The sequence below is a fragment of the Ciconia boyciana genome, chromosome 2 (assembly GCF_034638445.1).
Source record: "Ciconia boyciana chromosome 2, ASM3463844v1, whole genome shotgun sequence".
Taxonomy (NCBI): domain Eukaryota; kingdom Metazoa; phylum Chordata; class Aves; order Ciconiiformes; family Ciconiidae; genus Ciconia; species Ciconia boyciana.
Genome location: NC_132935.1, coordinates 69,486,481 through 69,558,569, shown reverse-complemented (window position 1 = coordinate 69,558,569; position 72,089 = coordinate 69,486,481).

The window sequence follows — 72,089 nt, the reverse complement described above, 5'->3', positions numbered from 1 at the left end:
CTGAGTTTCTCTGTTGCCAAACCATGAGAAATCCAAGGCCAAATGATCACTTAGCTTTAGTAGTTGAAATGATTGACTAGAGAGTGTAAGTGTTGCCAGGGGATTTTAAACATTACTTTATTAAAGAGAACATTAAAGCTGATGCAATGATAAAAGTAAACAAGACAAATTAAAAAAAAATTCAACTCTTTGATAATTTTTACATTCCATGTGGGGTAGAACTAGTATGCATATAATGCCAATTTCTTCCTCAAAAAGGTAAAACAGTATTGAAGGGAAACAATACTGAGCACTTTTTAATTATTCCACCTACTGACCGCCTTCTTGGTATGTATCTTGCTCACTGTTTTAGGAGTTTATGCACTTAAGTGTTCCAGTCAAGGTACCTAAGTTCTTTGAAATCTGCATTTCACAATGATTTTGAGTCTGTATGCTCTGGCTGAGCAATGAGGTGCTCAGAATCATTCAAGTAGACTTAGGTCATGTCAACACTATATTAACACAGCCCACAGAGCATCCCAGAGAGCTTCAGTACAGCTTACAAGTGGATATCCTGAACATCAGAAAGCAAGACATGTTCCTGAATATAAAACTCTTCTGGAATAACATAAGCCTTGGATATGATCTCAGAAAAAATATCTGGATATATCTGAAAGTGGAACTGAACAATAATGAGGACGATGGTTCATCTAGCCTGGAGGTGTCACCGAAGTTAAGTTGGTCTACACCTTGCATCAAAACCGCTTCCATAAAGAAAAAAAGACGGGTCATTGTCATAGGAGACTCTCTTCTGCAGGGAACAGAAGGCCCAATATGCAGACCGGACCTACTTCTTAGGGAAGTCTGGGACCTGGGGCCTCCCTGGGGCCTGGGTTAAAGATGTGAAGAGAAAGCTTCCTACCCTGGTACAGCCCTCAGATTACTATCCATTATTGATTTTTCAGGTAGGCAGCAATGAAGTTGTAACTAGAAATCTGAGGGCAATCAAGAAGGACTTCAGGGCCTTGGGACGACTGGTCAAGGAATCAGGAGCACAAGTAGTGTTCTCTTATATCCTTCCAGTTGCAGGGAATGATGAGGGAAAAAACAGGAAGACCCAGCAGATCAATACCTGGCTCCCAGCCTGGTGTCACCAGCAGAATTTTGGGGTTTTTGATCATGGATCAGTCTACAGGACACCAGGCCTGCTGGCGACAGACAGGGTACACCTGTATCAAAAGGGGAAAAGGATCTTTGCACATGAGTGAGGAGGGCTCATTGAAAGAGCTTTAAACTAGATTCAAAGGGGGAAAGGGATAAAACCAGGCTCGCTAGAGATAACCCTGGGGGCAGCACATCAGTGTTTGAGGGATGGTGTGCCGGTGAGGTCCTCCAGTCTGCCATCTCAGTGGAGGTAGGGGATGGAGATCCATGTGGCAGCAAAGACACAAGGGCTATTGATGTGCTAGAAACCATGGAAGCACCTGAGAATGGTCACATAGGAATTAGGGCTTCTCCCCGCAAAAAGGTGGCAGGATCAATAGCCCAACTGAAGTGCATCTACACAAATGGACACAGCATGGGCAACAAACAGGAGGAGCTGGAAGCCATTGTGCAGCTGGAAAACTATGATATAGGTGCCATCATGGAAACATCAACTTCACAACACATCAACTTCCTGACACAGCTGGTGAGGGAGCCAACTAGGGAAGGCTCCCTGCTGGACCTGTTGTTTGTGAACAGAGAAGGACTTGTGGGTGATGTGATGGTTGGAGGCTGTCTTGGGCATAGCAATCACAAAATGATAGTTTTCAATTCCCAGAGAAGTAAGGAGTGGGGCTCAGCAGAACTGCTGCCTTGGACTTCCAGCGGGCAGACTTTGGCCTGTTTAGGAGACTGGTTGACAGAATCCTTTGGGAGGCAGTCCTGAAGGGCAAAGGAGTCCAGGAAGGCTGGACATTCTTCAAGAAGGAACTCTTACAGGTGCAGGAGCAGGCTGTCCCCATGTGCCAAAAGATGAGCTGGCAGGGAAGAAGACCGGTCTAGCTGAACAGAGAGCTTTGACTGGAACTCAGGAAAAAAAAGGAGAGTTTATAACCTTTGGAAGAAGGGGCAGGCCACTCAGGAGGACTAAAGGATGTAATGAAGTTATGCAGGGAGAAAATTAGAAGGGCCAAAGCCCAACTAGAACCTAATCTGGCTACTGCTGTAAAAGACAAGAAAAAACGTTTTGATAAATACATTAGCAACAGAAGGAAGGCTAAAGAGAATCTCCATCCTTTATCGGATGTGGGGGAAAACATAGTGACAAAGGCTGAGGAAAAGGCTGAGGTACTTAATGCCTTCTTTGCCTCAGTCTTTAATAGTAAGGCCAGTTGTTCTGCAGGTACCCAGCCCCCTGAGCTGGAAGACAGGGAAGGGGAGCAGAATGAAGCCCCCATAATCCAGGGGGAAATGGTTAGTGACCTGCTGCACCACTTAGACATTCACAAGTCTATGGGGCCTGATGACATCCACCCGAGAATACTGAAGGAACTGGCAGATGTGCTCACCAAGCCCCTTTCCATCATTTACCAGCAGTCCTGGCTAACCGGGGAGGTCCCAGTTGACTGGAGATTAGCAAATGTGATGCCCATCTACAGGAAGAGCCAGAAGGAGGACCCAGGGAACTACAGGCCTGTCAGCCTAACCTCGGTGCTGGGAAAGTTTATGGAGCAGATCATCCTGAGTGCCATCACACGGCACGTACAGGAAAACCAGGTGATCAGGCCCAGTCAGCATGGGTTTAGGAAAGGCAGGTGCTGCTTGACCAACCTGATCTCCTTCTATGACAAGGTGACTCACCTAATGGATGAGGGGAAGGCTGTGGATGTTGTCTATCTAGATTTTAGTAAAGCCTTTGACACCATTTCCCACAGCATTCTCCTGGAGAAACTGGCTGCTTATGGCTTGGCCGGGTGTACTCTTCGCTGGGTAAAGAACTGGCTGGATGGCCGGGCCCAAAGAGTGGTGGTGAATGGAGTTTACTCCAGTTGGCAACTGGTCACAAGTGGTGTTCCCCAGGGCTGTGTGTTGGGGCCAGTTCTGTTTAATATCTTTATCAATGATCTGGATGAAGGGATCGAGTGCACCCTCAGTAAGTTTGCAGACGACACCAAGTTGGGCGGGAGTGTTGATCTGCTTGAGGGTAGGAAGGCTCTACAGGGGGACCTGGACAGGCTGGATCGATGGGCCAAGGCCAATTGTATGAGGTTCAACAAGGCTAAGTGCTGGGTCCTGCACTTGGGCCACAACAACCCCATGCAATGCTACAGGCTTGGGGAAGAGTGGCTGGAAAGGTGCCAGGCAGAAAAGGACCTGGGAGTGTTGGTCGACAGATGGCTGAATATGAGCCAGCAGTGTGGCCAGGTGGCCAAGAAGGCCAATAGCATCCTGGCTCGTATCAGAAATAGTGGGAGCAGGAGTAGGGAAACAATTGTCCTAGTTTACTCAGCACTGGTGAGGCTGCACCTCGAATACTGTGTTCAGTTTTGGGCCCCTCACTACAAGAGAGACATTGAGGTGCCGGAGTGTGTCCAGAGAAGGGCAACGAAGCTGGTGAAGGGTCTAGAGCAGAAGTCTTATGAGGAGCGGCTGAGGGAACTGGGGTTGTTTAGCCTGGAGAAAAGGAGGCTGAGGGGAGACCTTATCGGTCTCTACAACTCCCTGAAAGGAGGTTCTAGCGAGGTGGGTGTTGGTCTCTTCTCCCAGGTAACAAGTGATAGGACGAGAGGAAATGGCCTCAAGTTGCACCAGGGGGAGGTTTACATTGGATATTAGGAAAAATGTCTTCACCAAAAGGGTTGTCAGGCATTGGAACCGTCTGCCCAGGGACGTGGTGGAGACACCATCACTGGAGGTATTTAAAAGACACCTAGATGTGGTGCTTGGGGGCATGGTTTAGTGGTGGACTTGGCAGTGCTAAGGTTAACAGTTAAACTCGATGATGTTAAAGATCCTTTCCAACCTAAATGATTCTATGATTCTATGATTCTATGATTCTAAATAATTGAGATTTCTGTGAGTAGGGGTTGAAGATCAAAGTTCATCAGCTTTAGTAAGAAAAAGGCAGAAGAGGTAAAAGATGCATTATTGCAAAAAAAAAAAAAAGGAAAATCTGCTGCTGTTACACACATAAACTATTTTTAGTAGCCAAATAATGGTATTCACCATTTTAGAAAGAAGGAAAAAGGAAGGCATAAATACTAACAACCTCTGGAAGTGATCTCAGCATGACAAGGATTTCTACAAATGAAAATAATAGCATTGCCTATTTAAAATATGTTTGCAATCACCATATATATGCTGAAATCAAATGCAGATAGAAGGCAGGGGCAGAACTCAAAATTCCCTTAATGACAAGCCTTAGCTTACTGTGTTAAATCAGCTGGCTAATTATAGTACTTGTTTGTTTCAATGAAATAGCAGAAGATAGTGACCCTGTGACAACTCAAAGGAATTTTCCTGTTTTGCAACAGTACAGGTAGTAGTTTTTCCTAAATGGACGAGCTGGTCTCAAGACACAGAATGATTTTCCAGAAAGAAGCATAATTTTGTAAAGAAGACCATGCAATGAAATGAAACATTTCCTTCTTGTCTTCACTAAGAATTCTTTGCCGATGTTTGTAACAGAGTGCAATTGTATCAATGTCAACCACATTTGAAAACAAAGCAGTAGTTAATTTTCTGAACTGCCAGTCATTTTCAGCACCTTTGGCAACTAGAACTGCTAAGAGTTAGTCACATTGGTAACATGAGTAGAAAGAAGAAAGATTAAAAATATCCTTAAGTAGAAAAGAGGCAGATGAGCTGAAAACTCAGACCTCAAGCCTAAACTTTTTCATATTAAAGGCATCAGTAAAAAGTCCTTTGTCTTTAACAGTAGCCAAGTGAGGCTTGCATTTTCTGACCAAAAGACTTGTTCATCCAAGAAAGTGCTAAAGAAGTGGCAAAGGTACTAATTTCTCATTGAAGTACTACTGGGAAGAAGTTTCAAGGACCAGGGTTGAAATGAACAACATTTATTGAAAAAGTTCTCCCAGTTGACTAGAGCCCTTCTTACTGCATTTTTCAAGTAAATAATTTAGAGAGAATCTAAAGGGAAAATATGATTTATTACACATGATTTCTAGAAAGAAATACTAAAACAGGAGCAAGAAATGTGCGGGCAAGTTGTAGTGGGTATGGTGAAAGCAGGAGCAATCAGCACGCTTCTATCAGACGGTTATTTGAAATCAGGATTAACACTCTACATATCGCAGTCACACCACATGCACATGACATTTAATATGTACTGTTGGCAGTTAGATAACCTCACAAGTGGTGGCTGAAGAGCCCATCTATGTTTAGGCTTTCTCTCATAGCATGGATTTAAATTGAGATTCCTGCAATACGTGGTTACTCAGTCTCTCACTTTCTCAGAGAAACTTTGGATAGCGAGTGTTTCATAACATGACTGTTCTGTCAGATACACCTGATATACTTTCATTTATCCCCAAAATAAAAACTGAGAATTGACCATAATGTCTTCAGCACCAATAGGCAGCTGATTCAATAGTCCCAAAGTCCAACTGAACACGTATTCCTCATTAATGGAATAAATCTATGGAGACCTATGAAAATGGTGTTGAAGACCTATCTGTTCTCACATATCCAACATATGCTTCCTTTACAAACGTCTGGTGGCTAAAGATGAAAATTCCTGCTTGCGTCATAGCATTTTCCGTGGCACCCATCCTAGAAAATGGCATCTTATTCAGGTTGATATTATTTTCTTCTTGAACACAGGAAAAGCATACTCTGTAGCAGCTCTACAGTCTAGTCACTGTTTCAAAAACCTTGAAGTGTTTTCAAAAGTATGATCATCAAACACCAGTAGCTCAGCAATATTCTTCCTAAAATTTTAAAACTTTTTTTTTTCCCTGTAGTTAATAGAGAGTGACCTATCCAGAAATGTTGATTATAAGCATCTTTGATTATGGCAAAAAAATTAACTAGAAAGGCAAATCTGCAGAATTATTCTTGTTTCACAGCCTAACATCATGAGAGTTGTTTTGTGTTGTTTTGTGTGGTTTTGTGGGCACTTTTATTCTTTTTTCTTTTATTATTCATGGCCTTTGCTTTTATTTTTTTTTCAAATGCCTCTTTCATTTTGTCTGGCCATGAAGGAGGAAAAAGCAAAATACCAGCAGAAATGTCTCATGATATCATTAGGCCAAAAATGCTGGGAGGTGTGTGTATGGGTCCATACAAGAAAAGTAAACTGGATACCAAACAGTAACTAATCTTGTGCCATAGCTAAAAGCATTTCTCATTGAATTATAAAAATACATCACCACAACAAAAATGTTGCTATAGTTATAGACAGGGGTAAAAAGCCCAGTGAGCGTACTGCCAGTCTGACCACAGAGAACTAAAAAAAAAACCCCAAACCAAAAGTATTTGAAGCTGGTCTCTAGACCATGGGTAACCTAATTAACATTTTCTGTTGTTGTTTTAGTTTGGTTAAATCTTTGAGTTTTGTCTTAATTTCAGTACAAGATGGGTACCAATTTCCCAATAGTGAACTTAAGACACATACATATGTGTGTATATATATGTATACTTTCAGCTTTTATATAAATAAAAGGGGAACACTTTAGTTGTTTTATTTACTGGTTAAACCATGTCATTAACTGTTTTAGGAAAACCCTAATCTAAGGTTAGAATTTTCTCCTGACTTGTATTTCTTCTTATTTTGTTACCCTAATTTATTATTTGTTCTTATAGTAGGTTTAGGCACAAGAGTGTCAATTAGCTGATCGAGTCCCAGTAAAATATATCATGACTTTATGATTCAAAGTATCTAAGGAATTTCTTTGATTTTTCCCTCCACTGGGATTCCACTACACCTATGAACAATCCTGCTGCTGTAGAATGATGACAAACATTCCTGATGCGATTTGTCCAAAGCATCGCTTTAGATTATAAATAGTAATATATTTTGCTATACTGATCATACAATGATTTGTTCCTGTGAACAAAGCACTACTGTTCAAGATTCACAGAACTGTAACTGCAATTTCCCTTAACTGGCCAAGAAAATCCCCCCGGTTGCCTGAATGAGTCCTTTCCATTACAATGTGGAGTAAATTACCAACCTCACCCAGGCAAATGGATAGTCAAGTCAGTCTGTCCATATAAAATGGTATGGGTATGCAATATTAAAGGAGCTAGGTATGCCATAGGTCAGGTTCTTCCACCTCAATTAAATGCTGTCAACCAAAGAATAAATTTCAGTAACAGAATTCCTTTTTTTTTTTTTCCATATATAACACATTCTAAATGATTTCTAGGCTGTGGAGGAAATAAAAAAAAGAGAAAAATGAAAAAAAAGAGAGAATCTCTTTTTATTGGAAGAGCAGCAAAAAATAGTGATAGAGGAGTAACAGGGTGGATTTAAAATTATTACTTGCAGTATTAATCAGCACTACTTAATTACTGCTCTAAAAATTTGTCTATGGGGTGATAGAAAATAAAATTATGAGAAGAGTTTAGTCTCTGAACCCTACTGCTGTCAAAATGCTTCCTTTCAGTGCATACGTAATGTGTATCTTCTAGTGGAATTGTTTAGAAGGCATACATGTGACAAGAAAAAGAAGTTTGGATGAAATGCACATTGTGTTCATGCATATGAACTCAAGAGATAATATAAATGGTTTTCAAATGTTAAAAATCTGAAAGTTGAACAATACTGCAATTATGTTCAATTCAATAGAAATCCATGTGCCTATTTATTTATGCACAAGCCTATTTGCAGATAGGCCTTACTCTGTAAAGTAATATGACATGTTCTTATCTTCATTATTTACCCTATTAAGTGGGAACTTGCATACATATATGCTAAGCTGCAGCATATATATTGGTAACTTTTTAAAAATTAAATTGTAATTGTTCAGCAAGTTTAAATCATTGTGCAAATGTTGATAGACATAGAAGAAAGAGATTCTTAAAAAAAATCTGGATCTAAAAAATTTAAACAATCTGTTTATTTTCTTCCTCATTAGCTGTGTGCTAGAAACAAATGGCTGCAGCATTGGCCTGGAAAAGAACCATATGTTTAAAAAAAATAAAAGTATATCTTTCAGTTTTATTTCCACTCTCTGAGTAATTTGATGTTAAATGTTTCGAAATGCTAAAACAAATGTCCATTTGCAGACTTTCTGATCTGAAATACAGTACTTTCTATACTTCTTTGGGCAGAAGTATAGAAAGTGATAAGTATAGAGTAATAATACAAGAACAAAGAGGGGAAAAAAAAAGCAAGCTATAAACAACAGCTCCAGAGGGAAATACAAGCAAAAACTGTTGGACATTCTTGAGAGCTTTCCAAAAACATGGTGCAAGTTATATTGTGTGGGTTTTTTCAAAATTCTGTTATAATTGCAGTCACCTTTCTTATTTCCTGCTCACTTAAAGAGACTTTATAAACTGGATTATTGCTATTTCAGTTTGTGCTTGGTTTTTAAATTTACAGCATTTTCAGGTCTACAGAGCAGACACTTGAAGTATGGGAAGTGTACATGTTTTCTGTGTGATATGTTAGAAATATCCACGTACAGTGAAAATCTTGGGATTACTACAGTTAGTTGAAATTTTATTTTGTTTTAGATGACAGCAACACTCATTCTTGTGTATAACATTAAAATAAAGACAAATTAAGACACTTCAAGGTTATTGGGCCATTCAGTAACATATAGGGAGGTGCAATGAATTCCTTTTATGCCTTCTGCGTAAACATGCACTCCAGAATCATTAACAATGTGAGTGATAGGCTGAGGCTTGCCACAGTCGCTGTGCAGCCAGCATCTTCATTTACAAAAAGTATTTGCCTCCCATGAGTTCAGTGTGGTTGAGTGCATCTGGATGTAAACTGAGTACATTTTAATTAATGCATCTACATGATAGCAAGCAAATCTCAAAAGATGTGAATCAGAGATCCAATTTGAATAGGTGTCTGGTTTCTGATAGTGTTGAAATAATCAGTGTGCAAAAGATCAGCAGAAGCAAAAGGAAGTTACAGGGAGTAACAAGGAAGTTACATCCTTGACCTTCATTTAAATAGCTGAGCTTGGTATGCATATGCAAGCATCCCTGGCTGGGTTACCAGCTAGCGTAAATCAAAGTGACTCCATTGATTTCAAAGGTGATATATCTCTTTACATTATCTGGCAGCCTTATTGACATAATCCAAAATTGCAGAGTGAGTAAATCTGACACAAAATGTAGTATCAGAAATCAGGGGCTTACCATGATGCTATGGTCCCATTAAAACCAGTGGCCAAACTCCCATTGAAATTAGTAAGTAAAGACTTTCAACCTCAATCTTTAATTGAATCGCTATCATGAGAACTGCCAAGGCCAAACTTGCAGACTGTTTCTATAGCGTTACAATTTAGACTCTCAAACATTTCATTAGACCTGCTTACACACAGACACAGACACCCACATGAAAGTTTCAGATGCCCAAATAGAGGTGTACTGAGCAATTTTTCCCTTGTTAAAAAAAAGAATTAAAAAAGCCTTGAAAAAAAAAAGAAGTGGCTTTGTTGTGCTGAAAAAACAAAAATCAGTATTTTCTCCCGCTTTTTTTCCTGTTCTCCTCTGTAAGCTTGGTTTTGCAGATTAGCTTTATCTTCCCACTAGTTGCTTTTCCTGCTATTTCTTTCAGTCTCTGAATCAGAGTGTTTTAGATTCATGTTAAAATAGCTTGAAACCTTTCCTATATCCAAATAAAACTAGGCACACTAAAAACTGGATTTTAAGAAACTGACTTAATTAATGAATTCAGTATGAACTGGACTCATATTCATTCATCTTAATCTGATTCCCCATTAAGTTAGGCTGAAGTGTCACAAAATGGGTCTGCCATATCGACAAATCGGCATCACACTATTTTAAGTGAAGTCTGTTTTAAAACTCACTGGAACCGATGCAACTCTGAAAAGTCTGAATTGATCAATCCCAAAGAGTTGCATAAAGGCACCTATGTCAGCTAAGTAGTGTAAAATCACCATGAGTGAGATGTATCTGTTAACTTTATACAACTACTGTATAGACTTTCACATCTCAGCCAGTTATCTAGACTCTCTTTGTAGTCAGTGAAGAGAGAGGCACTTTGAGACCATGACTCATTTGGCTTATTTTAGATGCCTGCCATAGGAGAGGAACTGTGCCCTAGAAGCCTTTCTTTCCTGCCATCAGTTACAAAGATATTACAAAGACAATCCATGTAAATAGCTCAAATATAGATGCATGCTTAGTAGGTATCTAAATGTGAGCAGATGAAGATCACCCTCTGAGTATAAATTAGGGTGTGATTTTGTTGTCTTTATTATTTTGAGCTGTGCTTTATGGTATTTATTGCAGACATTCCTTTCTAGGTAATGCTTAGTTTGACTGAGATTAACAAAATTAGGCCATATGAGTCCAGGCAGATATATCCAATATTATCTCAAGCCAGACTCTGTTTAGGTGTACCTCATTTATGTAAATGCAGCTGGATAACAGATGCTGTTTTCTTTGCTTTCTGAGATACTTATTTAAATTGAAATTTCTCCTTTACATGTATATGTAAGTACTTGCATAAGCATTTTATGGTCGTGTCCACATAATTGTGATTGACAGCCACCTTAAAACATATTGTAGGGAATGAACAGAAGTGCAAAGTATTTTAGAACAATTAATAAATTATACCTTGGTCTTATATCTTACCCGTGCAAAATGAAACAGGTAAAACCATCTCTAATACGCAGTCAACTGAAAAAAAAAATTGTGTGTAACCTTTGTTGTCCTTTCTTTTTTGTGATTCACATCACAAAACTGCTTCTATCCAGCTTCTGAGTGAAAAAAAAATCTTCACAGTTATTCCTACAACTTTTAACCACTAATGCAAAGACAATAAAAGGAATTCAAAACCTGGAAATGCCATGCTTTATGCTACAGTACCCTAGCAGCTCAATTAAGTCTGTATCAGATCAGCTGCTTGCCTACTACTCTACTCAGGTTTATGATCATCTAAGTGGTCAGATCTTAATCAAACAGGAGGGTAGAAATGAAACAGCCTTTTTTTTTTTTTTTTTTTTTTACTTTTCATTGTGCATCACAGCTTTTGTTATCTGATTCAAATACCATTTGGAAAACTTTCATTTTTGCTGAAAAGCTCATAAGTGAGATCAAGAAAGAAAGAACTCAGTCAATTGTCAGCATGAACATGGAATCGAGAAGGCAACACCACAGCACTAGATTCACTGTGACCCTGGATAGTTATAGAAAAGACAGATGAAAACATTAACCTATGTTCCTCTGAAGAGGTAGTTTTCTCCTGGTTTTGAGGCTAAAACTTGCTCTTGTATTTAAAATCAGATTATATGGTATGTGTCAAATTCTACATCATGTAGGCAGGCTTATTTCTTTTATGTTGGAGAACAGCGAAAGCGGAAGAAATTCTCTTGAGAATTTAGACCTTCTTGAAGAGGAACTTCACCATAGATGCATTGGAGACAGTGCTGGATGGCTTGAATTTCATCCAAATTTTATAATTAAACCTGAAACTCTGTCTGATTTTGGGTCTCTTTTACTACATACTTTTCAGCTCAACAAAATACAGATACTTGGGTTTTATTTCCGTCTTTCAATGAAGACTTTGCAAATGTGCAAGGCCAATGTTTTGTTCTTGCCTCAGTCTTTAATAGCAGGGCCAATTGTTCTCCGGATACCCAGCCCCCTGAGTCAGAAGATAGGGACGGGGACCAAAATGGAGCCCCCATAATCCAGGGGGAAATGGTTAGTGACCTGCTGCACCACTTAGACATTCACAAGTCTATGGGGCCTGATGACATCCACCCGAGTACTGAAGGAACTGGCAGATGTGCTCACCCAGCCCCTTTCCATCATTTACCAGCAGTCCTGGCTAACTGGGGAGGTCCCAGTTGGCTGGAGATTAGCAAATGTGATGCCCATCTACAGGAAGGGCCGGAAGGAGGACCCAGGGAACTACAGGCCTGTCAGTCTGACCTCGGTACCGGGAAAAGCTGATGGAGCAGATCATCTTGAGTGCCATCACACGGCATGTAGAGGATAACCAAGGGATCAAGCCCAGCCACCATGGGTTTAGGAAAGACAGGTCCTGCTTGACCAACCTGATCTCCTTTCTATGACAAGGTGACCCGCCTAATGGATGAGGGGAAGGCTGTGGATGTTGTCTATCTAGACTTCAGTAAAACCTTTGACACGGTTTCCCACAGCATTCTCCTGGAGAAACTGCCTGCTCATGGCTTGGCCGGGTGTACTCTTCGCTGGGTAAAGAACTGGCTGGATGGCCGGGCCCAAAGAGTGGTGGTGAATGGAGTTTACTCCCATTGGCGGCCGGTCACAAGTGGTGTTCCCCCTGTGTTGGGCCCAGTCCTGTTTAATATCTTTATCAATGATCTGGATGAAGGGATCGAGTGCACCCTCAGTAAGTTTGCAGATGACACCAAGTTGGGCAGGAGTGTTGATCTGCTTGAGGGTAAGAAGGTTCTACAGAGGGACCTGGACAGGCTGGATCGATGGGCCAAGGCCAATTGTATGAGGTTCAACAAGGCCAAGTGCCAGGTCCTGCACTTGGGCCACAACAACCCCATGCAACTCTACAGGCTTGGGGAATAGTGGCTGGAAAAGTGCCAGGCAGAAAAGGACCTGGGAATGTTGGATGACAGCCACCTGAATATGAGCCAGCAGTGTGGCCAGGTGGCCAAGAAGGCCAATAGCATCCTGGCTTGTATCAGAAATAGTGGGAGCAGGAGTAGGGAAACAATTGTCCTAGTTTACTCAGCACTGGTGAGGCTGCACCTCGAATACTGTGTTCAGTTTTGGGCCCCTCACTACAAGAGAGACATTGAGGTGCCGGAGTGTGTCCAGAGAAGGGCAACGAAGCTGGTGAAGGGTCTAGAGCAGAAGTCTTATGAGGAGCAGCTGAGGGAACTGGGGATGTTTAGCCTGGAGAAAAGGAGGCTCAGGAGAGACCTTATCGGTCTCTACAACTCCCTGAAAGGAGGTTCTAGCGAGGTGGGTGTTGGTCTCTTCTCCCAAGTAACAAGTGATAGGACGAGAGGAAATGGCCTCAAGTTGCACCAGGGGGAGGTTTAGACTGGATATTAGGAAATTTTACTTCACTGAAAGGGTTATCAAGCATTGGAACAGGCTGCCCAGGGAAGTGGTTGAGTCACCATCCCTGGAAGTATTTAAAAGACGTTTGGATGATGTGCTTAGGGACATGGTTTAGTGGTGGTCTTGGCAGTGTTAGGTTTACGGTTGGACTCAATGATCTTAAAGGTCTTTTCCAACCTATACGATTCTGTGATTCTGTGATTCTGTAATGTTAATGCCATTCATATTTCTATAAATGAGATTGTCTACATATTTGCATGATATGAACATTAAATGAAAGGCATTTTATCTGTTCTTGACTTTTCAAATGCTTTGCTTTCAATATTCAATGTCACCAATAGTTAAGTGATGGTGTAGGCCCTCTGGAACTGCCAGATAATAAGGTACAAGTTATATTTATTTATTTATTTTGTTAATTTCTTCAGATCATGTGCAACACATAAAAGTGTACCAACAATCACTCCTTGGTAAAGAATGACACAAATTATGGAAGATTTTCTACAGAAAATAATAACAACAAATTCAGCAAATGATAGGTCTAGCCAGACAACTCTACGTGCCTCATACCAGAAAGATATGTGTACTATACTCTACTATTCACACTAGAAGAAAAGGCAAGAAGCATTCTCTTTGTAAATATTACATTGAGAAGGCAGATTTAGTTTTAATTTTGAATGACAAGTCAAGAATGTTGTTTAATGCAAATCCTTTCCAAAAGAGAACATACAACAAGACACCATTTATTATTCATAATTTGCTTTCTGTACTTCATTATATATAGCTACTATAGGGATTTTATGCCATTGTTTGGTCTAAAAAGATGAGAAATACAAATGTACTTTCAGGGATGAACCAAATCTGTATTAAAGCAATGCTATTCATTTGCTTATGCTGGTTTATATTTCTAAAGTCACTCCTCATTCTATAACTGTAGAACCTTCTATTTTACTATACCGGAATGCTTAGAATATTTTGCATGGAATTTATGAAAGCACAGCTTGAAACCAGTAATTTAATACCAGTAAGCTACTGAAAGAGGAAGAAATGGTTTTCCTCTTGTTTTCTGGGGATTTTTTGTTTTGATTTTATGTTCAATGTTTGGTCTGCTCCTAGCACGATGTGGTCCTGATTTAGGACTAGTGCCCTAAAATTTTGCAATAATTCAAATAAATTGTCATTGCCTCATCATTTGGTAGAGAGAAAATGTTTTTTACTTCTCAGAAAAGTAGTAAAGCTTGCTACCTAGTAGCAAAAGAGAAAGAAGAATCTCTTTCTCAGCATTGCTTTGTGCCCTCAGAATATCAGTGTCTCAGATATCAAGGCTTGTCATGTATATAAGATCACAGCACAGGCTCACACTAGATAAATTCTACTTAAAAAAAAAAAAGCCATCTAGAGGTAATTCTAATTATAGCATTTTGTACTGCAAATGCCAATTATACTACAATTCCCAGAATTCTTCAGGGCCTGGAATGTGTTTGTGTTTGTCCAATAAGCAGAAAACATTAAATTCCTATGGACAAATACTAAGGCTACCGTTTTTACACAGAAGTATTTGTGGTGCCATATACCATACTCCATTTGACAGAGTTGGAAAGAAAAGCAAAATATTATGAATACACACAACAAAATAAAAGAAGACAGAGCACAGTCAAAACAGTTTCTTGTTCTACCTGAATCAGAGATTAGTACAGGAAAAAGTAACTGTGATAAACGAGTCACTTCTAATTAATCACTCTTTAGTTATATGGGTAGTCTGAAAAAGTGAATTAGCATTTCATGTGATCCTTTGAAATATTTTTGCATCAATAAGATAACAGAAAATGTATTTCTGAAACAGAGTGCATTTATGTGTACCTAATTTTATTTTTGTTAGACAAACATTTGAATATTAATTTTAATATATGTGCAGTCTAAGTCACTGCAGGTCTTTGGTAAAGAACTTTTTCCTTTCCTGTGCAAGTCTTTTTTTTTTTTTTTAACTCAGTTATTATTAGATCAAAATTTAGAAGGGACTACAAAGCTCAGTTCTGTGGGATAACATTGCTTCTACCAACAACAACTGAAGATTCAAGCAAAAAATTTTAGTCTATGAAAGGCAGAAATGTGCATCTCCAAAGAAATAATCCTCTTTTTCCATCAAAATCCACTCATTAATAAAAGGGAGGGTTGAACAAGGATTTTTAAATTATTATTATTATTTATCATGCTTTTTGTCAAGAGATGACGATGTATTCTTTAATGAGGAATTTTGTCAGTGCCAAACAAAATACTAGTTTATCTAAAAATCTTTCATAAGTTTTTTTGAAACCACACAAATATTTATTTCAGATTATTTTCTTACTTTGAACAACAGAAAAATTAAAACAGTAGAACTTTCCTTTTTGCCTTTTTACCAAATCAAGTGCTTGTATCTGAAGCCAAAATTAACTAGTAGCCCCAACTGTAATTTTGTATTATTTCATTCATTTCTTCCAATATGAGTAAATGTGGCAGAATCTTGTATGAATGATTTAGTCTTCCCATTTTGACAGTTTCCATAACTAGCAGAAAACATTAAAGATTTACTAGGAGTTGATAACAAGACCAACAGACCATTTTGAAAATATGACTGGAAGTTCATTAAGAAAGATGTCTATGGGCAATCAAAGATGATGGGCCAAATATTTAGCAATGATGCGTAGTGTGACAAAAGCACATCCTTACTTTCCTGGAAAAGTTTGGGGCTCCAGCTTCTCAGAGTATTTTGGACCAGTGCACTTGCTCTTTATCACAGAAGTTCTACCATGGGGCAAATTGTCCTTAAAAAAAGACTCACCTGAGTGCCAAACAAATCTTCAGTCTTGAATCCAGCTCTTGAATCCATTACGTTTCTTTAATATAAAAAATAAAATTTAACTCCACACAGTTATAATTTAATATTCCAATCAATTATTTAACTAAGCTGGAAAGAAAAATTTGGAAAAAGAGAAGGTATTTGGAAAATTCAAGGTTTGTGTGTTACACTGAATTTCAAGACTCACCAGATTTTTGTGGTAGCAATTGGTCTAGTTATAAGGTTATTGATATTCTAAAAAAATATTTTATAGATTATTTATGTGTATTTTCAGCTTTTAAAATAAACCATATTTTATTTGTGTTGTAGGGTTGGTCATCTTTGAATTCCTATTTTTTCCACACACTGATATATGTTTTCCATTTAATTTTTTTGTGTTTCCACTAGCTACACCAGAATTCTATTTTTATACAAATTTTGTTTAAGCTATTCTATGTCTTTGCCTATTGGATTGAAAAGCCTGCATAGACATGACAAAATCTCCTTTCACTATCATGCAACAAGGCAAATGTGTTTTTTAAAGAAATCTTTCTTCAACAGGTCTTGCTCACTGTTTTCTTTTAAATAGACAGAATACTCATAAAAGAAAAAGATCTCTTTTTCTTTAAAAAAATCTCAAAATCTAAAATTTTGACTTTATGACAAAATCGTTGAAGGAATGATAAAGAAATTGTCCTCTATTCTCCATATCCTCCACTGTCCTCCATATCCTCTATCAGAATTCACTCTACTTAGGGGAGGTTTAGATTGGATATTAGGAGAAATTTCTTCACCAAAAGGATTATCAAGCAATGGAACAGGCTGCCCAGGGAAGTGGTGGGGTCACCATCCTTGGAGGTATTTAGAAGGCGTGTAGATGTGGCACTTAGTGACATGGTTTAGTGGTGGACTTGGCAGTGTTAGGTTTACGGTTGGACTCAATGATCTTAAGGGTCTTTTCCAACCTAAATGATTCTATGATCCTGTGATTCTATGATTCATCACAGTACATGTTGACTAAGGTCATGTATTTCTATAATGATGTAACCCACAAGTCCAAAGTCAGAATGGATTTGGATGCAATATAAAATGGCTTCTGCTATGAAGTTGCTTCTGCTACACAGGAAGTACACTGCTACACAGTGTAACAGTGATTGATGATTGACCTTCCATGCTGGACTGCTTTATATGTTTATGACGTAAGACTTTTGAAGGCCAGTGTTTCATTGCTGAAATCCTGGCCTTTCAAATGTCTCATGGGGAAGCAGGGGAGCTTTATTGTGCGTTACCAGCCAGGTATATTGAGCAATCTGCAGCAACAAAGACGTTTACACTGTATTAATTCATCCAATATAAAACCACAATATAAAATCAGTACTTAAAACATATGCTTTATTAATGAGCTTTTATGTTACTTTATTTTTTAATCAGTCACAAAGACTTTAGCCCATCAAGATACAGTCCTCGATCTGGGGGGGATGCAATGCTTTCAGAGAGCACAGTGAAGAAATCTGCCTGCTGCTTCCCTTACTTTCTCTCTTTTCTTGTCCTTCCTTTGTATTCCTGTAAAATGTTAATGTGATAATTTCACCAGCACCATTTCCTAATCAGTAAAGAGTATCCTGAGACAGAGCTGCAGAGTTTGTCTGGTCTAAACAGTTTGCATAGCCTGAACTCCGCAGTCACACTGGGACTTTGCAATGTTGGGTTTGTTGGTTTATTTTGGCTCTGAGTTGATCATCACTGAATTCTGCCTTCTTATATTTTACAGTGGTGGGTTTCTGAATAGGACTCACTGTGACCCCACTGGAATTTTATATCCTTGCAGTCAAAGAAAAACCTCTGGCTTAAATAGGTGAGCTGTGGCTTGTAGAGGGATGCAGATAGAGTTTTAGATCCCTCAGGTCCTACAAATAGGAGCTTTTCCCTTTTAATCCTCTTTCCTGAGTAAGAGACCATGTCACGCTGCCTGTTTTGTTTCAGGAATACATGGGACGCGCTGGCCCTTCTGTATGAATGGGGAATATGAGAAGAGGAAAAAGTGGCTGGATTAGATTTGGGCTGAGTAAATGTTGATCTTTCCTCACCTGCTCTGCACAAGTCTTCACCTCACTGAAACATTTTTATTAAATTTTAATCAAAAGCACAGAAAAGATTGTTGATTGTAGAAATGTCTAACCCTGTTCTAAGCTTCTCTGCTAGGCCAGTTTATAGATGTTAACAGCACCACACTGACATTTAGTTTAATGTTGTTTTATAGCCTAGGTGTCCTACGAATTGTCACAGAAGCCAAAAGGATCAAAAAATTCTGTGGCTACATAAGTGTGACAGAGCAAAGAGCCCAAGCCTTTACAAGATGCTAAAGATAACTTGTGTTCAGAAGGGTCCCTCTGCATTTGTTGTTCCTGATGCCAGCCTTCTGTGATATCACAATTTGGTTATGGGAGGAGGGGGGAACTTGTGCTGAGACCCCAGTTTAAGAGTCTGTCAAGTATACATTTGGGGGAGTGTAAGCTTGCATCTCATCCATGAGATCTTTGATCACAAATAGATGGCCTGCCTCTTTTTTGGAAGTCATACACGATCAAAGAGATCCTTTATTTAGAGATGCAAATGCTGCTGTCAAGCCCATAAAATACATACAAATGACAATTTTTTACAGACCTGCATTGTACTTCAAAAGAGTGCTTTTTATTTAAAAGGTCATGACCATTTTGATATCAGATACTGTTATTTGTGAGCAGAAGGTTCAGCATTCTTTTCTTCTTCTGACTTAAACATCACATGAATATGTGTATTAAAGCAAAGCTGAATCTCTCAGAATGAGGAAATGAATTTTTTAACAGATGTTAAAAGGCTAATAAGTTCACAACTCTTAGCGTCCAGTCAGAATAGCAGATTTTTATACTACAATAAAAATTTACCAGATTTCTGAAAGTATGTGATCTCTTGAAAAGAAAAATCATAAGAAACTTGGATCAGATGTCTATTATTTGAAAAACTTTACAGTCCACTAAAGAGTGCTTTTGGCAGGGAAGTAGGAAATGAGTTGGAAAGCATTAATAAACTTTCAGTATACTTGAAAACACCAGCTTATGGTACTTGATCTGTAAGTGAACTCTAGATTACTTCCATTTTTTTGAAACCATAAGTAGTGCTTAGAAAGAAAGATAGTTTATCTAAGTAAAAAAACAGAAGGAGGGGAAAGAAAGTTTAGCTTGGACAAAAGCTAGAAAAGACAGAAAAAGCAGTGCTTGGAAATTATTATTTTTTGGCATTGAGTTTGATTAATAGTTTAAGTGTTCCACGGAAAGAAACATAAAATTTCACTAGGATTCCATTTTAATTTCACTTACATGTTACTGAAGTCCTTTTTACAATGAATTCATAACAAAATGTCATTAGTCTGGCACAGCAGCGCAAGAAAGGTATGTCAACCAGTTGATAACAAGAAAAAGAGGGTACATAAACTTTGGGGATCAAAGAATTGATTCCAGAACAGCAGTTTGTTCCACTGGCTTGTCAGGCAGTGATTTGTTCAGGTATTAAGCCAGATCTACTTTGCTCTTCCATAAAAATGTTAAGTGGTTCAAATTCAGTACAAGGCTATGTAAAGCCAGGAAACCCCGGTGAAAATACTAGCCTCTGAAAAGCACTGTTTCTGAAAAAGGTAGCAAACTTTGGAGATCAGCCAGAGACTTTTAAAAATTGGGCATTTCCAAAGTTCTTGCTTCTTTTTGCAAAAGGCCTGAAAGCTGTTTATATATATACAATTTATTTATTTTTTTAAAAAAAGGACACAAACAAACTCCCCAAAGTCTCTGTCCTTTTATTTAACATAAATTTGTCAAGACTCAACTGGTTGTGCTAAAAGATTTTTCTGAGGATTGGAAAGCATGTTTTATGTGAACTCAAGCACCTTAATTGAAAGGTGTCTATGAGTGTAGCGAAGCCTTAATAATGCTGTGTTTTATCCAGAATGTTAATTAGGTGTTGTGCTAGATGGGTATTAACAAGAAACAAAAGCAAAACAGTTTTAAAGAGTATATCTATAAATCCCCTACCTTTCAACTTTCCTTCCTGTGATCTTTTTATCAGTTCTTCAGTCACATTAGGATTTTGTAGGATTGAAAAGACTTCATCATTAAAAACAAAACAAAAATCATTTTCTTAAGAAAAATCTTTCTGGCTGACTATGTATGTCAATAATAAACAAGAATGAGATCAGGACAGAAGCTTTCTTTCCTTTTGCTAAGTGTCCTTAACATAATGCAAATAAGACCATTCTCTGTGACTATATCAAAGCAGCAGCCAAAGCAGATTTGAATAGATAAACTCTGTGCAGTAGAAGTACTTCGGTATAAATCTTTAAAAGGCTAAAATAAACCACTTCTGTGTGTATGCTGATGCAATAGATATCAGCCTGCCTAGATAATTAGATGCATATGACTACTTTCTGCACAGAGTAGAAGTTGCTTTAGGTGAACTCAGAAACAACATTTATAAAGGATTTGAAAAAGCTTTCAGAAAATACTGTATCAGAGCTCCTTTGTTTTAAATCAGATGGGAATCCATTCTACTAGAAGGAATGATATGCCGAACTAGTAATATGCAATATTTGTAACATAGGAAGAGAAAGAAAAGCAGAGTGTAAGAGACTTTAGGAGATGAAGAAAATTGAAGAGATGGAGGTGGTCACCATCCAATGACCACCTAGAGTCTATTGCTTCTTGCTGTGAGGCTAAGGGGAGACAGAGCAAATACTAAACATTTTTATCTACTGCTCTTCAAATTCATCCTGATAAGAAGCCTACAAGCACCAGGGAGACATTTTGGTTAGCATGGTTTGTTTTTAAATTACAAGTTGCATGCTAAGGCTTTGAAATTTTTATTTTAAACTGATGTAGGGAAAAGCGGGAGAGTTTTAACCCAAACCCAAGACTGTTAAAACGTCATATATCTGAAAACACAAGTGTGGAGTGCAGAGCATGCAGTTTTGTGTTTGTCCTCTGTGATTATTTATACTGTTATGGCAAACCACTATCACAAAATTCTCAAGAGCTAGCAGTGGTGTGGGATTATAAACCTAATCGTGACTGCCTTATTTTTGCTAGAGCAGGGCCCTGCATGTTTAGTACCACTAAAGTCAATAGAGGAGCAGACTCCTAATGGACAAGTTGACAGTGACACATATCACTAGATAAAATGGTGCAAAAATCTTTGGGACAGACAGGCAGGCAGACAGACAATAGGGAGGGGGAGAGAGAGATGGATTTGAGTCACTGTTATGGAAAAAATACACTGGTTTAATTTGGATAATAATTATACCTAACATAATAATTATACCTCTGCTTGCCATCTTAATAACATTAGTGTAATTTTTAATGTGCCACTTTGTGAAAACCTGACTTTCCAAGGCCATGCATTCCTCAGGCATCACTTAGCAGAAGGCCAAAAATGTATGAATTTTTACAAAAAGCTTCCTTTTTTTCTTCAGAATGATAACTGAGCCCAGAGGTGACCCTTATACACAATTGCAGTTATTCAGGTCTAAAAAGCCAGCAAATTCACATGTAACTATATCTTCCAGCTTCAACAGTAGGGCAGACTGTCAGCTCCCTCATCTGTCAGCACTTGTTCAGGCTAGTAAATGAAGACTGGTGCATACTAGCAACATCTATTTGCTACAGGATATGCACTCAAGAAAGTCACGAAAAGGAGTTTCAAGCAAGGGCCAAAAACAATCAGTCATTTTCTCCTGTCAGTGATAAGAAAAGCAACATAAAAAAGAGAGGTGCTTGTCCCAAAGGTGGTATCAGTAGCAAACTGTCACCAAATAAAAATAGTTAAAGTCCTAATGACTGTACTAATTCAATACAAATAAGCTAGATTCTAGTTAGTTTAGCATTTCCTCTTGCTGAGCTTCAGGCAGCAATAACAGATGTCTTACTGTTCAGAGGACAAATTATGTGCAACTTGCTGTGGATGAAAAAAGAAATGCCCAAATGGTGGGACACTCAGTGCCATCTTATCTCCTTGGAGCTGGAGTCCTTGAAAAGCATGCTGTATCTCATTAAATTAGCAGAAATCTTCCTGCCTTTTTGTTCTCCATGTTGTGGAAGACTCAGTTACAGCTACAGTTCCTCCCCATGCTCAGTGAATATTTAATTTTTCACTGGTTTACCTTGAGGCAATGGAGAGCTGTGCCATCACCCAGGGAGACTGGAGGAGGACAGCAAAGTAGAAAGGGTACAATGCAGAGGAGCTCTGCCCAATATGCAGTCTCTTCCAGCAGTGAAACTGGCTGCTCATTGAAAGTATGCCTTGCTATTGCCCAGCACCATAAGTTGAATCACGCCACAGGGAATTAAAAAGTAACAGTAAAAACCTACTACTCTGACCTGATATGATTTTATAACAGACTTTTATGACTCAGACCACAGAAGGTCCAAGACAGTGGAAAATGAGGTTAAAAGTCTTCAAATCAGAAGTGGATTTGTAGGGAATGACTGACTAAGGCTCCACTGATGCTGCCCCATCTGACACATATGATCCCAATCATATTATGTGCTGCTGTAAATCTCTTCACATCTAGACTGAAGCTGTATCTGGCTCTGTAAATTGACTGTGCTTTTCCAGTCCCATACACAATGCTTGATTCAACTTAATCAGATATATGAAAAGGAAAGGTGCTTTGATAGTTCTTTCCAAGCCTTTATGCATACAGTGTTATCTTCTAATATTTTAGAAACATTTTACATCCATAAAACATAAAAAGGAGTCTATTGATTCTGAGTCTTATTTACGTATTTGCAATCTAAATACTAAATCAACTCACACTGTTTGTGGTGAAGTAATTCTTTCCAGAATAGTCTACTGTGATGTCACATGGAAGATGCCAAAACCACTATCTGTGAGCTAACAAGGCAATGAAAAAGCATGGAGCCAGATTAGTGCAGCCCACTGCCCATGTTAGTACATCTTGCATCTCTCTTGGACAAGTCATCCGAGGAACAGCACTGTGATACTGTGACTCCAGAGCTCTTGCCATGGGGGTAGGTCACACTGTCTTTTAGCTGAGCACATTCAGAGCTCTTCCCAGAAGACTTACTCATCAGCAGAAAATTAAAAATGAAACTTTTGTGAGTGTTCTCATATTAAAGTGTCTATCATAAAGGTGTTGTCTACATTGGTAATCTGTATCTGGAAACACAGTTTGATAAATATATAAAAATATATATGGGGGAAGGGTTCTGTAGCTGACATTAAAACAAGAGATTAAAAAAACCCCTTTCTATATATTCAAACTTCCCTTCTCCTAACACTTTTTCTTACACTGTCTTTGGAACATTAAAAAAACCCACAACACCAAAAACATTCAAGTGATGTTTTCAGTAGTGGGTGCTCTATTGAAATTCCATTCCTCTTTCATTTTTCCCTGTCAGCTTCTTGCACTGATGTCAGTAATTTACCTTAGATTTGACTTGCTTCTCACCCTGCCTTTCTGAACCCTTACACAAAAGATGTTCAGAAAGAGACTGTGGTATAGTGATTTCATTCAACCTAGATGTTTGATTTCTGCAGCTCCTTCAGATCCAGCTTCCAAAACTTCCACTCTTCAGACAGCTCAGAGAAAGGATGCTTTTACTTTACAGCCTGCTGCCACTGCCATCCTGAATATAGGTGCTTCCTGTTGTGTTTCCCCTTTCAACCTACAGCACTCAGATGGTTCATAAACTATGGGCCTTTTTGTCTCCCACAGGCTTTTCCTTCACAGGAACTTTGTGGTTGACTTGTTGCCCCGCTCTGAGATGCTAGCCACGCGAGTATGGTAAGTAGCCCTGAAGAGGGATGAAGGTTACTGTATAACCGTATTTCTCAGAACCTAGATCCCCTGGTGACACAAGTAAGTATCATCATGAGCATGATGTGCCACAGGTATTATGCCTCCACATTCTTCTGTGGTATCACTCTTCATTCAAGATAAGCTATAATATATCTGGGGCACTCCAGGTATAGTCTAAAGGAACCACATCAGAAAACAAGACCTGAGGCAGATTTTTTCTCCCTCACTTTCTTTCTGCCAGACAGAAAGAAGCAGATGGTCAGCCATTTATCACACTGTCAAACCAGCAGATGTCTTCAAGATCTGCACTGCTCTCTGATGAAGTCATGGAAGATAAAAGCATCCTTTCAAGACAGTAAATTCTTCAAGGTATTAGAGATTTACCAATTACTTCACAGAGTAGGCAATTTCCCTTTTAGGGGTTTGTAAGCAAGTGAAGTGAAAGGCCAGACATTGTGATCAATTAGTTGTCTTATTTGCATAGTACAGCCAGACAACCACCTTGAATGAATTTTTTAAGCCCTTTAGAAAAACATCCCCTTGACTCTACCGCAAAACTGATAAGTTACTCCAGTAGTAACAGTTCCTATCTAATTTCAAGTCTGATTCTGTCTTCTTTTACTACCAAGAAATAGGTCTTATTCTTTCTGTGCTGGAATGAAGATCAATCTACTGTTGTGTTTTCACATCTCATGTGGATGAGTCCAAGCTTAGCTCAGGTCACCTCTTAAATTTTCTCTTTGATAAGCTAAATAGACTGCTGGAGTCTTTCAGTAGGAACAATATTTTCTGGTCTTTAAATTTTTTTCATGGCATGACTCAACCCTCTCTGAAGGCTTTCCAGTTTATCAATATCCTTCTTCTGTTGTGGATGCAAGCAGTAGGTACAGGGTTGCAGTAGTCAAACTACCAAAATGAAATACTGAGGTAAACTCACCTGCCACAATTATTTCAAATTCACTGTTTATACATCAAAGAATTGCATGGACTTGTTTTAGCCACTATGTCATGTAAATGATCAGCCTATTATTATCCACCATGACACCTAATTTCTCTTTTGAGATGTTACTCCAGGAACAGATCTTGCCATCTGGTATGACCTGAATTCTTTCTTCCTAGATATTTGAGTTTGTATTTCACCATACCAGAAAATATACTAGAGATGGTTGTGGTCAAGTTACCAGCAAACTAGAGCACTCTGCCTAAGTAAGCTATCCTCTTCATTATTATCAAACCCTTAGTTTTTGTATTTGCAATCAATACCAGCCATACCACTTCTTTTTCTATGTACTTAATGTAATTCCTAAACAGGATAGGACAAGCACTAATCCCTGTAGTACTCCTCCAAAGACACATGCAGTTAGTGATGAATGCTGGCCAACAGTTTCTTAATGAAAACACCTTGCATTACCTGATAAGTGCAAAGACCACATACATATAACACAGATTGTATTATCTTTACAAATTTAAAAAAAATGTACTACCAAGATGTTTTGAACAACTCTGAAAAAAAGGTAGCGTGTCTCTCAAAGAAAATCATACAGAGAGGAAAATCCACCAAAACCAACAACAATAGCAAATTGGTTCATGAGTTGAGTGGCACTGTTAATGCATGAAATGTTCTTGACAAATATATGCCTAGAGATGTACTGCGGGCTATGAAGACCAGGGTAGGATATTAAGAAAAGATGTACCTTCTGCAGTGAGGCCAAAAGCGTAGAAGAAGTCTGTTCAATCACCTGTGAACCAGCCAAAGATAGCTCACACACCTTCACTCATTAATGTCCAGATCAGCACTCAGTATGCTGATTTTTTACAAATCAAATTTATAAATATCTTAGAAAAAAAAAATAGTTAATTTTATAAATGTATTTGTGCCCTTTTTTTCCCAATTAATTTTCTACTAATAAAATTGATCTAATTAACATTCATTGCTCTAATTTATTTCTTTCTCTTCATAACTTATTCATTGTTTGGGGGGTTGCCACATTTTTATAGCTGCTTTCACTTATCCTCTAAGCTATCTTGCTGTTTGCTTTGAGTTTTGACCAGGTGTTGTGGTTTAACCCCAGCCGGCAACTAAACACCACGCAGCCGCTCACTCACTCCCGCCCTGGTGGGATGGGGGAAGAATCAGAAGAGCAAAAGTAGGAAAACTTGTGGGTTGAGGTAAAGACAGATTAATAAGTAAAGCAAAAGCTGGGCACACAAGCAAAGCAAAGCAAGGAATTCATTCACTCCTTCCCATGGGCAGGCAGGTGTTCAGCCATCTCCAGGAAAGCAGGGCTCCATCACGGATAATGGTTACCTGGGAAGACAAACGCCATCACTCCAAACCTCCCCCTCTTCCTTCTTCTTCCCCAGCTTTATATACTGAGCATGATGTCATATGGTATGGAATAGCCCTTTGGTCAGTTTGGATCAACTATCTTGGCTGTGTCCCCTCCCAGCTTCTTCTGCACCTGGCAGAGCATGGGAAGCTGAAAAGCCCTTGACTAGTGCAGCAACAACTAAAGCATCTCTGTATTATCAACACTGTTTTCAGCACAAATCCAAAACATAGCCCCATACCAGCCACTATAAAGAAAATTAACTCTATCTCAGCTGAAACCAGGACACCAGGTTGAATTTTTGCCGATAGAATTTTAGACTTCTAGTTAAAAATTATTAAATAGTTTGCAATAATAATTTAGACTTTTTCAACTGAGTTCTGTCTCCCAGTTGGTTTGTCTTGTAATTGTTTTCAGTTTTGCTAAACTGACCCTTTTAAGCACCAAGTGTATATTTCATTTGTATGTCTTTTATTCTGTTTGCATACAGTAGTGAAATGAAGTTGTAATCATTTGCACCTAAGAAACCACTAATTTTTAGTTCTGTGATCAGGTTCTCTTTATCTGTCAAGATGAGGTATAAGACAGAATTCCTCTGTGTAGGATGAAACACTCTCTAAGTTAAGAAATTGTCATCTATAATTTTTAGAAATCCCGAGGACATTTCAGTACTGGCAGCCTGAGAAACCCCAGCATATGTCGGGCAGATTGAACTCCCCACCGCCCTTCCCTTTCCCTGATAAAACAGTTTTTCTTCCTACACATTATAGCTAGGTGCTTGAGGGCAATCCATAGCATGGAGGAGAAAGAATGTAAGAGGAAAAGAAGAAAGTAGATAGGTAGATTAATTATCCTGATAAATACTGAATCAGAAAAGTGGATGCTAGAGATGGTGATCTGCTCTGGTCCTAGATTTTTTGCTTTGGTGATCTTCCTCCTCTGCTTCCTACTGAACATCCATGGAAGTAGAGCACCCCCATTTTGACAGGCGTAGCACACACATTTTTATTTTTTGCCTCCCAAAGGTGGAAGGAACAGCAGACAGTGTACCAACAGAGAAGCTATTCCAAACCATCAAAGTATCTGTCTCTAAAAAGCATATAAATAATACATTTGTTCTGAAAGTATATATGTGATACTTTATTATATTGTCATGTTGATTCATGATTCAAAATTATTTGCCTGAAGATTATATCATTTAAATTTGATCTGGATGGTTTTCCTTCCCAACAGTGAAATTATCGGTAATGAGGAGAAGATGGAGTTTAACAGAATTTTGGAAACTTGGGGTTGAGACCTCATTCCAAACATGTCCTTTTTTATTCACAACAGCCTTCCATTTCACTCTGTTGTCTGTATCATTGCTTTTACCTTTCTCTCTGATAACACTCCACCTTCAAAACTGTATTTCTGAGTATACTAGCAAATTAGAGTTCTGGGGGTTTTGGTGGTTGTTTTTGTTTGTTTGTTTGTTTGTTTGTTTTGTTCAGGTGCTAAAGAATTATAAAAATAAAATAGGAAATAATAGCCCAAAATAAAGAGAATAAACCTATTAAATACCTAAGGAATTTAAGTTGTCTGGGCCTGATAAACTACTTCTGTGGCTATTTAAAGATGTATAGGTGAAGCAGTGGTAATCACATTAATGAGATCCTGAAAGTTTGTGAAGGATTAAAGTGAAGAAGTATTAAAAGACTGGAAACTGAAAATAATACTTGGCATTGAATATGTAGATGAAGAAAATTAAGCAGCCACAACTCCTTAACTTCCATTCATGGAAATGGGATTCATGGGATATCTGCCAGCTTGAAAGCACCTAGGAAAAGGAATCAGCTAACATGGAGCTGCCAGGAATGACTTCAGTCAAGCCAACTTAATCTCTTTCTGCAAAAGTGGAACAGACCTCTCAGTCAGAAGAGACAATGGACATCTCGTATTCGGGCTTCAAATTAGGTTCTTGCATTGTGTCTCACGTTGTTCTCATAAATGGCCTTGAAAAATGTTGTAACAGTATAGCTTCAACCTTACTAGGATAAGTAGGTTGATGGCTGGAAAACCAACTCAGCACTGTTATTGTTAGTTCACTATCAAAGTAAATGGTAGTAGACCTATATAGTGGCCTATCCTGAGCCTACTAATACAGAATCCTTTCTCTAGCAATGCTGATGATGGAATAGACATCATCTACTGATAATACCAAACTCAGAGGGACTAGGAATATGTTAGAGAAAAAAGTTGGTAAGCAAATAAAAAGCAGCATGTATTTCAGTAAGAACAATGCTGTATACCACTGAAACCAAAAACCACCAATTGACCTCTGGGAGATGGCACACATCTCCATTGCACGCAGTGACTGAAATAGTCCTTCCTTACCTTTGCTTGCTACTTTTTTGTGGCTTGCGTTCATGTCATGACACTGACCTGTGTAGAGGAGTAACAAGGAATTTGTTTCCTCATATTTCCTCCTAATTTGTTCCTAACTTCTATTTGTGTCATCAGGACTCATTTTGGTGATTTATATTAATCTCTAAAAGCAGGAGGGATTGTTATCACAATTCTCTGCCCATTCCCTGAGGATCACTAAAATAAAATAAAAAATACAATCACAAATACAAAACTACATTGGTCAAGTTTGCATAGAAAGCTTTATTTTGAAGTAAGCCACTTGCTTTTAAATGTTCGATGAGTGTTGCTGCAAGATGACGCCTATTTGGAGGTACATACTAAATATACTAAATATATATTATGAGAGTAATATAGCTGTATACAGTTTATCAAATCCATTAATTAAAAGTAGAAACAGAGAAATTGGGGGATAGGATTTTTTCTAATAATGAGACTCATCATTTGGAATTTATGAATGAACTGTAAGAGTAAAATTATGAAAAAGATAGCTGTATTTGATAAATTAAACAGTTCTACAATAATAGCTACATAATTTTTAAAATATCAGGAAACCTGTGCCCTGTTGACATATTCCAAGAAAAAACAATATTAATTTCCCTTTCTTTTTATTAAATTTTTAGTTCTTGAACTGTGGATACAGATCATTTTACTGTTTATTAAAGGTCACATGAAATTGTGTATGAAACTAAATGCATTGTACTGGCTTTAAATTTGCAATTAGAATGGTATGTTTAAATTGAAAATAATATCTGAAGCGTAAGATTAAATGGAGAAATGATAAACAGGCGAAAACTTGCTAAGAAAATTATTAAATTAGTATGAAATTGGATATTCCTTGACTATTGCAAAGTACTGTAAGTAAATTAATTGGTAAGGGCTGAATAAGTCCTCCTTCACATATATCAGTTTGGCATATAGGGAAGGACATTTCTAAGAAATGAGACAAATCCAAAGAAAGCAGAAATTAAAAAATTCCATAAAAAGACAAGGTTGTACAACTTTTTATTCAAGTGAAAGTGTGAAAAGGTATTTAAATAAGTAATAAAAAATAATAAATTTGCATTACTCCTATATTTCTACTCCATCACTGTGTAGAAAAGGCCATTAAAGTACTGTAGTTCTGAAAATATCCTTTAGGATAGAGAAAATACTCTTAAGACTTCAATTACAAAAGTATTGCACCAGTAGCTCTTTATGAGACTTGAGACATAACCTACACAGGATGCTTACCATGTTGTATCCAAGAGATATGTCCTGACCTCCAAGTCCTTTTTTTGAGGAACTTCATGACAACTCTGACAGGAGACCAGTGTTCCATTCAAATGCAGGAAGTCTCACTAGGAAGGTTTATTGGAAGCAGACTTGACTACAAAAGCAACAAATAATGCTACTGTTCAGCATGTTGCTTTCAGCTGATACAAAACAGTTGAGTCTTTCCCACTGTTGATGGCATTTGGAGAAATATGTATTACTGAGGAAGGAATGATGTATAAACTTACAAAGAAAACTGGTATCAGAACTTCGTAATATTATCAGTTTCCCACAGTAGCACTTCATGGTAATTTTATTCTATATCTGCAGTAGCCTAACCTCTACATCATAACTGATTTTAGTAGCCTTTACGATTCAAATTAAAAAAAAAAAATAGGCAAGGGTTTTGTGCTGTGGTTGACAATTAAGTTACTGTGAAAAAGAGAGAGTTGGATCGTGCTTGTTATACTATTTCTACTTGCCTCAAATCCTTCAGATTTCAGTGTTGCCAATTTGTTTCTTCTCTAAACCGTGAGAGATCAGTGTAACAGCAGTGTGCATTTTCTAGAGAACTCTTTCAAGAACTTTTCAGACTGCCCATCTCTTCTCTTACACCTTTCCCTTGCATGTTCAATTCCAAATATTTTTCTTGACCTTTTGGCCTGCAGCTTCTTGCCACAAACTTTGCAGAAAAAGCCTAGAGCTCTGCCTGCTGTTAACTATAGACATGATGTAATCCTGCCTACATTACTTCACTGTTTTTTTCAGTATATGCATGTATATACATATTCTTCTTAACTAGTCATCTGGGGAAGGATGTGAGACCATTTTGTAAGATTGGACCAGAATGGAATTTAAGGGTCGTTTTTATAAGCGAATGGGTGGCTGCAGTTAACTCCGTGTGAGGAACCAGTCCCCAGACATTTGTCTGAATTTCAAATCCTTGGGGCACAGTTTTAAATATCTATGTATATGCATATTTATAATATTTAAAAGGATAAAACAACAAAACAAAAAGCTAAGATGGTACAGAAGTACTCAGTGATTACAAGAACTTCTGGGCTTCCAAATACATCCATCAAGTCCATGGGCACTACAAATCCACAGGGGTCAGAATGTTTGGCTGTTATTAACGTAACCATTCATTCCAGAAACTAGTCTTGGCTGTTATAAAATCAAGTAACAGGGTTAAAGTTTCTGAAGTCTTTTTAATTTGTGGATTTCAAAGAGAAATTCCAAAGTTTTAAATGACATTCAGTTTAATGTTCCAAGCAGGTGATAAGCCATAGTAGCAGCCTGTTTAGCCAGTTTTTATAGCTATGGTCTTTACTGCACTCCTGTTACTCACACAGTTGCAGTACATGAAGAAGGCAATTGGTTTCATCTTATTTCTCAAGTGGTGGAAAGTAAGGTTGAGCAGCCATCACGCAATACAGTTAATATGGCCCTTCTCTGCTTCTAATCCCAGTGATGCATTCATTTATACAAGCAGTCCAGGCATTTGTCTAATGCCTGGACAAGTAATGCTGTAAGAATCCAAGTACTGTGGATATGATATAGCTTATAGATATTCATTGGTTGCCAAGACATTGACCTTGTATCTCTACATTTAGTCAATACTCACCCAGACAACAATAATATCATTTCATTAAACACATACACAGATTTTCTGGGTTTTGTGTATCCAGTTGGATTTTTGTTAGTGATAGAAATACAGTAGTTCCTTTTTTGTTCTTCAGTATGTCCTTTGCAGTTCAAGGGTCTGTCAGGAAGACAATGTTCCCTTCAGAGATTTTTTGCTCTCTAGCAAGCCCTTCTGACATTTGTAGTGGAGCTATGGGATGCTTTAAAAAAGAAGCTCCAATAAGCTTAATACAAAACAATTTTGACTCAAACAAAAATTACTTATGAGAAAATAAATACATTTTTAACCCCTACACATCTAATATTTTTATATATTACAACTGCTGTTGAAATTTCCAGTTGTTAGTAAAAATCTCTACAGCTGAGTATGGAATTCACTTTTTTCCAAACCTTCATATTAACTATAAACTCTGTATAGGAAGTCCTAGCAGCCCTCATTCTATCTTTTATTTAAATTTCCTCACAGACATATTTTCTTTATGATAATTCTCAAGAATGTCTTAGTGAGGATATTACTTTTTACAAAAGCTATTTTAACATGAGCCTAGGCAGAAATGATACACTTTATTCAAGCAAATTAAAAGAAGAAAGCAGAAATTTGCAAGTAGTCTTAATTTCACTGCACTTTTAAGTAGGAACCTCAGGAGTAAACAAGTTGTTTCAGTAGAGCTGGCCTAAATTGAAAAGGCTCCATATGCTAATTTTAGAGGTGCTCAAAGTAACCAGACATAATTTCAACAAGTCTGTCATTAGCCCTGATTTGTTTCTCTTGGTTTCAACTGCCGCTATTAATTTCTCAGCCTGTCAGCTTTTATATAAAACAAGTTTTGTCATAAGAAAATATATTTTCACCCTCCTTTTTCTCCACATACATGGGGTTGTGGCTGTAAGGAGATTTTCTTTCCTTAAATCTTCTGAATTCTGTTCTAGTTTTCATTCAGGGAAATGCCAGCTTCTCTTCTGGAAGCACATGACAGTTACAGAGTCAAAGCCTACTATTTTTAGTATAAACACCTTGGTTCTATACCTCTTAACCAACAGTGTTTTAAAAGAAAATAAACTTTTAACAGAAAAATTTATACAGCAATGCTGTCTCTATGTTGTTTTTTATAAGAGTGAAATAAACCTTTTTCACTTTTTGCAGATCCAGTCCACTTTCTCTTATTCCCTCAGCTTTCCCTCATTGGTACATATTCCTCATACACATACGGACATATGTATAAATTATTAATATGCTGTATATTTTCTCTCTCAGCAAGGTTCACAGAGCTGGAATTCCTTTTTATTGTTTAACTTATGTTCCTCATAGTATGTTATCTCAGTTCTAATTGTAATTTGCCTATATATTGAGTAGATAACATGCAGCATTATTCCTGAGATTCCTGACAAGGATAAAAACCTTGTGCAAAAACCCCCTCCAAAACACCAGGAAGTAACGCATCTCTGGAAGCATGCATATAATGGACTGTGTTTAGAGAGCACAATTCAGGCTTAATAAGAAGTTCTTTTGCCGCTGCTCTTTTGAGCTTTTAATTTACTGCATTGTTTCATTAAATTATATGTGAAGACATTGCTATGCTGAACTTTACTCCTGTTTAATCAGCTACACATTATTTTTTTCATATTTACGTTATATTCTGCAAAATTCATCTTAACCCATCAACAGAAAAAAGAGCTATAAGGGAAGGTGAGAAATTCAGAACCCATATGCTTAATAAAGGAAATACAAAAATACAAGGTAAGATTATTAAATGTGTTCACCTCTTGTCTGAAAAACTATACTCATCCAATGGAAAAAATATTGCAAAAGATATAATATTACCCAAAGAAATCTATTAATGGGGTAGATATAATCTACCCAATTAATTTTGTAAAAAATTAATGTTTACAAAATTTAAATAAATAATCAGCATAGCACATTCACTTTACCACCTGTTCCATCTGTACCATCAATATATAAACTCAAAATTAAACTCCTTTGTAATACCTGTGTTCACTAAAAGATAAGCACTTCTTAGTTTCAAAAGTAAATCCATGTACGCATTTTAACATATTTGGATGTAGCACAAAATGATTTTCAAGCAACTGCAGTTATAAGTATCATATAAAACTATATAAACAACAGTTGGTGTAAATTGTATAATAGTTGACATTTAAACTCTTGAAAATGAGGAATTTTGAAAAACACATTCTAATGATGAATTAATGAGATTAAATAATCCCATCTTTAAGATGTGTCAGTTATTGACCTCAAAGTCTTCACATCATCTTGGTACAGTTCATTTCTTTACAATAATCTTAAGAAAAAAAATGAGAAACATTAAAGAAATAACTTCTATATTTTTAACCTCCATATGGAATCAATGTTTAGCTCTCATAATACAATTTAACATTTATTTGAATTATTTTTTAATTAAGAATTTCTTTGGCTCCTAGAAAGAGAAAGGTAAGGGATTAAAATTTGGTGGATCTCATGTGTGTAATTTGTAAGGCTTAAACCAATACACAAAACATTCAAAAAAAGTTTTGTGGATAGCTTGACCTTCACTACATTGATTTTTATCATAACATTCTAAAACTTTTAAAGTATGACCTTTTCTTATTCAAAGATAGAAATATTTTTTAAACTGTCAATGTTAGACATTGCAAAATAACATCAAACATTGCAAAATAAGGTACTCATCATTGCATAAAAGTGGTACTGCAGAAGTGTATGAGGATAATGTTAACAAGTTAATGTTATGTAAAGTGTATGCTGGGAATGTGGAAGAAACATGCATTTCTCATTGTTAGTTCCTGAAACATGGAAATAGCATATCTGCATACAAGTTAACATATTTATTTTCTGACTTGTGCTCTGTAGGAGGAAGTATCTTCAACAGGATCCAGGAAAATGGTTAGAGCCATTCTTGAATGTTACTTGATGACCTAATCAAAGCATAAATCTGCTCCTTCTAGAGTCTGAATTTACTTTGACTTTCAGGAGGTAGTCACTACCTCCCCACATTTCTGTGAGTTTACAAACAACACAGGCATTTGCAAATAAGGTTATTTTTCTTCCATGAGGATTCCAAGTGATTGAAGTATTACATATGAAGATACACTTTCATAACTTAACCCTAGAACTTCCAAATATCCAAGTGCCTTCTCACATACACATTACCTCCACTTCATGATCTCTACTTGTAGGTGGTTTTCTAAAATTCAGAAGAATAATGTAATCTTAGTAACTGTAATTCCCAGGGTATCTGTGTGCTAGAACTACAGGTTCAGCGCTTAAGCTTGCTAAGAGAAACTACTTTTTCTGAGGCTTCCTAGTGCATTGTGATTTCTCTGCGCTGGAGCCTTCTGTAACTGCTTCCTTCTACAGCAGCAATTCTCAAAGGCTACAGTGTGTAGTCCTCCCATCACTGAAGGGCTCAAAGAAGTTGTGAGGTATTAGAAAAAGCAGTTGGCAGCAGCTCATTTCTTCCATGGCAGGGGGTTTGTGCCATAGCAGGGTGCAATCAAATGCCTTTGATTGTTTTAATGGCTGGAAGCAGCTCCAGTTCCTCCGTGAGCAAAGAACAAATATTTACATTTATATTTGTGATTAACAAATAGACTCTTCTCACTTTTCCTCCTTTGTCACTGATTAAGAAGAACATGCGAATACAGGGGATCTAAAAATTAATCTCAAAGAGGATGGGCATGACTGTCCTAAAACACCAGGCTCTTTCCTTCCTACAGTTCTTTCTGCCTGTGATTGGATGGGCCAAGACAAAGCATGAAGCAATCCTGGAATAGCGAAGTGAGTAAGCATAACTGCATCTATCATTTCATGGGAGGGAAGTATATATATGTATGAAAAAGGTTGAGAAGTGCGGGGGAAACTGTCAAGGTGTGAATGTGTGCACAGGTGCTGAAGAAGGTGAACTGATGTATTTGTTTTCTGAAGCTTTGCAACACTCTAATGATTACCTTTTCATCAAGACACCTTTACACTTGGGGTTGAGGAAAGTAATACTCAGACCAGCTGTTAGGAAGCCCGTGTTACAGGGCTTTAGCATTTCACACGGTCTATGCAAATAGTTGTAAAATTATGAATGCATTTAAAAGATTTTAATTTATAGAAAAACTAGAGGACTACGAAATAAAGCTTACACAGACAACCTGAATGTTTACACAGACACTCTGAATATTCAGATTCAGGCCCATAGCCTTTGATTTCTATCTCAGATAAGTGCTTCCAAGATGGTGTGAAAGAGGAGCTTCACCCAGGACCATAAGCAAAATAGCTTAACGTCCTTTTGCACTAGTTTGGAGTGGTCAGTATGAACCCTGGAGATGAAATAATGTCTTGGACAGAGAGAGGGTGTGTATGCATCTGAGTAGAGAGAGCAATGGGGATAAAAAAGAATCAGTCTTTCTCTGACATGAAAAAATAATAAAAATTTTAAACTCTGAGGTTCAGGCTGACAAAATACTAAAAGGATCAGTTTGCCTTAGAATGAAAGGCAGTACTCCAAAGCAAAAGTAGCAGGGGACAGGCTATCGTGAGAATGGAGAAGGAATCCTTCCAAAAAAGATCCATTGGTTTGACCCAATAGAGCATTTCTTATGTACTTTGGCCTTTAAGAACAGACAAAAGTGATAGAAGGAAACGCCCACCTTGTAATTCTGATTGTAGCTGCTAAGGAACTGGGTAGTAATTTTCCTTGAGGACTTGAAGGACCAGACATTTTCTTGCTCTTTTCTGTGAGGAACAGCTTGAAAAAACTTCCTTGCCCATTACCTGGTCTTATATATGATACTCATTAGAGAAGAAGTAAAAGAGCAATGCACATGAAAGAGTAACAGAGCTGAAGTGAGAACGCAAAAATTAAGTGGGAGGCTAACTTGAAGAACAGGGTCCTTGACGACATATGTGTCTTTAAGAGTCATAATGGCCACAGTGGGTATTAAAGTCCATGTTGTTAAAACCAAACCATATTACTGCAAAACTCCAGCTCCAAAAAGATAAGCAAGACTAAGAGGTATTAAACAGCAAGAGATACCAACCTGTATTGAACCTGTAAGGAGAAGCAGGTTGCAGGAAGTGAGTTTGGTAGAGGAATCAGTCCATCTCCATACACATAGCTGGAAGGCAAAATACAGTTGCTCTACTTCTGTAAACAATTAATTTAACAAAGAGATGGGTTAGTTTTATGAATCATGGAATTCTCTCACCACTCATTCATTACTCTAACCAGTGTGTATTAAAAAACAGTTTCCACAAAACAGAACTTTGCCTACATTTTGAAAGTCAAAACAACATTTCATTCCTAAGATTGGAATAATTTGATTTGTAGTGACAAAGATTTTATGTCACTTTAGATTTATAAATGAAACCAGCTGAATTACATGAAATAAATTTGCAAGCGGAGCAACTTGAAGTAATTACTTCAGTGTGGCTCAGCATGGCCACAGTAGTTCTCCTGTGCATTGAGTCTTATCAGATCCATGGGGATGGACCCCTGTACAAAGACCTTTCAGAGTTAAAGGGGCTCTGGAGTCCACCCAAGCTGCTGATTTCTGTCCTAAAGGCCAAATCTTACACATACCAAAAATGAGCTTAATGTGAGAAAAGATATTCCCATGTGTCTTAAAAGACAAAGGAGAGGATATTTACATTAGGAAACTGGTAGCAAGGGCTGATGAGCACAAATCAGAGGAGCAGACAGGTAAACAGCACTTACAAATCTCAATAAATTATGGAAGAAGCAAAGAAGTTTTTGGACAACTCAGATAAGGCATTCAAGCTCTAGCTGGCTATAAATAAGAGCAAACTACAGTTGTGATCAATATGGCTTCTCTAAAAAAGTTTCAAATGGCAGTTTGACAGTGTTTATCAAAAAAAAGGGATTGATTACCACTATCCCAGAAATCACTTATATTATGCTCCTTTTTGCTATTACAGTATTGCTTACATTTAGTAATGTATAGAAATTTAGGTTTAGTTTAGGTATTTAAAGGACAAATCACATGTTAAGGTTTAACTATTATCAAACATTTCACAAATGGAATGCCGTATATACAAATCTATTTTAGTCATTTCATGCAACTCTTAACCTCTCTGAAAAATATATGCCCTATGACTGAAAAGCCACAAAATTTGGAAAATCAGGTTTCTAAAGCATATTTAGTTACATCAGCTGGAAACATCACAAATAGATTTTAAAAGACATGCTGAAAAACCACTACCATAAAGATTTGAGTCTGCTTAACTGGTAGGTCTAGACTCATTAAATGTCAAAATACTAACTGTCTCTTATTTTCAGAACACAGAAATGTATATTTTTCATGTCACAGATGCCAGAGGTGAAAAGCAATTCAATTCCAAGCTGGCATGATATTAAAAAGAACTGCTGCAGAAATTTCAGGAACAACAAACCCACTTCAGGCCTAAGGGAAAGCCTGCAGAGAAGTGTCCTTACTAAAATTTAAAAAGAGAGGCTTTGAACTACAACATGGAAACAAATACAGACATTTTCTGTGAGCTCAAAAAAAAAGAAAAGAAAGAGAATAGATTATTCCAAAATGGAAATAAGGTCCTGGCACCTCAGCAATAAAAAGCTCATAGGACCAAATATGTTTAGTCTCTTCCCTTCATGTTTAGCTTCAGTTTTGCCTAAGAAAATGTTAACCTTTCAGATCAATAAATCCTGGTAATGGCCCCTGCAGAAGTCAATTTCCACTTTATTCTATACAGTAGGGAACACAGTATGAGAGACTCAAAGATTTATAAAGCATATATTGGGGTTGGGAAGAACCACAGGTTAAGTGCAGATCTTGCCTCTTGAAACTTCAAAAGGCAGTAAAAGAGGAATGAGGGAAAATGAGGGCCAAAAGGAGACACTGATCAAAAAGAGTAGTTTAGGGTCTTCCTTCTTAAACTGAAGGTCAAAAAAGCCTAACAGTGGTTCATTAGGAAAAGAGACCTGAAGTGAGTTTAAAGGTGTAATAGTAATCTTTTTTTTTCTTTCTTCTTCCTTTTTTTTTTTTTTTTAATAGGAGTCTTTAAACACTGGGCAGTACTCCCAAAGCTTGGCAGTTACCAATAGGCTGAAGACCAACAACCAGCTGTGTAATGACTTACCAACATGAAATAAGGGCTTCACAATCTGCCTTCAACTTAAATGGCACATACCTACCTCGTCTGGTTTATCAGGGAGTATCTAAGAAATGAACAGCCTTACTAACATCAGCAGAGAAATTAACAATACTGCCAATACAACTGCCAAAATACAGTTAAAACCAAACATCAAATGCAACCAACAGCACAAGACTAGCTGGGTGATATGAGTTCTGACATATAAACCAAGCTCTAATATTATCCACCTCATCCTACATGATGTTTTCATGCAAGATGGAAAATCACACCACAGAACCACAGGGAAGTGTAGTCTTAGGCCCCCCTACATACGGGGAGAATGATCTTGTTGAGAGAGGATTAGCTGAAAGTAAAATGCTTTGCAGTTAAGCTTGGATGAGCATCTGTCCATGCAATTTTACTGCAGCCTGCCTGACACAGTTCTGGCACAGTTGCACAGTCTGTGCAAATGGCATCCTCTCAGACACATTTGGACCTTACTTCTGGGGCAGAACAGGGACAGTAAGCCGTATATGTATGAGGCCGCATGCTAAGGAGTGAAAAGAGAGTTTAGCTGTGTAAATGGATGGTGTGCCACCCACACTCTGGATCAGAGAAAAGGTGCTGGACATTTTATTTGCAAGTATAGGTGAGCTGTATGGCCAAAGGAGTGAGGATAGCATCAGAATGGGTCAGCCAGAGTAGGAGCCTACAGGCTCTAAACTGCATGTACTCTAAAGGAGACCACCTCTCTCCAGAAGACCACACAGAGAGTACCCTCCTAAAATTGGCACCTTGGGTATCTGAAGGTAGTTTTGTGGAGGTTTACTGAAAAGGCAGTAAGGCAGAACTACACAGCTGAAGGCAGAGGTTTAGGTTTGTAGCTCGGCTGTTGCAGATTAAAACAAAAATAAATAATGCTAGATAAAATAAATGCTACCTGAGCCCACCTGAATGTTAGCTCCTGCACTAAGTCTGAGAGTTAGTGAGGAGGAGTAGTAGTAGAGGTGCACTCTTTATTTCTGTTTCTGTTGGCCATAATTTCCCACAAGCAGCAACAGAGCTTCTGAAAGGACTATAGTGATCTGCACAGCCTGCTGGGGTCCTGCATCTCCTCCCTCCCAGTGGTACATCACGTGAACTAGCTCAGAGCTAACGATGCAGGTAGCCTACAGGGTAGTAGAATGCCAAATAGGAATGGACAGGGAAGATTTTGTTGGTTTCCCAGATAGTACCTGCTCCTGATTGTCCTGATATGTTGAAGAGAAATCATTAATTTATTTCATTAAACATGCTCTAAGACCTTAGGACTCACTGTGCGAGTCTTGTTCATGCAAAGGAACAGTTGCGCACATGAATAGTCCTGTTAAATTACCGGTGAGTATGTTCGCATCCGTGCAAGCTTTATTCATATTATCAGGCTCTTTTAAGCTATATTTGCATAGAGTATTATGAAGAATGTCTTTGCAATTCCCCAAAGGGAATACACGCACTTTCATTTCTGGTTTGCAGACACACAAAAGGGAGTGAAAGAAACAGTTTACTGTAGGAGAAATTATTATTTGACTTTTTTTTTTAATCTAAGAGCACTTATCTTATTAATTCTTACTAATCCTAAATGCTTATTGCCCAGACAAAATTTTAATTGACATCAGAATTTATCACTGTAATAAGATATGTATTACCTACCATAAAGGCACATGAACCATTATTCCACAGAGATATTAACAAGGCTTCCTGATGGCTCTCCAGAATAGTTTTGTGGACCATGCTTTATGCAGGCAGATTTTTCAGGAAAAACTCCATGTATCCTGATGGGCTATCCAAGGCAGAGGACAGCAAAGAACTTAGAAAAGAGTAAACAGACACTTAGGTCTGGTTTAATTTCTTTCTGTCACAGGTAACTTAATAACCATGATCAACTGACTAAATACCACTGGCAAATTATGGCAATTATTTTCCTAATTCACAAAGTGTTTGTGATAGGATTGTGTAAAACACGTTAGATAGAAAGTAGAGAGGGAAGGTGTTTTAGAAACAATACCTCAAGGGTTGCTCAACCAATTTTCCTCAAAAAGCAAAAGTTTATCCACATTTTTTACTGGAAGAGAAACTTGGAAGACTGCTAGTACCTTTCAGAAAGTTATGAGCATTTGGAAATAACAAGACAAAATTAAAAAAAAATTGTCTGCATGCAGTATGAATTCAACTCTTTTTTATTAAAAATGTAGTTACGATAACAATTTTCACCACTCATGAGATATAACAACTTGCTTAACACTGAGCGGTGATCCAAGATAGGATATAAGGAAAAACGCAAAGTCAGTTAGTTTCAGAAATACTGTCTTACTGTTCTTGACGTGACACCATTATAGAGAGTAGACAAAGCCAGACAAAGTAGACAAAGAGAAAGGATTCAATATAGAAGGACAAGGAAAAGAATAAAGAAAACAAAAGCTATAGAAACCAATAAAGAAGTATTTGAGAGAGATATACGGACATTAAATTATGAAAACATGAATAAATCTTGTATTAACTTACACATTTAGGAAACTAATAAGATTTTCTAAAGATGTAGATCATGTATGCTCACTTTTACATTCACAGTTGAAAGGGGGACTGCATGTCAATCTAATTGATGTTGTTATGAAAGGAATATGTACATTTGTAATTTTGTTTAGAACTGTACTGAAGGACACGTTTATTTCTATACTGCATATAAGCCAACAAGAGCTAAGACCCCTTCTGTGGTATGAACTGAACTGTGCATTCTGTTCAGAGCTGAAGGCAGTCTCTTTTTTCAAAAGCTTGCAAGCTATACAAAGACAGCTGAAGAAGGATAAAACAAACAAATAGAATGATCAATATGATGGTGACTCATGTCAGCTAGCTAGCATATTTTTGGTAGAAGGAAGAGGTATAATAAGAAGGAACTAGTTAAATGGAACAGATTTAGACAGACAGAAAAAGTAAGAAAGGTAAAGAAGAAGATATGGAGGTGAGGTGAGGAAATTGTCAGACTCTGAGTCTGAATAAGGGATTAGGAAGACAAACAATGCAAGAGAAGTTCTAGTCCAGACTGTGGTACACATTTTGAGTACTTAAGAAATTGATAAAACTCTTAGAGTTTCTGGGTGGCTTTTCCTTGACTTTTTCCCCCCTGAGTATTACAGGGGTGGGGAGGATATGTCATATGGATCCAATAACTTCCAGTGATGATATCTTCCCTGTACAGCGCAACACAGAAGAAAGCATAAGGAACAATCCTCAGCTGGTCCTATTTTATCCTTCTCTGTGTTTAGTGCTATACAGATAATTTTTAGGCCTTTTCACAATCTATATAGAAGTAAAAGGATTAAGGACTCTGTTTTTCCCTTTTGTAGAACCATTTCTAGGAGGAATGCAGGGATGATCGTGTGGCTCCCCTGTAGAGCATTAGATCAAAAACTCATAAAGGGCTTTGTCATTAGAAAAATACCTTGTAACAGGGAAAGAATAGAGTTGGGGTAAGGAGGAGAAGTAGGTTTCTGGCTTACTTTTGTCTACTTAGTACCCCAAAGAGTAAGCAGGCATATGCTTTACCTTTAAAAGAACTATAGCAAATTACACTTCCCAGTCAACCTGAAGGGTTCCCCCAAGGAGGCATCATATTCGGTTGTGATTCCCCCAGTGGAGTAACACAGGACCCCGTTTGCCTTTTCCATTGTGAGGTTGGTCACATAAGCACCAGCTTAATTTATATTTTTCTGTTCTGCTATATTGTTCCATTATGTAAACTAACCTCATCTGCGCTCCATCCTAATTCTGTACTGCAAAAGAACACTAAAAATATAAATGAATTCTTCTGTAAATTGTATTTCTAAAAAGCCTCTGAATTTTACTGAATGTAGAGATATTTAAACCATGCAGTACTTTATCTACCCTTTTCACTCACTTCCACTTTTCCACCAAATGAGAGAAGTAAGCAGTAATTTTGTTTGACATTAAGAAGCACATAGTTTCTAGAAAGTCAAAACAACGGAAACAAAGTTCACAAGTAATGAAAAGTATGCATAAAATGTGTTCCAAAAAGTATCTACTGCTCACTATCGTACTTCCAGAAATAGCACAGAAGCCCAAACTGTCCCATTTCCCCACAGTTTTAATTCATTAATGATGTCATTTTCCTTCAACTTTGAAAATTAACTTATTTCCTTTCCTACTTGTATTATGATGTCATACCATGAACTAGCTATGACAGAACATCAAAGAAATTAACAGATCACCTAATTCTGTGATCTTGACAGCAGTGTGAAGAATATTTTAATGAAGTCTCTGTTTCTGCTTAATATGCAATGGGGATTGTCCAACATTTTGTAAATGCTATCATTTTGATTTCCAGAATTCTGTTCAGTGGTAGTAAATCTGTCCCCAAACAATCAACAATAGAGCTGTTTTTCCATTTGCATGCATATTCAAATGAAAATGTTTGATCTGAATGGTTTTGTAATAACTTTGCAGAGGGGTTTTTTTTGTTGGTTTGCTTTTGGATTATTTTTCCCCCAAAGATGTATGACCAGAGAAAAATGAGGCAAGTAACTTAAATCTTTTGACAGTATTTGTACAGAGCAACTGGTTTTCTTTTGTTGGGCTATTTGAACACCGTCTGCCACACTGAACATGCTCATTCTTCCTTGCTCTAACTTTGCAAACCACAATCTGCTTCAAACAGAAAAGTAATATTGAGGAGCCCTATATTTAGTCTTGTAATATGGTATATCAGCAGGAGGAGTTCCATCACTCAGCTGGAGCTCTGCCATTTCCTCGGTTGACATTAGCTGGAGAATCTCTTTTCTCGAGAGGTGTAGAATCTGAAAATGACTCTCTAGATATGACCCTGATGTCATAAGACTTCACTGAGGTGAAGTCACCACTGGTTAATTATAAAACATGGATTGACAGACTTATTGACCTTAGAGATGACACAAAGAAATATGCTCCAAGTTTGGAGCATATGCTTCATAATTTCCAAAGAGTTTCAACAAAACTTTAATTTTTTTTCTGTTTTCAGCTTACTTAAACAATGACAAAGTCACACACATATTTTTTTTCTTCTTTAGAAAAAATGATTCCACTTCCAGAAGCAGGATTTGGAACACCTACTCTCCCAGGAAAAGCATGTTTAGGAAAGTATGATTTTGCCTGGTTTCACAGTCCATTGGTGATTGCCAGCACCTGCAATAAACACTGGACAATACGCTTATCTGCTCAATTTGATGAAACCAAATCAATAGAAAAATCCAAATTTAGGTACCATAGTGTCTTAAGTAGAAGTATCCTGCTACCCACACGTGGCTCCCCATTCTGACTGATGCTTTGGGAATGTGAGGCAGGCAAGCTCACAGGTCGATGCTGAAAGGTATGACCCTGCTGGCCCCATATTTTGAAACATGCCAGAAGCCTGTGTACAAATAGCACTCTTTTCCTCACTTCACAAATTTCAGCAGTTTAACAAGTCCCTGAAGTGAGGCAGAATGCAAAGCCTCATCCAAAGCATCACAACAAGAAGCTGGAAGCCCTCTGGAGATCTGCAGTCCGCCAGTGCCTCCACTCTGCTGATCTTGTCTAAGCTGTGCTGAATGAAGGTCAACCTTTCAATTAATGCCTATTCCACCGTAGCAAATTGCTTTTTTTTGCTGAATTGATATGATATAGGAGACTTTTTTATTATTAATAATTTAAAGGTTCCATCTTTATTCCCTTATCCAATGGCCTGCTTTAAAGCGTTAGTGGAGAATACTAATAGGGCTACTTTCGCATGGGAGAGGCTGGTGTAAGAAAGAGTACCTATAATAAGGTTCAGCATGAGGCATAGGTAATCCCTAGGTACTTTGTGATATTTGATTTGATTTGTGGTCCTTTGCAAAAGAGGCAAAACATGCTTGAACCTGATAAATGTCCTGTAAGAGAAACAAAAATGTCTATTGGCAAGAGAACAAAATTACTCCCAAAGGGATATGTTGCTTTAAGAAGGAGTATTTTCCATATCCAACTTATTTCTAGTAACAGGATGAGCGAGAGGAAGAGACAGAGAAAGGTCAGATTTAGATGACTCTTCAAGCTTCTTCTATTTAGTCTCTAATGATGCAGTATAATAAAGTTTTATAAAGAACAAAATCTTCCCAGTAAGTTTCTTATTAACTATCAGCAGGTTTCGAGTGGTTTAGTTAAAACACTGCTACCTTTATGTTTATCAAGCATTTCAATAGACTTCAGAACTTTTTTAAAATTTATTTTTTCATCATAAATTTTCCTGGGGAGAGTCTATATTTTCATTTATATGTTGATAGCACCTAAAATTTTGGGATCCTGAACTTGCTTGTCTACAATTAAATTATTGTTATGAACAGCACAGCAGTCTTATGATTGCATTCTTCAGGGCTTGGACCAATATTAGCAGGGGATAGCTTTAATGAAGACAGTAGGTAATGTTTTTCCAGTTCTATTTGTCAAACAAAAGGGATATTTCTCATCAGCACAAACTTCACTTAGCATCCAAACTCTTGCAATGTGCTGATCTTGTGAGAGAAAAAGGGAGGCCAACAACTTGAAAATTCTTAGCAATGTTCCATGGGATTTTTTTGTTCTCCATCCCTTCCTGTTTGGCTTCAAGTACCTTGTAGTTTGTGGATATGATAACACTACATTCCTGGAGAATAAATACTGATACATCTAATACTGTAAATATTTTTTTTTCTTTCTAAGACAAGCACAAACAATTATTTTGATTTTTTAAATGTCTTTGCTGATATGGTCTTCAGTACACTCATCATATAAGGATCTAGGTTCTGCCTAAATCAGTTTCCCAGTTATTCAGATTTCCATTTAGGAAGCCATCGGCTGTATCCTTCACATGTAAAGGACCTCCCCACTATTTGCAGAAGTTTAAATTTATTGAGCAAAGATGGAACTAGCTGAATATCAGTGAGATTGATACAGTACAACAGAGACATCTCACATAGCATGTGAAGAGGATCCTGAAAGTAAGAAAACCTTCTGGAGATGACAAATGAAGGAAAAGTCTTGAAAGGCATCTTTATGATTTGCATAACTGGTCCATTATTCAGACTTTAAAGTGGGGAAACATCTAGATGTTTTAAGTGCATGAATGTCATAACACAACTGGTGATGAGACAGCATATCCTAGAAGAATATAGGACTGGAGAAGCCATGTACCTCAGAAGTGAGACGTCTAGTGTCCAGTAGAATGCCAGTCTTGCCACCCCTAGGGTAAACCAGTATATTTTCCCCTTTTCATGAGCTAAATCAGTAATAATATATACCATGAATTATTTTAACTAATGAATGTGTATCTGTAGGAAAAGGTTAAAAAAAAGTGAAGAAGTGCTTGAAAAATGACAACATAAAGACATCTTTCATATCTTGGTGTTATGGTTTGAAGCCTTAAATCACTATGGGAAATTAAATGACACTACTTCTCCTGTCCTCCTGGTGAAAGTGGCTGCGAGAAGGACTTCATGACAAACACACACACACACTTATATAAATGCGCAGAGAAGACTTGCACTAATCTTTCTTGTTATCGCCAGCACTGAAAACGCTACTTTTCCTTTTATTCTCTTCGATATATACTGCAAGCAGCTCTGAGCTTTTCTCATTAACCTCTCTTTTCTATACTTATCAGCATCTTTTCCACATTGTTGGGGCTATTTTCCAAACAATTGTTTGAGGGGAGGGGAAAAGCCAAAGCAATAATGGGCTCAGGGTCACAATTGAAACTGCTCCGTATAATAAGCAAACCTGAAACAGTAAACTGAGAAAGAGAGAGGGAAGGAGAAGGAGAGAAAAGAAAATGCTGACTTGGGTCAGGGGTCAGCTCTCTGATCTCATTGTCAGCGCCTCTGCCTTTTGCGTTATGGAATTTGTCTTTCATTACCCTGTCTGCCACTCCTGTCAATACACCCTGAAAAGACTCGTCAATAGGAAATTGTAAAGTTCTGGTTGAGGTAACAGGGGGAACTGCCCGCAGAAGCCGGCTTGAGACTCTCCGCCGTTTCCTGGGCCTCCGGTCTGGTGCTGATCTTTCCTCAGTATCGCCCAACAGAGCACCAACAGCGGCTGCGAGGGAAGAGGGACTCCGCAGCTCCCCCCAGCAAAACAACACAGGCAGGGCATCCCTGCTGCTTGAGGTAATGTGTAACTTTAATATGTGAGCCCCTCGGGTGCTACAAAGGTAAACAACGTGGGAACGCCTATTAATAAATAAGAATATAAAAAATTCATTTGTTTCACCAAGAGAAAGAACATAATGCTCCTCTGAACCAGGGGATGGGGTAAAATGAAAGCTCTGAGCGTCTTAACGGGAACTTTACGCGTCATATACCGTGACAATATTTAATACTGGTTTATTCCCTCTAACTTCCTTCCTTTAACTGACTGGGGATTTCCATCACAGTTAAGAGAGTTATAATCTCCATGACATTTGTACTGTATCAACCTATGCTGAAGGTCTTTCCAATTGAGTAGTCAATTATCATTAGCACTGCTGAATGTCCTAAGGAGGATTTTTATTGGGTACAAATTCATGAATGCTTTCAGTGTCCAAACCAAAATATTTGGCTATTAATATCCCATTTGAAATGTCAGCTTTTCTTTTGTTTTCAGTTTATCCTTCAATTTCAGCTACACTGTATTTAAATTTTTTTTTTAATTTGAATTTTTTTCTGCCAAACTGGTGAAATCTACTCAAATTTGTGATGCAAAACCTAAAATTAGTTATATGACTGGTGAATTTATAATATCCTTCACTGGAAACATTCTCTTGAAATAAGGATCACACATCCACTCTTTGTTTCTGAAGTTCTGGCAAACTGTAATTAGAGCTTTTTTAAAAAAAAAAAAAATTATTCAGAGACAATCTTTAGACAACAGTGAATTTCAAGATTTCAGTGTCCTTGCAGGCAAATACAGATCTCTGAAGCCAAACTTTAGTCTATGCACAGTTCTACTCATAAATGTACTAGTATATTTCTCTTCTAGCTGCAAAACTTAGAAGTAACAATTGTCTAAGTTTACCAAAAAGAGTTGTGGTGTGGCTCATTGAATCCAACATAATACAACTTCCACTTCCTATACAAGTGAAAGCTCACTAAGGAGGATACTCTCACTTCCATAACTCTTTCTGCAAAAATCCAAAAGTCCAAAGCAGTCCAAAGGTTGTTTTCCTAAATGGTTTAGTCTTATCAGTTTAAGAAAGTATTCTGATTTAATCCGATGTAGGATGATTAGTTTCCCTACAGTTCCTGAGCCTAGAGGAGATAAAAACAGCATTAATAGATTGGTCTACATCAACATTTGACATCACTGGGGGCAGGAGTTGGAATGAGAGAAGGGAAGGGAAGGGAAGGGAAGGGAAGGGAAGGGAAGGGAAGGGAAGGGAAGGGAAGGGAAGGGAAGGGAAGGGAAGGGAAGGGAAGGGAAGGGAAGGGAAGGGAAGGGAAGGGAAGGGAAGGGAAGGGAAGGGAAGGGAAGGGAAGGGAAGGGAAGGGAAGGGAAGGGAAGGGAAGGGAAGGGAGGGGAGGGGAGGAAGGAAGGAAGGAAGGAAGGAAGGAAGGAAGGAAGGAAGGAAGGAAGGAAGGAAGGAAGGAAGGAAGGAAGGAAGGAAGGAAGGAAGGAAGTTGCTCTTCCTAATATTTCAGAGAGGACAGCATCCCATAAGAGTGACCATAGAGTAAGGAAATTTGTTCTTACTGACCAGCTTAAGAATATGACATGATGCCAATCTGCTAGCCTTTGAAACAAAAGAGAGGAGACAGAAGATGTTTTCATGCTCAAGCTTGTGACATTGGTGTGAGTTATGTTGCCTATTGAAGCTCACAGAATAACACAGAGAGACTTCATCACTCTCAGAAGGTCTATGGGGTAAATCGAATTAGTCTAGTTCTTGGAATTAGCACAGTTAGTGTGTTGTTGAATTACTCTAAAACCTATTGTGGTGGGGTTGACCTTGACTGGATGCTAGGTGCCTACCAAGCCACTCTATCACTCCTCCTCCTCAGCAGGACGGGGAGAGAAAATATAATGAAAGGCTCATGGGTTGAGAGAAGGACAGGGAGATCACTCAGCAATTACCGTCACGGGCAAAACAGACTTGTCTCGGGGAAATTAATTTAATTTATTACCAATCAAATCAAAGTAGGATAATGAGAAATAAAACAAAATCTTAAAACACCTTCCCCCCACCATTCCCTTCTTCCTGGGCTCAAATTCACTCCTGATTTATCTACCTCCTCCCCCAAGTGGAGATGCCACTTGGGAGGAAGTGCCGCTCCTTCCTCCTCAGGGGAAGGACTCCTCACACTCTTCCCCTGCTCCAGCACAGGGTCCCTCCCACGGGACAGAGTCCTCCATGAACTTCTCCAACGTGAGTCCTTCCCACGGGCTGCAGTTCTTCACAAACTGCTCCAGTGTGGGTCCTTTCCATGGAGTACAGTCCTTCAGGAACAGACTGCTCCAGCATGGATCCCCTGCGGGGTCACAAGTCCTGCCAGCAAACCTGCTCCAGCGTGGGCTCGTCTGTCTCCATGGGGTCCTGCCAGGAGCCTGCTCCAGCACAGGCTTCCCACAGGGTCACAGCCTCCTTCAGGTGTATCCACCTGCGCTGGCATGGGGTCCTCCACGGGCTGCAGGTGGATGTCTGCTCCACCGTGGACCTCCATGGGCTGCAGGGGGATAGCCTGCCTCACCATGGTCTTCACCAGGGGCTGCAGGGGAATCTCTGCTCCGGCGCCTGGAGCACCTCCTCCCCCTCCTTCTTCACTGACCTTGGTGTCTTCAGAGTTGTTTCTCTCACATCTTCTCACTCCTCTCTCCGGCTGCTGTTGCACAGCAGTTGTTTTCTTCCCCACTTCTTAAACATGTTTCCCAGAGGCACTACCACCATCGCTGATGGGCTCAGCCTTGGCCAGCGTTGGGTCTGTCTTGGAGCTGGCTGGCATTGGCTCTATCAAACACAGGGGAAGCTTCTAGTAGCTTCTCACAGAAGCCACCCCTGTAGCCCCCCCGCTACCAAAGCCTTGCCACTCAAACCCAATACACCTATTTAGGATGAGGAATTAACCACACTCAAAGGGTCATGGGAAGCTGTCCATGATGCGAAAATTGAGACTGGACTTTTTTCCCTAAAATTTATATGTTCTAGTTCAAAGTGAAGTGAATTTTGGCCAGTCCTATAATCTTTGTTTTGCATGAAGTCAGGTTAGATAATCACAATGATTCTTTGTATCCTAACAAATGCTTAAAAGGAATGGAGGACCTGATCCAGTCTGGAATTTTCGAAGTTTGCCTTAGAAAGGAGAGCTCTCAATTCTTATTTGGATCCCTGAAGATCTTCTCATCGCTCCCCGTCTCAGATGCATCCAATATGGACAACCAATTGTGCTTTAGAAATTAAGCCTCATAAAATAGTTGTGTACTATTTTCTACTGTACTTACTAAAGTGTAGTTACTGGATACTGCTCATCAGCAGGACAGACTGTCCCACTTTCATAGTCAGGTGTATTTGGCAAAGCTCGGTATCTGAGGAGGCTTACATAATAAAGCCCTTCAGGGGCACTGATGTAGAATAAACGCCACCGAGTTTCTGAGTTCATTTGAAGAAAAAGTAAACGGTACAATGCACACACAAGTCCCCCCCAGACCAAAGCAAACCAGTTTATCTATTATGAAGTAGCACCAAACTCTGATACAAAGGTGAGCTTTGGAATGAGGAGAGTTGGCTTTTTCTTTTCCTGACATCCTCTTATGTGCTTGTATCAGTGTAGGAAAGTGTAGTATTGTATCTTAGAAAAAAGCACTTGAGCCATTTATTTGTATCTTACTGGTAGGTAAAAAGTCTAACTCAACTCAAAAGTCTAACTGTGTCATTTCAGTACACAAAAGTGAATTTCACCCACAGCAATCTCACTAGCCAATTTACCAACAGATGTTGTTTTACAGGGAGATCTATTAAATGAATTTGTCCTTCATTAAGAGACACTATGTTATAAAATTTCCCCCAATAGCCTTCCAAAGCACACTTGCTCCCAATTTGGTTGAAGTCCAGTGTTTGCTATAAAGTGTAAAATACTTGGCTGCTAACTAAAAATATATAGCAAGCAAGAAACACTTTTTAATTAATATAAAAGAAGGAGTTGTATTATTAACAGTGGTACTGGGAAAAAGTCAGTTTTATTTTTCCTCCTAAATTATTATTATATGTCTCCCACTGCTGGCATTTTCTTTGAAATAATCGTCCTTTTTCCAAAAGGTAATGGATACTTTTACCTTCCATACTTTCCCTTTATGAGCATTTATAAGCCTCACTGCACATACTTTATCCAACAGGTAAGGTTCTACCTTATAAAAAAGCAATTTAGCTTTATAGATCTGGCAATACTGAACACTTGGTTAAATGAAGGGTGCCTCATTTAAGAAATGGCATATCTGAAAGGGCCTGTTATGACAGTTTTAAGTCAGTGTAAAAACACCATCCAGTACACTACTTCGATATGGATGGAAACTATTGCTTCTGGCATAGCCTCACATTGGTGGGTGCCTGGAAATCTTTGAGTATGTGCTTCAGTTTAGCTGGAGAAAAGTTGGTGTATATCTTCAGGATGAATTTTTTATTTGAAACTGTGTTCTTTTGTATAGGAAAACATTTGTACAGCAATTTGATACATTATTTGCTCAAGTTTTAAGAAATGTTGCTTTCCAAAATAAGGGACTTCAAAGGAAGCATTTCTAGAACAAGATTGAATCATAATGAAATTTTACCATATGAAATGTTACGCTTTCTGTATTCCAATTTTAATCAATTTAAAATTCAGACATCCCAAAATTGTTTTCATTTGAAAGAAAAACAAGTCAGAAATGGCAGAAAGCAGTAATTAAATATTAGGGTTTATAATGTTAATGAGATTAACATTTTATAATAACTCCAGGTTATTTTATACTATTTTTAAGTTGGCAGACAATAAAATATGCAAATACTAGAGCATTTGAGGGTCACTGTGTCAGCTATGCCTATGGTCATTATTTTATTATAACATTAACTGATTGACCTTAAAAGTTAATCTGTTAAACAGAGTAAGAGTACTTTGGCACAATTTTAATCTTAAAATAAGATTCTGTTTTCATTTCAGCACACAGTAGTTTGAGATATCTTGAAAAACTCTGCAATTTTTTTCTTTTTTTTTTTGGCAGAGGGTAATTTAAAATTAATGTAACTTTATTTTATGTTTGGGGTTGGTTTTTTTTCAGAATTAGAGGGGTGGTTTTCTGGTGTGTTTGCTGCTTTGGGCTGGAACTTCTTTGTCTCTTAGTGATAATTCAATTAAAAAAGGAACAGATGATCTTACATCTTCGTCTTCAAGGTAACAATCTCTCCCTGCTTTTGAAATGTTCCCCAAGGTATCCAAATACATTTCAGCTTATTTGTCCTGGTGATCCTTTAACAATAACAAAGTTGGGGAAGTCTCTTACAACTCTCTATTATTGTATTTTGTAAACAATTTATCTACCACTTCTTTAGAGCTGTTGTCACCCATAATCCTCTCTTGTGTACCATTGACAGAGTGACCTTCATACTCACTGGCTCATCCATCATACAATGAACTTTTCACTCTACACCATGCTCATCCCTTCCTAATAAGGAAAACCTTTGTCCACATCCCACTTTGCCATTCACTAGTTTCTGTACTTGTGCAAATGTGTATCAGAAATGAAAAAGGAGGAAGTAGAAAAAGATCACTAGTTCAGCACCTTTGAAAGTTAGTACAGATGGTTACCTTTAAAGCACATCTATCATTCTCATTTGCAGTGCTTTAGTCAATAAGCCACCCCTATTTGTGCTCCCCCATTTGACAGAAGCTACCTAGTGAATCAGTAACAGTGAAAAACTAATTACCATTTGAGAAATGCACTTCCCCTGTATTGCAGGATGCTCTGAGTTTGCCTCACATGCCTAAATTTAAGTATCCCAATTAAAAGAGTTTGCTTTTTTAATCATAAACAAACTCTTTAAATGAACCGTATTAAAGAATGCAAATGAAATGATACTTCCTATCTTTTGTAATTGGCAAAGTTTGTTTTTGAAGTTGCTACACAAAACATTATTAAGGACAGGGGATTAACCCTGTTCATGTATTTATGTACAAGGTCTTGTGTACTCTGGCACCAAAATGTTTCTGGCTCCTCCAGAGAACAGGTTAAAACATTCGATTTTGGTGCAGTTCTATTTGTATTTAATTCTTGTTTTTCTCTGCTTTTATTGATACGACACTTCACTAAAACCTAATCTCAGGTTTTTAAAATCACCTCTCCAGCTGCTTATTCTATATGGGTATAGAGCCAGCACCATTTTGAGATTATCAATGACTATGTGGTGCTTCTGGAAAAAAAACCAACGAAATGTTTACTCTTAAGTTGGCACAATGCCATAGAATAGGAAGTGCGTTATTGGATTCCTATGACTTGTTATTGTTTTACCATTAGGTTTTTAAATTTTATTTTTCCAGAGATTTTCAGAAAAGTTTTAAAATAATATACTCTTATTCATTTTTTAAAATTATATATGAGAGAATAAATCACGGAAAGACCTCAAGCTTAGAAAAGGGGAAGAGAATTATTGAGCTGTATTTAACTACAGCAAGATATACAGCAAGCTGTACAGCTGATGCGGAAAACTAAGGATTGGCAGTGGTGTGTCACTGACGTTGACAGATAATGGATGTAAGTAGACTTTGTTATGTTTAAAGTTTTGTTTAGTTTGTTTCATGAAGATAGAGTTGGACTCCAAACATTTTTTATTTGCTATTCTTTATCACAATTATATGCCAGCAAGTTTACACTAAAACTCCTATTTACAAAATACTACAAATTAGCTATTTACCAAGAATTTATCTGCTTTTATTAAAACAAAAAAACCCAAACCAAACCAAAAAACTTTTTAGACTAAAATCCATGACTGGAAATCTAATTAGGTTATAAATACCCTGTAAACATTTTTTTTTTTCATTGCAATTGAAAGAGTCTTGCTACTTTGTATTCCAGATTTTTGTTGTTTTGCTAATCCCAGAATCATGGACTTGAACTCTCTCTCAGAGATGTTGACATAGCTTAAAAATACAGACTGATGTAACTTGAGTAATTTGCACCAGAGAAAGTGAGTCATTACAACACAGGAGAAAGAAGTATCTAACTCGGAAATCATTCACTTGCAAGGTTTGGTCAGACCTTATACTCATTCACTGGTATTTTCTCCAGCTTTGCTTCATAGGTGTTAATCTGTGAAACTTCCAAACCTTTATTTCTCACTTGCATAAATTTCATTGCCAGAAAGCTTTTTAGTTTAAAATTTGTGCCTTTTAGTTGTGGCTAAATAGAGGAAAAATATAAGGAAGTAAAATACTTTTCATGTAAACCCTAAGCAGCAAGAGTAGTACTAATAAAAATAAATTGAAGTTGAATTTGAGTGTGCATGTTTGTCAGAGGCTGATATTTTAATTTTTTTTTTTTTTAAATGACACTCCTTTCTCTTTGGTTTACTGTATATGGACTTCTTTATAGGATTTTGTGATATATGCTTGGAGAGAGCTCCTCTTCCCTCCTTTACGGGTAAATTATATAGTTTTGCTACAAGTTCATAATAAACAATGGCAGAGATTTGCAGAGTGAGATCCACTAGGTTAAGGAAAATTACTTGAGGTAAGCACCTAAAAACTACATATTTTTTAGGGCTATCTTCCACTTCAGTGGGATGAAGGCGTTGCTGTCCACAGAACAGAAGTACCTCTTAGTTACAGTGGACTCCAATGCAGAAGATATTCCTCATTTCTACTGATTAGCAAAACAAGGTGCTGTCAAAGTGAGCATGGTCTGCCTGGCATCAGGCAACTAAGAGGAGGTACACAATACCTATAAGAGGAGTAGACTTATTGCTTCTGTTCAAGGTGACAACCACTTGTACTCAAGTAAATGTTCACTTGCCAAACTTTTGGGACCCTCCTGCCCAGCTCAGAGACTCAATACACACAAGAAATCAATTTGCGCCTCATCAGTGTAGCTGTGAGGTTAAAGTTCAGAATTTCCTTCCCAATATGTTAATGCCACAATAAGGAATTACAGAAGTATTGTGTATCACCTACAGACAAAACCTCCTTTACAATGTCAACAAAAGCATCAACTACTGAGAACCTTAGCTTAACTGTTGAAATTAATCTCCTTATAACTAACAGAAGTCAGAGAGGACTTTTTATCATTGGATTTCCATTCACTTACATAACCTGCATGGGACAAAAATAAAATATTGCAGCATTTCTAAAGGGAATGACTGCAACAGAAGACCAACTTTAAGCACGAAGGAATACCTTTTGCAAGTAGAAAGCACGGTGCCAAACAGGTTGAGTTAATACTGTTTTTGCTGTTTTTCTGCCTTGTCTCTCAATCTTAAGTCAGCTGAGCAGCAGCTTTCTTAGTGGGAAAAAACAGGAGGAGGTCAGGCGGAATGACCTCCCTATTTTGTCTCCCAGTGGTCTGCCTCCCATTTACTACACCTTTTGACATCCTTAAGTAGATATCTCTTTAAGTGTTCAGTCAGTAAAACAAACTGAAATGCAGGCAAAGGAAAGGGGGATGGGAAAGAAGTATACACTGTAGGGCTCAGATTGAACGTAAGGCATGCACAACCTGTAAATGCTGTATCTTACTTCTTCAGCCATGGATCAAATATAGTCTATTATTCCACGTATTTAAAAAATACTAATTTACAGTTTACTACTAAACCACTACAGTTTTCAAACTGCGTCACTGAGTGTCACTTGGGAGAAATAGGCCATATTCTAAAATAAGCTCTGGAGTTACATATCAAGGACTCTATTCAGATTTGCTAATTCAGCAGCAGTATTTTGGAAGTTATTAAAATTAACTTGATTAATGAATGAAGAGTGAGGAATGTTGGTGTGTACTGTACTTAATGAATCCATGCAATGCATATATGAGAAATTAATTCATTGAGTAGTTGTGGTGGAACATATGTGAGATGTGTGATAATAGGATCTATGGCTTGGAGAATATTATTTCAAGACTGTTGTGGAAAAGTTCCAGATGTTCTGCAAAACTTTTAAGACCTTTTTTCAATTTGTAAATTACACATTTCGCATCTCTTGCCATTATCCATTAATTAACCAGTTTAAATATTATGCTATGAAAAGAAATTCTTAAATAAATATCAGCTGCAACCCATGTACTTTAAATAATCAGGACCATAAATTTCAACATCCTTTACCAGTTGGATGTACCTGTTTTCATCTGTAATCCCTAAAAAAGAAAGATGAAAGATGTGTTAGGGATTTAAGACTGCAACCATTGGTAAAGCATTTTACAAGAAAATGGATTTAACAGATTTAAACAGGACTATGAGCCATGCTCAACATATCAAAAAGCTGGTGAGTTTTCAGTTTTTCAGAATTCTTATTCATTTCTTCTCTGATTGTCACAGTGTTAAAGCTGATCTAAAGTTATTATGTTAATCAGTTCATTTCAACATCCATAAAAACTGGAATTTTCAAGTACACAAAATGAAAGAGTAAGGATTTTAGGAAGATCAGACTCATATAGCTGTAATTGGGTACATATCTTTCTTTCAAGTTTAATTCATTTGAATGACATTTCTTTTTTAAAATTTGAAAAATGAAATTGTCTTTCATTATCTTTTTCGGAATCTCACTGTGCAGCTCCCAACCCTGCATATTTTAAAGCAACTTCCCAAGTAGAAAAACTACTTCTTTCCAGTAATTTATTATTCATTTTAATACAAATCAATCCCTACTCAGAAAAAAATCCCTTGGTAAACAAATTATTAAGCTATTGTTTATATCAGTGAAATCTGTTATTTTCTGTTGCTGCACATACCGCCTGGTTTGTGAAAGTCAAACTAGGTATTAGTACTGGGTCAGATGAAAGAAAAAGGAAAGTACTAGGAAATCAATTTTTGTCAGTAAGGTGAGCAAATATGAATGAAATACAGAGATATCTGTTTTCAGATGTGCTAATACCAAAAGAATTCAGAAAAATTCAACATCATCAATGATATATTTAAAGAAGTAACTAATTCACATCCCAGAGATCTGCTAAAACATGTGTTAGCACACGGCACTGGCATGTACTGAGAGAAAGCAAGGCATATTGTAGACCTGACAACTCTGTTTCCTTTGAAATTAAATCTCTGGATAACAATAAATAGGACAAAAGATCCTACCTGGATCTGGTCAAAACATTTTAACAAACTTTATTTTTTCAGAAATATGCTGCTTTGGCAAAGCCAAGCATTTCTGCAATGACACATATATTTATAAAGCTTTTGATGGGAGGATTCCCAAGTTTCATGGCTGAGCGGTTAATCTGGATGTTTTAAAACAATCTTATTTAGGGAAAACATAGGATTTTTGTTTGCTCCATGAAACCAAGCAGCTGCATGAGCGTAATGCTGCTCACCTATTAAGCCCTTACAAACAGAAAGGTATTTTAGCTCAGAATCGACACTGTGATGACATGGCTTCCAAAGCAGGGTTATTCAGGATCCCAAGTGCAGGCAGAAGTAGTCCAGGACAGCCCCTCAATATGCAAACATTCCTCTAGAAGCAAAGGCATTGCATTCTCATGGTTAGGCAGCCTGACAGCAGTCTCTGTCTATACTTTATTCACTAGAAGATTCTTTCTCTTAGATATATCCTTTCTGGAGAAAGGCAGAAGAATGGAGGAATCAGCCTCTGCGTCCCTAAAAACTGTGTATGAAATTCTGCAATTCTAGAGCACGCTATTGAAAATATGATGACAGGATATATAGTCTAGACACTGCAGATAAAACATCCCCAAAGTGTTTAAAATTCTTTTTATTAGGAACTGTCTTCCACTTTAGTTGTATTAAAAGAGTAGATTTATGTTATGTTCACTTTTTAAACTTTTGATGATGATCTGATCCTAAAAATTTTGATTTTTTTGTCCACGTTTGACAAATGAAATTTCTTTGCATATTTAGGCAATTCTGTTGCACATTTTAAAAAATGGTCTATTTTCTTTTATGAATAATTATTTTAACATCAGTTTACATAAAGGAGACACTAGTAACATATTTTTCTCTTCAGTGGTTAACACATTTCTTAAACTGGCCTTCTGAACTTGGCATTTTCTCTTCAAAATGTCCCATTAATTCCTATTAGGGAGCTACTAGTAAAGAAAATTGCATGTTAACTTTTATCAATCTGTATGAATAAATGTTAACCATTGTCAGTTAAAAGCTCTCCTTTTAGATCCACTCAAGTGAAAACACCTAAAGCAGTGCACACGTTGGCAAATCATTCAGAAGATTAATGCACTTAGGCCTGTACAAAGAGTCAGAGATGTGTATTAGCATTATAGATTTTAATTTGAAATGATGTCAGTCTTTTCTCAGCTGCATTGTAGTGCAAGGACTGCCATCTGCTTATAATAATGAATCTGACAAGCCACGTAAATGTGATTTGCTGCTCCTTTTGCCAACATAATGGCCTGGATATTGATCCTAATGGTGGAGCAGTTGCTGCCATTTCATTCAATAGAAGTGGGAGGACAGGGTGCAAGAGTGAAATTTCCAGGACCTCTGCTGGAATGACAGCCAAGAACAGAGCTGTGGGTTTTTCACTATGAGAGGGGATGTGGGTATTCCTCATTCTCAGTTTTCTCCTGGAACGAACCACAGAACTCACGACTCCAAACATGAAACAAAGAAAAGTAAAAGTGAATATCTGTAAGGAAAAGGAGTTCACAACAAGAAAGAGATAAAATAAAAAAATCCCCCTTGCACAGCTGTTCATTTTTGCTGCTGTTGATGACAATTGAGATGGTAATGGGGGGGGGAAAGTGTTGTAATAGTCCTCACATTGTAAGGCAAGTTTGGAGCCTTGCAGTAACTTTTCTCTGTGCTGAGAGAAATGAGATGTCTGAGGTGCAACATTTTCTATCTCTGTCTAATTTCTTCACGAGCACTTACACCCTTGAAGAAAGGCATTCGATGGCAAAAGCTAAGTGCCATTCAGAAGTCACAGATCTCAGAGGGAAACTTCTCTCCAGCTAATAGTAAATGCAGGGATTTCATGCCTGCTGTTTTTATCACTGCAGTGCAGAATTGCGGGTGTCCCTCAGGATGGCTTTTCTCCAGGAAATGGAACCCAGTTTCCTAGGAAGTGCTCAGACTTGGAGCTGTCTAGAAGAGAGACGAGGGGCTATTTCCCTAAGCTACAACGATTATTATGTCTAAGCTGATTCTAACTCCGCTGTTAATGTGATTTGTGCAGGGCCCGACAGTATTACAGTACCTTTATAAGAGGGTGCACGGCTGTTTCCATGACAGCCAGAAGAGGTAGGGATGGAAGATGCCATTTGAGATAGCTCTGAAGTGTTTGATTGGTACAAGACATAAGGTCAGCAGCTTTAAGGAGTAAACTACTGTAACACTCGGGCTGATTTTCTTTAAAAAGTAGAGTTCACAAGTATTGGCATGTTAATTATTAATAGATTTTAACCAAAGTAGTTAAAAGATAAAGATGCTGTTAATTTTACCTCAACCAGTTCCCAGACCAGGCAGTGTGACCTCAGTGACTGAAATACTAATCTCCATGGCTATTTGAAGTGGTTGCTCACACCTACACTCAAATTTTACAGCATACGAAAGAGTGATATATGAAGTAGCTTATATATCAATCCATTCCATAACTTTTTCTTTACTTCAAACAGCTTTAACTACTGATTTTTCAACTTTCATTTCTAACCTTGTAGTTTGTTATATTTATAAATGGAACAGACACTGCTCATTTCAAGATATCCCCAACAATCCATCACTTTCATGTCATTTGATCTCCTAGGACTAGAATTTTGAAAAGGTGTTCCCAAAGCGTAAAACTACCTACAAGTAAGAGCTGCAGCATGTATGTAGAATTGCTGTGTTATTCTATCAACACTAATCACACAGCCTCTTGATTTAATATAGTAAATCCTAGAATACTTTGCATCCTCTGCCTTACTTGAAGGAATAGGCATTTATTGTTCATTTCCCACAGAGCAGAGCAGCAGTGAGCAAAAGCCCAATAAGAGGCAGAGTACCTACACAAAAAGGAAGGGTATGAAAGAAATAGAATAAAAGAAAAAAAAAATCCCAAACCTATATCCAACAAGCTTACTTAAACAGCATAAAAATTTACCAAATCAGCACAAAACTTCTATCTCCTTATTCTCCTTACTTATTCTCCTATCTTATTCTCCTATCTTTTATCTGATGATTGGTGATAATGAAAAACACCAGTGATACTCAGCTGATTGTAAGAAAAAACCACCTGCCCTGAGGCAAGTAGGCAAACAGAATTTGGCATAACCATAGAAAGGCATTATTCTCAGATGTATATAAAACTGAAGTGACTTAGTACTAATGACAGGCTCTTGTGTGACTGACACAGTACATCTCAAACTGAAACACATCTCAGAATGGGGGAGAAAATTGTTCTCTCATCTTCCCTCCCATTATTCTCCTCCAGTGTTTCTGCTCAGGTAGCGGCAGACAAGCACCTCTAACACAGGTCCTTAGGTCTGACGCCTAGTCTCCTCGCATAGTGAACCTTCATTTTTCTATGCTGAAGACCTGCTTTCCCACAGGTGTTCCCCAGTGGCTCTTCTTATAGCTGCATTTCCACTAGTTTTCTTTTTCTGAGAGGAAAGGTCAGGTTAAAAAAAAAAAAAAAAAGTTAAAATTAATATCACTCCAGAATTTCCCTGTGTGGAAATCATTAGGTAAAACCTGTTTGCAATTAGAGTGGATGCCTTTAGAGGATGTGGATTGGATCTGGATGCCTTCTACCCTCTTTAGTTCTTACCTGTTAGCCATATTTCACTACTGTTTAAGCTACCATCAGCTATCCAGTACAGCTATCCAGATGCATATCTTTTACTTTGATTCAACCTTCGAAACTCCTTTGTCATAGGAAGAAGAGCAACCATTTTGGTTAGGTACAAACCAGTAGGAAGAAAACTTGTATTCCAGTTCCAGTTTATGAGGCTGTAGGTGTGTAAGCTGCAGAATCTCATGACTAGCTTGTTTGTATCTCAATAAAACTGCTTTAGTAAGCACACACTTTTCTAGGAAAGAGGAAGAACAATAAAACTGAAATAAATATCTTTAAATCTGATTAAATACATATCTTACTTTGGACATCTACATAATTTCTTTCAGATTACAGCAATAATGTTTGTATATGCATGTGCATGTATATAAATAAATAAATACTCAATATACATAGCCTACCCAATATAGCAGATGTTCATTTAGCAGATGTTCATTTATAGGTTGGGCATATTCCTCAAACTAGATAATCCAACTTCAGGAAAGAGCACTGTGAAAACTGTTAACATGGTGACAAACACACAATACTTCTTCACATATTGCCAAATCTTAATTTCAGTCCAGAAGGAAATATTATTAGTGAAAGAATAAATGTTCAGATCGGATTGGAACAAGTACATCTGTGCAAATACAAGTGCAAGTGATGTGCAACTCTTAATATGAAGGTACCCTACCAAATCTCTCCCAGATGACAAGTGAATGTAGATCCACAGCACCACATTGTCCACACTGAGGCAATGCCCATAACCATCTATATTTCTCAAACTTACTGTTCTGGGCAGCATCAGCATCATGTCCTTTCAAATTTTTTTCTGAGAAGTGGAAGAACACCAAGAGACCGAGAATACTAACCTGCAAGTTAAAACAGAAACACAGATTTTCTACCTTACGGGGAGCAGAAGGGGGTCTGGACCTGTGTCAACTCTGAACTCTGCCAGCAGTCCCCTAAGGGGCCACAGCTGAATAGACTTCATTTGTCTGACAAGAAAGGACTTTGTTTCGGAGAGACCTTTCAAGGCTTCCATCCAGGAGAGTTATGGAAAAAAAGTAGTATATTTTTCAATTGTAATTGGCATTTTTTTGTGATACATCAGTAAATACGTGGTATATGATTACACCTCCCACAGCATCTCATCCAAACCTTGCCTCTCTTCTTCATTTTAACAGTACCTCCTTTTTAGCAATCACAGCTAAAAACACTGAGTGGGAAGAGCCCATTTTTGAGTTTACAAGTATAAGCAGCCAAGAAAGTCTTTCTGCAGGAAAAAGAAGAAAAAAAATATGTTTGTCAGTGTTTCTTAATCAGCAGAAAGGGAGCAGCTGTCAGCCTGCTGGAATTCAGAATTTAGATGAGCTGTGAGGCCACACTTCTGCTACCCCACATCTGGTTTGGAAACAAAGAACAACCTGTCTTTGGTTGCTCTCATCTTGTAAGTACAACTACCGCATAGGTAATTAACACTCCATGATAAGGGCTTAGTTTCGCATATCTTCATTTCTACTGACTCTTCCACAATCTAAGTCTTCTTCCCACTTGCAATTAAAACAAAGGCTATGCAGAGGAGAGGAAACGTGAACTTTTTCTGATGTTAAGGTGAAGTGAAGTGAAGTAAATTTACTTTTTCGGTTTGTTTTCTGGAGAACGCACCATGGTACGTAATACTTTAAATGTATTTTTTAATTTTATCCTTAAAAGAGGAAGAGTGGTCCTTCCCTTCCTCTCTAAAATGTTTAGAGATTAACTTTCTTTGTGAAGTACATGATAACTAGTAGTATTTTTAAGACATCCTTCAAAAACAAGGTCTTGGAATGTATTGGTGCTATATAGTGAGAGCAGTATTATTTGTTCGATGTTATATATAATATGAGTTCAGCTATGCTGTCTATAAACTGATGAATATAGATTCACCTCCACAGGGGAATGAGACTTCTCTTGCTCTCTGCTCCCCATTCCATCTACAACAAAGTCCAGGCACAGAATTCATTCAGCACCGCTGTCTACAGGCCCTGCGGTGAATGCTGGTCTTCAGGGCAGCAAACAGATGGAGGGGACAGACTCTTGTCCTCCTCCCTAGTTTGAACCTCACATAGGGTCAAGACAACCTGATTCTCTATGATTTCAGCCCATGAACTCGTTCTATGGACCATGGGTTTTTGAAAGCTTGTGAAATCCAAAGTTGTAGCAGGAAGGACATATTAAGGTAACACTGTCCATAAGATAAAGAAAAAAGAAATAATAAAACTGGGATTGTTCTTTATTTTAACACTCCTGATTAATTTTTTCCCTCTGTGATTTTGGGAATTGAACCCAAGTACATAGACATCTTACAATCTTGTAAAGTGCTTCTTAACTCTTAGTAGGGAGACTTTGTTTATACATTTTCACTTAAAAATGCTTAGAAAAAGGAAAAAATTCCTATTGAGTCAGTTAACCAGTTTCCCAGTTGTCTCTTTGTTTTATTTCAGTTTTAGTTTTTCACCAACCTTTTCTGCTTAACTGTCAAGTGAAAGATAAGGCTGTCATACTGTCTGAGTAACAAAAGAAATACAATTTTCCTACACTGAAGTGTACTGGCCTTGTGCCACTGTTAAAATTAAATTTGTCCAATAGCAGTTAGCTGCAGCAAACATTTTTATGGCAATAGCTGGCAAAGAGAAGAGAGCTTTCTGGGGTTTTTTGTTGCTCCATTTCTCTGAAACAATGGCAAGAATTGACATTGTTCAGTGTAGAAGATAGGCTGTCAAGTAAAGCAAGACAAATGTGATGTCCTGACTGATTACTTCCTTAGATACTAAATCAATGAGCTTATTATCACAGCAATTACATTACTAATGTAAACAGATGTTATGTGTAGACAACTGGTTAACAATAAGGTAGGCTGAGTGTACTTTTTTTTTCTGTTACACAAAAAATTATTTGGAACATGTTATATTACAAATAACATTTGATCTTCAGTTCTTATGTATCAGTTTAACTAAATATACGCTGTACCACATGATTTTACATGTAGGAGAGATGTACTGTAATGGAGTACTCATTTTTCACATAATTAAAGTAAGTTGAACTTGTGTAATCTTTATTATTACCAGCATTAATGTTCTTATCTATATCAATCTGTAATAAAATTCAGGGATTCCGAAATAAAAAAGCAACACTACAGTTCTGCCCAAAAATTAACTCTGCCAATTTAGTCTCAACACAACTTGTTATGCAGTTTATAATGAAATCAAAGAAAAAAAGCAATATCATATACAACGGCTAAAATTATTTTCACATAGCTCAACTTGAACTTCCAGTCTATTCTTCTATTTCATAAATAGTTATCTCCAAATTTCTAAACCCTTCTCAGTTCTGGTCATTGCATATGTGCTGTAGAGAAATCTGGTATGCATAAAATAAATCATTATAAATATAGCAGCATTTATAATGCTGTATCTTTATAGTAGAAGGCAGTTCCTTCCTATAAAACAATTCCATCAGCTCTTAAGCTTCCTGAATACAGCTGTGTATTCAGGACATGTATACTATTCAGCCAAAAAAGTAATGGGGAATCAGAGTAAATTGGTATGTGAGTTCTGTGAGAAAGGACCATTAACCAGTATTTGACCTGATGGCAGGATAATTCTACACTATACTGTGGTCTTTTAATTCGAAGGAGTCTAGCGAGTACTAATACTGAAGATATGGAGCTAGTCTGGATATAACAGAGTTCATGTCAGAAAACAATTTGTCAGAAAACATTGTTTCACCAAGTGCAAAACTTTTCATGGGAATACTGATCATGTCACAGAGCCCTCACCACAGAGAGTTTTGACTCCACTGAGTGCAGACAGTGAGAAACTTCAGAAATATTTTGTTTCCCAAAAATTGGATTAAAAACAAATGGCAGATAAAAAATTCCTGCAATTTCTCTTTTCATCACTGTTATTGATTATATGACCATGAAAGAAGCAGTCATATTTCTCCCTACTCTCCTATAGAAAGAATTTACATGGAAAGGTTCCTGCTTATCATCATGTTAAGTTAAAAAACCCAGTTATTTTCTAAGGCATTTTTGAAGCAGCAAGATCTTTTCTGAACCATTTAGGAAGGCTCTTTAGGAAAACTGCACTGTTTTTATGTTCTCTGTGTTCTATAAAAAGCTGAGTACTAATTGAAAATAACCAAAAAAGAAACATTTCCCCAAAGGTCTAGGTAAGTAAACTATGAGTTTGAACAGCAAAGAATGAACTAAAAGTTCCTGCTCTCAGTTTTAGCCACAGGACATTTTTCTCTGTGAGCATTGTAAGACTTTGTTTTCATGAGATCTTGTAATGTTTTAACATGTTTGGAAGTAGATGACTTAAGATATTTGCATTCTACAAATCCATTATATATATGTACATGTGTACCAACAACCTCAAAGTGCATTTTGCTGGTCTGGCGCCTGATTCTGTACCACTGGAGAGAGAAGTACTGTCACTACTGCATCACTGAAAAGAGTGGGTGCAGAATTAACCTCTTAGCAACAACACATTCAAAAACCTGTTCACAGGCAGCATATGACTTTTAGTCTTGTCACCAAACTGCCAAAATATATTTTCCCTGGAAAACAGTCAAAACCATTTTTTCCTTTGTAGACCCTGATTTCCGTGACAGTTACCAGTCCTAGCTGTTTGTAGTCATATGTATATTTTGTGCTAAGTGTATCACCTGGCATTTTTCATTCAGAAATAAACCATTTTTTTTAAAGTTTAAAAAATCTCTCTGTAAAAAAACACAGAGATCAAGTGGAAAATGTTGATGTGTGAAAGAAAGCAAGGGTAAATTACAGTCTTATTATGGGAGACCTAATACAAAAAAAATAGCCTTAAATTGACATATAAGGAAAATTACAAACATACTTATTTTTAGTAGTAAAAAACCCCAACATCTTGGTATGCCTTTGAAAACACCAAGGAAGTTTCAGGTAAAAAACTGTATCTAAGGTTACTCAGAGACCACTCACAATTAAAGAAAAAATAATTTGCAGAAGTTCAAAATTCATGAAGACTTCTTTATGCAATAAATAAATCTTCTACAATATAATTTGCATTTATTACATGTGGCAGATACATTGCAGTTATATCTATTTTAATATCTGTTAGCTTTGGTACACAATATTCGTCTCTGTCTTCAGAGAATTTCTCTCCCTCCCTCCTGCAAAATTTAATGCTGTCGCTTTTGAAATACTAGAACAAACCAGCTCCTTCTTAAAGATAATTTTTTATGAAAAATAATATGTCTTTGTTTAAAACCACATACTAAGCATATCATTAGTTATGGTTTCTGTTCTTTGTGACTGAATACCCCATTGGCTTTCCATATACTGGTTTCTACTGCTGGGATGCACTGCTGATCCAAAACACATATGAAGAAGATAAGAGAGCCTTCAGTTCCTCAGTTTACTCAGAAAATAATGACAAGTTTGGCTCAGATTACTATGGAAATATTGTTGCAATATTTAGCTGTCACCTTGTTTTAAAATTAAGTGTAATTTGAAGAGAAAATCTTGTGTGTGTGTGTCAAAATCATGTTCTCTCTTTTCTGGCATTTTTGAAGTCTTGAGAAGAATGTTCTGGACATGAGTCTTCCATTTAAGGTAAAGAAGCATTGTTTTCAGGAAGAAATGTTTAGAATCACTGGTAGTCATTATTCCAGTTTTGCTCATGCATATTTCAGCGTCCATTAATTTCTGATATCATTACATAGGATACTATATGCTGTAGCTTCATAACTTCACAGATATTACAAGAAGGATAAATTATTCCATAAAAACAAACTGAGACCAAAGAGTTTTGCCATATTCTAGCACACGTGGAATCTCGGTTGCTGTGTTTTCTTAATATATATTAATTTTACTAATTGTACACAGTAGCATCTTTATAGTAAAAATATTAAAACAAAAAAAAAACCCAATCATTTAAAAAACCCATCATTTTTACACCTCTCAAGAAAAGATATCACATTTTACAGACACAGCTGACTGATATTTTTAAAGAAATGGCAGTATTTATTTATTACTTCTACCAGTGGTTAATAAATAAGATAAAGGTTTTTAGTTTTGCAGTTTTAATTTCTTTTAAAATCATGTATTATTACATTGGATGTAATAAATCAAATGGTTTGCTATCTCATCCACTATCCAAGCGGTTCTATTGATCGGTGATGAATGAGTCCCCAAATTGCCTACTGTGTGCTCTATTCATACACACTGGAATGCTTGTTTTAGCTACGCTTATTGTGAGCCTGAAAAAAAAAAAGACAGCAAAGCTGCAGGTGTGGGAAAACTAAGAAGCTTTGCCAATGAAGGTCAGAACCTTGGATATGCTGAACAGCTCTAAAATACTCTTAGAGATTGACTTAAGGTGTGAGACATCTGCCTTTCATTTTCTTACTGTACCTTAACTCAGACAATTGCGAATCAAAAACCAGAGGTCTTTTTAAAGTTGGATCACATACTGAAGAACAAAAAGAAATCTTAAAGTTGGCTCAGGCAACAATGTTAAACATATAGAAAGGGGATATTCTTTCCTTTCTATCCTTTCATTGTACATATGCTACTCAACAACGTATTTATAAAACTAAGCATAAGTCCTTTTCCTCATGGTTGGTTTTCTACTTAGTTCTTTCACACTCTTACAAAGGCTTTTAGCTCACCACCGCTCATGGCATTGTAACCTCGGTGCAGCACTGAACCTTCTTTGTGCTCAGAGATGACACACCAGGTCCTATAAATGACGCAGAGCTGAGCAGTGTCTAAATCACATTTGCTTAAGTGTGCGCAATAGCAGACAAATGGCAGAGAAGCCGATTTTGAAGCATGGCTTCAAGAGAGCTAAGATATGTCATACTTTGCCCTAAAGTAAAACTCCATTTCAACTTTTTAAAAGGACAGCATTCAGAAAATAAAACTGATTAGATAATATTCTCCCTTTATTTTTCTGTGGTCAGCAAAAACAGGCTTCTCCTTTATGATCACAGTCAGGAAAAACAACAGTTGTTTCCATCAATACATATACAGGCAGCAAAAAAAAAGACGTAGTGTGCTGTCTTTTTTCTAGGATGTATTTCTTACAGTTGGAAAAGACAGGTATTCAGAGCCAAATGCTCTGACATGAATTTTAGAATCTGATTGTAGGAATCCTTGTTTAAAAATGTTGAATCTAAAATAAAAATCCAAAATAAAAATATAGATTAGCCATCTTTTTTTCCAAAAAGGGCTGATTTTAACAAAAAGCAGTGATGGCTCATCACTTCTGGAAACGTGACTACTAATAGAGTCTTAATACATATTTTAGGAACTCGATCCTATCTCTCACGAGTATTTTGCTTTCCACTGGTTTTTGTCCCTTTAGAATCTTAAGGAACTAGATTTAAACTTGCATTTGATTTAAGGTAGAATTTCTACACATTATTCCTCTCACTCCAGTGTATTTTGGATATGGAAATGATCCATGCACTTTTGCATAGTGCATGGCTATAAAGAGAATGAGAAAATGGTAGGGAGAGCTTGAAGCACTTGAAAGGAAAAAAATATAAAAATATAACTATGAAAAAATTATTTTAAAGAAAACTCATTACAATCACTTAGAAGTTTAGAATAACAATGGCAATAATGAAGCATGGAGGAACTAAAATCAGGTCATAGTGGTCAAAGTTTTGGATTAATTACAGTTTATCGCTGTCAGATTTTTCAGACTGTTGTCCATTTCTTTAAATATTTTCTCATGGAGCTAACCATCCCAATCACTCATCCAGTACAATACGCATACACATTTGTTATAAAATAAGCTTAATTAACACTAAATTCCTTTGCAGCATTCAGTAGTCCAATATTTTCTGGCTAAAACTACAGAAAAAAAATGAAAAATTTAGGCAAACAGATTCTGGTTTTCATTTAGGAGGCATTTGCATTTCTAAAAATTTCAAAATGCTACAGTGTTTAGAAACTACATTCGGTGATCCACGTGTAACACAAATCAGTTTTCACATCACATATGTAGTAAAAAAAAATAATTCTAATATCACACATCATGTTTAGCAAAATACAGAATGGAAGTCAGAAATCCCTGAGTTTTACATCTGCCACTGCAGTTCTAGCTTTTACATTTGAACATCTCGCCCACTGTCCTTGACAGTTTCAGGAGAGATTTGACTCCTGTGCCTGCCCTCCACCTTTGCTCCAGCAAATTACAAATGCAGACAAATAATCAGTAGGTGTTCATGGAGCCAGAGTCACAAACAATGAAAGCCACTTAAAAAGACAGTCATGATACAGTATTTCCTACTGTACTTCAGAATTCGAGTAACCCATGTAAGTCCTAGCTCAAGGAACAGTGTTGCCTGACTTTCAAAGTCCAAACTTTGATTTGCCCAAGCCTAGATTACCAGCAAAGCCTCCGCTCACTTCCTACAGCAACCAAAAGATGTTCACAGTCAACCTACTGACCCACTGATGACTATTAGTCCTAAAGGCAGGACTGACGACATGGAATTTTTTACCAGGTTGACCAGAATTATGATACTTGCTTTACACAACTTGCTTTGAGTCACTGGTTTGCCAAGGTGCAATAGTTCTTGTAAATATCTAAGATTCTTAAAAACTGGTCTGACTTTCTACAGATCAGGTATTTTGGACAGCTGCTTTCTGAAAGAGACATTGAATCAGAACAAGCTAAAATTCTTGTATTTTTATGTTATTGAAAAAGTAATTCCACTATGTAACCTTTAACAGTTAAGTTTAACCATGCACAGATGCAGCTGCTACTAAAACAAGGAGCAGAATTCATTCCAGATAGTCATTATGCTAGATCTTTGAAGGCTACGGAGGAAATGAGCATAGAGCTTCTAATAAAGCGTTTACAAGCCAATTATGAATTTTGTGCATTTCTAGACTGGAAGGACTGGCTACTATACTAAGACATTCAAAACAGCTAAACAGTATTAAGCATACATAAAAATAATATGAAATTGCAGCTTTCACCACAGTATTGTACATTAGTATTTTATATTTAGCATGGTAAAGTTGTACATGAAAAGGCATATTCTGCTGCGTTTACCAGGAAGGAATGCTTTTGCCACTCAGGGATGCATTATTTATTTATTGATCAGGAGAAGAGATACCTGAAACTGTGACTTTCTCAAATTATACATCTTTGCTACCACTGAGTGAGCACTGGACAAATGATACTGCCCTCTCTGAAATCAGCACATAGGATAATTTACTGATAATTCTAAGAGATCTGTGGAAATGATCTTAAATTAACATCTTTGCTCAACGCTCAGAGCACTCTGCAGAGGATTAACTGAAACCTGAAGCAGTGAACACCAGTCACAATGTCACGTACATTCTGCATACCCATTTCCATCCCAGACTGCTGAAACACAGAATATTAAGGGCAACAAAAATAGTCATTACCAAAATTATTTTAGATTTCCACAGCCTTTGTCTCCAGTAAGAACCAGTGAACCTCTGAGCAAGTAACAGCAACACCAGTAAGAAGCCTTGCCTACAATACCAATGAATTTTCTTTACAGTTTGAGATATCCACATTTTGATTCATATTCACACTGTTTCACACTTTTTACGAAGGCGATACAACAAAAGGTCCTAACCTGAGACACAATTTTTGTCACTTTGCCAGCCTGGGAAAGAAACTTGTTCTGTGTTAATTAATCTTATATCTAGAGTCAGAAGGAAGAAATGGATATAAGAAATTCTTTTTCTCCATATTATGTTCTTCAAGTATGCTTGAAGAAGACACAATAGATCGCACATTTCAATTACTAAAAAACGCACAAGGATGGAGTCACACGCTTTATAACCCTCAAAACCCCATAAACAACACATAAGTAGTAAACAATTTCCTTGGCCTTAATACCCTTTATTGCCTTGATTCTTTCTCCTCTATTTTTTAAAGCCAAAATAAAAATGTTTTGTTGTGTTGATCTTATTTCATTGTAATTTACTTTCATCTGATTTTGAAAGCTGTTTTAAAGTTCTAACTTTAGTGAAAAAGCAGCTACCGCATAATAAAATCCTTGGGAAGAAATGTGATTTATGCAGATGAGTTTGTTAACAAAATTTACACATAAATGAGAACACTTTTTTCCATTCCGGTTGCTATTACAAAGAAACACTGGGAAGTAAATTATCTGTAGAAGAGTACAAGATAAAAAATGTATTAAAAGCTGTAAGAACGAAATTGAAATGTCAAACATAGTTACTTATAAAAAACAGGTGATAGGCTCCTCGTAAGCTACCTATTAAAAAGAGTAATCAAAGTGAACTAAAATGACTTTCGTTCTCCCACCAAACTTGTGGCTCAAATTCTCCGCAGGTTTATTGCCTGTTTGCGGAGTTTCATTCACTTCTAGGCAGTGCAGGTTTTCTGAAAGTTAAGGCTATATATGATAAGACTCTTTATTACCCACATACATAACTTTTGAATTCTGCTACAGGTTTTTGCAAAACCCAAATAAATGCTTCTTGGCACTAAGATTTTATGCATGCCATAACCGTGATGTCCCGTAGCCTGCAGAAGAGGGAGATGTGGTGCAAATACAGGTTTTAAAGCTGCAAGAGGCCAGGAAGCCAAAACTGGGAGATGAGGTCGTTGTGACCGTGGCTGCTCCTCGCTGCAGGACACTTTTTCCTCAGGACCCCCCCTCCCACACCTCCAGCCCATTTCCAACCCCCAGTCCCACCATCCCTGGTCGCCTTCTGGTGGGGTGGTGACGCCTCCCGCCCGGGACCTGCGGCCCCAGGACAATGGGGCCGGGAGCGTAAAGCATAGCGCTGTGACCGAAGCCTCCTCACTGGCAGGCCTTTTCAAGCCGATGGGAAGTAGGGCCACTTCAGATGGACATGGCTGGCTTGTCAGCTCCTGACAACAAACTGTGTTTGGTACGCAGTGCATTCATGGGCAGTGTCATGCTTTTGTCCAGAGCCGTGCCGTCTTTCCCTGGGTCGGCTTCTGGCTTTTGCGGCAGGGCAACTGGGTTGGGAAATCCACCCAAGCAGAAAGGGCCCCCCTGGCTGGTGATTTCTCACATTTAATTACTTGATTTTCCTTTCCTGCAGTCAGGAAGAAAATGGAATTACATCACGCGCCATGTAGCCTTGGAAAAGGACCGATTGTTTCTAATAGAGCCGCTGGCGACAGGCACAATACATGCACTCCTTGTTTCACATCGGATATTAGATCCTCCAAACAAGTCTGAGTGCTCCTGCTCGGAGGATCCTCAATAGGGAACAAAAGGGACCAGGCTTCTCCTGTGTCACTCCCAGCACCCCACAAAAAGGAAATCTTCATTTAGGCACACTTCACCCTTTTTCACTCTTTCCAAGCATCTTCTGAGACTCACCAAATGGTTCTGAGCATACTGGTTTGCTACATGGAATTTGTGAGCTGTTATTTTAATCTGCCCATTAATAATTAGTTAAACGCATACCTCTACCACTTCACGTAACTGCAGACATGCCTGGTTG